This window comes from Euprymna scolopes, chromosome 46 (genome assembly GCF_053919585.1).
Source record: "Euprymna scolopes isolate OS-2025 chromosome 46, ASM5391958v1, whole genome shotgun sequence".
In the NCBI taxonomy this organism is placed as follows: domain Eukaryota; kingdom Metazoa; phylum Mollusca; class Cephalopoda; order Sepiida; family Sepiolidae; genus Euprymna; species Euprymna scolopes.
This window is the reverse complement of record NC_136527.1, coordinates 15,702,885-15,774,973: the sequence shown is the minus strand read 5'-3', so window position 1 is coordinate 15,774,973 and position 72,089 is coordinate 15,702,885. Positions and strand designations below refer to the sequence as shown.

General features: G+C 33.4%; 3 long non-coding RNA genes across 8 annotated transcripts; all 3 read left to right on the top strand.

The window, feature by feature from the left end:
* Positions 1-2,700: 2,700 nt before the first annotated feature.
* Positions 2,701-7,189, top strand: LOC145270395 (uncharacterized). Of its 2 annotated transcripts, none has more exons than XR_013865338.1 (3): positions 2,701-2,970; positions 4,664-4,776; positions 5,935-7,189. It is a non-coding gene; the product is annotated as an uncharacterized LOC145270395 (long non-coding RNA). The 2 variants fall into 2 exon arrangements; XR_013865337.1 differs by having other exon boundaries at positions 5,932-7,189.
* A 28,394-nt stretch (positions 7,190-35,583) lies between these two features.
* On the top strand, positions 35,584-42,528 carry LOC145270264 (uncharacterized). Of its 3 annotated transcripts, XR_013865320.1 has the most exons (4): positions 35,584-36,248; positions 37,832-37,887; positions 39,580-39,692; positions 40,886-42,528. It is a non-coding gene; the product is annotated as an uncharacterized LOC145270264 (long non-coding RNA). The 3 variants fall into 3 exon arrangements; XR_013865319.1 differs by lacking the exon at positions 35,584-36,248 and having other exon boundaries at positions 37,704-37,887; positions 40,889-42,528; XR_013865318.1 differs by lacking the exon at positions 35,584-36,248 and having other exon boundaries at positions 37,705-37,887.
* Positions 42,529-62,389: 19,861 nt separating this feature from the next.
* LOC145270066 (uncharacterized) lies at positions 62,390-68,692 on the top strand. Of its 3 annotated transcripts, XR_013865304.1 has the most exons (4): positions 62,390-62,760; positions 64,525-64,580; positions 66,274-66,386; positions 67,542-68,692. It is a non-coding gene; the product is annotated as an uncharacterized LOC145270066 (long non-coding RNA). The 3 variants fall into 3 exon arrangements; XR_013865303.1 differs by lacking the exon at positions 62,390-62,760 and having other exon boundaries at positions 64,310-64,580; positions 67,545-68,692; XR_013865302.1 differs by lacking the exon at positions 62,390-62,760 and having other exon boundaries at positions 64,311-64,580.
* The last annotated feature ends 3,397 nt before the right edge of the window (positions 68,693-72,089 follow it).

Below are 72,089 nucleotides of genomic sequence, written 5' to 3'. Positions count from 1 at the left end.
TTTGTTTATTTCACGCCAATTTGAACTGCGAAATAATTCGTTTTAACTAATGAGACCTGTGGAAATTCTAAGGTTAATCCTTCGGAGTTAAGACAACAAAGCGTAAAAGTTAAAAAAAAAAAATACAAAACAAATATATAATATATAAATGTTACCAAAGGCAAGATAAGTTACTCTTTTACCTACCTGAACAAGTGTTTTAAGTTCTGCTGCGATATTCGTTTTCAGCATACCTGAACAAACTGAGGGTTGGCCCCTTTCATACGCTGCCTGTTCAAACTGTTCAAACATGGTCGCCAGTGATTTACATTTAAAAATACACGCATTAATAAAACTAGCTCCAAAACTATTTGTCTCTGCTAATTTTCCTTGCGATATTCATATGTGTATATATACGTTTATGTAATCGTTAGGTTAACAATCAATAAACCTTATTAACCGATAACCATGGTCTCTCCGTTGATGTGATTTATTACCATGTTTTTTTACTGTTATGAAGGATTCCATTTACCCACGTCATAACAGTACATACTCCTTCATGTATGGTATATGGACCGTGGTGAGTTTTCGGGTGTTTGGTCCAGATTTCTTGGAGCTGATGTCATGCTCTCTGGATAGTTGTTTCAGCAGATTGTTTAAGAGAAAACCTTCTCTTGATATGCATGGCTGCTATTACATACTAGACTGCCCGTGACCCGTTGGGTCAGTATGTTATATTAGCTATGGAATTCATGTATGAGCGTGACACTTGTGACATAAAGAAAATAGTTTTTTTGTTTTTTTTACATAACAGAAACATTTCTATGAAAGTATATTAAAGTGAAAAATCACGGACGGATCACTCAAACATGAAAAAAAAATCCTACCTATTCGTGTAAAGTTACCTATTTTTCTAAACATAAATCGAAAATTCCACATGATAGATACTAGACTACCTGTGACCCGTTGGGTCAGTATGTTATATTAGCTATGGAATTAATGTATGAGCATGACACTTGTGACGTAAAGAAAATAGTTTTTTGTGACGTAACAGAAACATTTCTATGAAAGTATATTAAAAATGAAAAAAAGAATATAGATAGATTTCTATGAGTCGATCTGTTTATAATGGTTTATTTTTGAAATTATAAGTGGTTTGCCATACTTATAGGTAAATCTGCACTATTCAAATTTTGATATATCGTTTAATTTAAACGCGAAAAAAACAAAAACAATTGGGACGCTGAAAACGTACACAGTAAAACAATACGTTGTAAAATGCTCTTATGTTTGTCAAAGGTTAAAGTAGATTTATTTGTAAGAAAATTGCGTTAAAATAACTTAAACGTAATAAAGAAATGAACGATGTGAAAAAAATGCAGAAAGTATTAACAATTTTTTATTTGGATAATTTAAACGCCAAAAACAAAAACAGTTGGGATGCTGAAAACGTAAACAGTAAAACAATACATTGTCAATGGGTCAAAGTTGATTTATTTGTAAGAAAATTGCGTTAAAATAACTTAAACGTAATACGGAAATGAACGATGTGAAAAAAATGCAGAAAGTATTAACAATTTTTTATTTGGATAATTTAAACGCCAAAAACAAAAACAGTTGGGATGCTGAAAACGTAAACAGTAAAACAATACATTGTCAATGGGTCAAAGTTGATTTATTTGTAAGAAAATTGCGTTAAAATAACTTAAACGTAATACGGAAATGAACGATGTGAAAAAAATGCAGAAAGTATTAACAATTTTTTATTTGGATAATTTAAACGCCAAAAACAAAAACAGTTGGGATGCTGAAAACGTAAACAGTAAAACAATACATTGTCAATGGGTCAAAGTTGATTTATTTGTAAGAAAATTGCGAGAGTATACTTGTAATACAGAATAGTTGCAAAACATCCCCACCTTTCTCATATTAAATAATAATTTCTAAATAATAACGTTAATATTTCAGTGCGCATGTCAAATTCTGCAAAAGTAGCGATTGGTGTTTATTTGGTTATGCTGTCATTGGTTTATGTTTATGTACACGTGCGCAACCGGAAGTCGTAAACCGGAAAGTGGGTTACATCACTCGTTACAAGGTCATTTGAGTTTTATAATTATATAGATTACTTTTGTTCGGCGTTGTAGGCAACAGACTATTCCTTTCTTTACATTATATGGGTGGGGGAGATGAAGTTTAGATATTGTCCAGTGAAAGTTGGCTTTCGATATACAGATGACCTACAATTGTGAATTACTTATGAATTCTATTTTGTCATGGCTGACGGAATGAAAGCCTGTAACCTTAAGATGCACCCGAAAAAGTTTGGAGGTTACATCGGCTGAAACGTTATGAGAACATCCATCTCTGATCATTATGATTAAAAAAATATCCGTCTCCGATTCCTAGGTTTCTAAAAATATCTGCAGCAATTCCTAGGATTCTCAAAAATTCCACCTCTGATTTGTAGGATTCTAAAAATATCCATCTCCAATTCCTAGGATTCAAAAAATATCCGTCTTTGATTCCTAGGATTCTAAACATATTCATCTCTGATCCTTATGATTCGCAAAATATCAGTCTCTGATTCCTAGAATTCTAAACATATCTATATCCGATTCTTAGGATTGTAAAAATATCCGTTTCTGATTCTTAAGATTAAAAAAATATCCGTTTACGATTTCAAGAATTCTAAAAATATCTATCGCTAATTCTTAGGATTCTAAAAATATCCACCTCTTATCCTTCTGATTCTAATAATATCCGTCTCTGATTCCTAAGATTCTAAACTTAACAGCCTCTGATCCCTAAGAGTTTTAAAATATCGGCCTCTAATTTCTAGGATTCTAAAAATATCCATCCCCAAACAATGCAAATATCATTGCTTGCTTCTCCAATTTGCATTTTAAAATATATTTCTCTCCTTTTAATATAGGAATGTTCACTCTAGATCTGCTGGGAGGCCGACAATTACATTACTCAAAGAACAAGGTAAGTGAATTCTTGTTGCCTTTTCTGTCGTTGCCGTTCTTTCATGTAAAGTGATTCTTTAGATGCTCAGGATCATGACAAAAATATTCGCCTCTGATTTCTAAGATTCTAAAAAATATCCGCTTCCGATTCCTACAGTTGTAAACATATCCGTCACTGATTCCTAAGATTCTAAGAATATCTGTCTCCGATTCCTAGAATTCTAAAGCATTCCATCTTTGGTTCCTAAGATTCTAAAAATATCCGCCCCCCCCCTCCAATTCTTAGATTTAAAAAATATCCATCTCTGATTTCTTAAATTGTAGACATATCCGTCTCTGATTCCTAAGATTCTAAAAATATCTGCCTCTGATTCCTAAGATTCTTAAAATATCCATCTCCGATTCCTAGAATTGTAAACATATCCATTTCTGATTCTCCAGATTCCAAAAATATCTATCTCTGATTCCTATGATTCTAAAGATATCCGTCTCTGATTCCTAAGATTCTAAAAAATATCTGCCTCTGATTCCTAAGATTCTAAAAATATCCATCCCTGATTCCTAAAATTCTAAAAATATCCGTCTCTGATTCTTAAGATTCCAATATCTGCCTCTGATTCTTTAGATTTTTAAAATATCCATCTCCGATTCTTAAGATTCCAATAATATCTGCCTCCGAGTCCTAAGATTCTAAAAATATCTATCTCTGATTCCTAAGATTCTAAAAATATCCATCTTTGATTTCTAAGATTCTAAAAATATCTATCTCTGATTCCTGAGATTCTAAACATATTTGTCTCCGATACTTAAGTTTCCAATAATATCTGCCTCTGATTCCTAAGATTCTAAAAATATCCACCTCCGATTCCTAAGATTGTAAACACATTTGTCTCCAATTCTTAAGATTCCAATAATATCTGCCTCCATTCCGATGATTCTAAAAAATATCCATCTCCGATTCCTAAGATTCTAAAAATATCTATCTCTGATTCCTGAGATTTCCCAACTTTACTGACATGCAGAAGTTCAAGTGTAATGTGAACAGACATCTTGCTACTCATCTCCCTTCATAATATCCCTGCAAATTATGTCCCCGATAGTAGCGCCGTACTGTGCCATGTTTGGGGTGAAAATAGAATAAAATAAATAAATAAAATATAACTAGCAGAGGTACCCGGCGTTGCCTGGGTGTGTGGAGGTGGTGTAGTAAGGAATCCCCTCCAAAAAGGAGTGGAAGTAGCGAGGTATAGGGGATCAAAACAATAGTAGGCAGCCCGGGTGGAGAGAGGTGTTGTTTAAAAATATTGGGAGCAGGCAGGTTCAAGGCCGGAAGCAAAGGAGGAAAAAACAAAAATGTAACGTCTTGGCCAATGCGTCCATGGCGAAATCGGAAGCCGAGAGCGTTGAAATTAAGAGTAGTCAGTTCAACAGAGACGATGACTTGCGAAAATATCAACAAAAAAAGCGACCACCTCCTTGTAAAAAACAGGTGAGTTGAGGTTGAAGGAATTAATTTTTCGATATTTGTTGTCTGAGACATTGAGCTTCAAAACGAAACTGATGTGTCGTGTGTGTCGAAAGTTTTAGCAGACATAAAAACATACATAAACAGACATTTGAGATTCATCTAATAGATTATGTAAAGTCAAAAACTAATACAAAAACTGTAATTATTTTATACAAAATCTGTGTTTTCTTTTTATAAATAAAAGGTGCCAAGAATGTGCTTCTACATGCATTTGATGGTCGGCCCGCGGTTGCAATGGAAGGCGTGAGAGAAGGTTATTATTTTTCCATTCCGCCATCCATTGTCAGGAGCGAACAGGTAAGCAATTAGTTTGCACTCACACTTTTTTTTTGCCATAAGAAATTATCGTTTCTCTTGTCTACAATTACATTATTGTTGTAGACCCGTGCTATGGGTTACAAATGAAAGAAACCACAAGTAGTGTAAAGTGTATACAATATAATATGTATTTATCATAAAGAATCCAAGAGCCACTGAAGTGGTATGAGAGGAACATGTTCGTAGCATGCGGTTAAACATGGTATGAATGTATCCATTTAGTTACTGAAAACAGTGGTATTCATAGGACTGGTTGATTCCACTTAGTTCTCAAATAGGGGTGATTTGTACCCCACAACATTTATTAAAACATTTTTTTCACTCACGTTCAACCCTAACAAGGCATATTGCCACTTGGACATAGGGTTACAATTGGACTTTTTGTCCGCAACTTGGTTTTAAAATTTATAGTTTCTTTAAATGCTGTCGTAATGGCTCTTGTGGGCTGCGACGTTGTTTGGCTGTGGAATGTTGCATCCCTCTGCCTGTTCTACAAGTATTTTAATGGTGAATGCTCTGATGAACTGCAAGCACTTGTGCCCCCACGACATGAACACCCTCAACAGACCCGACAAGCTGCAAAATCCCACCCCCACACAGTAGAGATCCCTAGATGTAAAAGATCTTTCTGCTCCAGTAGTTTCTTCCCCAGAACCGCTAGACTTTGGAATTCCATTCCAGGTCACTGCTTTCCCAACTGTACTGACATGCAGAAGTTCAAGTGCAACGTGAACCAACATCTTGCTGCCCAAATCCCTACATAGTACCCCAGTAGTTGTTTACCCTGATAATAGCCCCTTACACCAAAGTGGCAATGTGCCTTGTTTGGGGTGAAAATGTAATAAAAAAAAAATATATATATATATATATATATTTGGTGCCTCTCCTTTGTGAAATGACAATTGGCACGCTCACACTAGGGGAACTTCCAGAAGGTGTTGGAACTGTACAACAAGTGCATTACAGCCAGAGGAGATTACTTGGAAGGGGACTAGAGTTTTATGTATGTACTATCAATAAAAGTGGCCATATGAAAAAAAATAATTTTTTCTTGTCATTTCTCTCCAACCCAAACCTTTTCTTCTATTCAATGTCGACCGACCATTTTTTCTCTTGTCTTTCATGTCTTCCAAGAAGCAAAAACTTGTGAAACAACTTCCGCTAGAACATTTGATCCTTGAGTCCGACTCACCTGCTCTCGGACCGGAAAAACAGGTGAGAAATATTTCCAAATGTATTTTAATCCAGCCCCGAGTTGTAAAAATACAGATTTCTTTTTCAAGTTTTTCTTTTGAAAACCATTTCCATCCTTCAAGTCTTCCCTTTCCTGTTGTCCTGTTACAAAAGAGATTATAAAAACATTGGTACTGTCGGTTTCAAGTCTAAAACAAATGGGACCAATCCCTGATCGCCTATGTTGGTCCCTCTTCAGCCTCTGTTTGTATCTGAATCACTGATTTGTATCAGAAATCCACTGAGGAGAGCTCGATATAGGCGACCAGAGATTTAAAAAATTTTGATAATCTTTACTTTTTGCTTGTTAACGGATTTTTCTGCAAACCTGGATTACCTATATTTGGATTATGCCAAATTTTTCTTTTCGGAACAAATTTCTTATTGATAATATGTTTTTTTTTTTACATAGACGTCAAGGCCGATAGGCCACTCAAGGATAAGGGTTAAAGAGTGTAGAGTAGTCAAAAGGACAATATAGTAATCGATAGTAATGGAAGTTCGGTAAATTTGTTAACTTAAGTGGAACGGCTCATCAGAAACTTGTTCACGTTGGACTTGAAGACAACCATATTATAGACAGCTGGAAAGCAGGAAAACGGAAGACAATTCCACAGGCGTGCAGTTCTAAGAAAGAAGCTTTGATCATGGAATCTGTTTAGGTTTAGGCACAGATAAAGAGTGGGGAAAATTATTGATAATGTTTTCAGCTAGTCTAGTGTTTCTTGTGAAAGTTTGGCGAGGGGGGACCATAGATTGAAGCTCAGTCGAACACTTTCCATGAAAATAACGATAAAGCAGAGACAAACTCGCAACATCTCTTCTGTGAGATAGAGGTTGCAGCGAAGAGAAAAGGACATCTCCCACCAGGCCACGAAGTCTATTTTGAACCCTATCAAGGCAGGACAAGCTTTGTTATAATATTCATTTGCTAATATCTTTCTTTTGATGAGAAGAACATATTTCTTTGAAACTCTGCGGATTAAGGAAAGTTCAATATACCTTTTTTGAGTATCTTGTCGAACAATGAATTATTGTAAAATATATTTTTGCGGTCTTTAATTTTTTTGTTTACATATATATATATATATATATATATATATATATATATATATGTATATATATATATATATAAATCTATAAATATAAAAGCGAAAATATATGTTTGTATGTGTGTTCGCTTTTTCTGTATGTCTACAAAAGGCTTTTTTCAGAGAAGCGGTCGCTCGGTTCACAATATATATAGTGGCGCCAAATTGACGTGATCACTAGGATACTTCAAGTAAAAGTCAAATATGAACAGGTAAAATTATAGAGGAATAAAAGGCAAATTAAAATATCATATTTAAGCATATTTTACGACCAGGCAAAGCTGCCCCCCCTAGTAGATATATTATAGAGTAATTATACAGATCAGCTCAATTTCATTTATTTTAAAAATTATTTCATTTATTTTAGAAGTTATTTTAATTGTTTAAAAAGTATATTATTAATTTAAAAATTATTTCATAAATTTTAAAAACTTATTTTATTTATTTTAAAAATAATTTTATTTATTTTAACAACTATTTCATTTCTTTTAAAAATCATTTTATTTTAAAAATCATTTTATTTATTTTAAAAATCATTTTACTTATTTTAAAAGTTGCTTTAATTATCTTAAAAATCGTTTTATTTATTAAAAAAAATTAATGATTTCTTAAATAAATAAAATTATTTTTCAAATAAATGAAATAATTTTTAAAACAAATAAATTTGTTTTAAAAATTATTTTATTTATTTGAAAAATAATTTTATTTATTTTAGAAATCATTTTATTTTAAAAGTTGTTTTATTTATTGTAAAAATTATTTCATTTATTTTAAAAATAAAAGCGAATTAAAAAATCATATTTAAGCATAAAATATACTTAAATATGATATTATAATATATACCAGGCAAAGCTCCCCGCCCCTAGTAGATATATTATAGAGTAATTATACAGATCAGCTCAATTACAGAACTAATCTATAGTTTTCTGTTTTTATTCACTTGTTTGTTTTTTTTTCCCATTTTTTTTTCTTAGGTTAGAAATGAACCCGCAAACATTCGGATATCTGCTGAATACATCGCCAAAATCAAAGGAGTTGATATCAATAAAGTTTTAACGACGACAACAGAAAATGTCATAAAACTTTTTCCAAGATTAAAAAATTTTTTTAAATGAATTTTTTTTATTTTATTTTTTTTTATATAAAGAAAATTGTAATTAAAACTTTATTTATGCAAATGATGCCTTATTTTTATTTTTTATTCTTTTTTATTATATTTGCTTGTGTTATTTGCTCATATTAATTAGAGTTCGTGTCTCTTTTTTATTTTTTATTCTTTACTAGCGGGGTACCCGGTGTAACAAAGAAAACTTTTTGCATGTGCATGAAAGATAAAGCTTTTAAAAATTTTCTTCTTTTATTAACCAAATAGCTAAATATTATGAATTGTAAAACCACAGAAATTCCCTAGTATTAAGGTCAAGTAAGAAGAAGTCGGTTAGAAAAAATATTGATCTCAATATTGTTTCTTTTAAGTAGGGGAGGTAATGTAACAAAGATCTTTGAAGCGAGCCATTGTGTTATTTTTGTAAATGATAATTTAGATTATGGACTGAGAATTGAATTTCTAAACAAAAAAGAAATAATATCTGCGTGATGTTCAGAGGGCGATATAATTGTTTATATATATATCAACAAGTCAGATGGACAAAAAGAGAATGCGCAGGCATTTTCTTGGGGAAGAGATGTGCAGAGAGGAACACAGTCAAAGCAGAGTTGGCTCTTGACTTGACACATTTCTTCAGATACCCAGAGACCGACACTCCACAAGGTTACAAGCCTTTGACCATATTCTTAGCATAATAACACATCACTTCCTTCAGGACTCTGAAAGAATTATAAGAACTGTACTGTTTTTTTTGTTAATATATATTTGTGTGCAGAATCGTTTTATCTTTTTTGTCTTTTACTACACAAAATATCCATGGCTCTCTTTCGACGACGTTCGTCGTTAAGAGGGTACACAACAAATTGGTCCAGGATATATAACTAGACGATCAACTGATAATTCGGTCACTTCCCCATACCAGTAACTTTAGACGGTCAAGAATTATCACCAGCAGTGGAAGGGTTCCGAGGTCGACGATCATCCTCAACCGACTGGTGAAAGAGTGGGGGTGACACCCGGTGTTGCTCGGGTGTAGACAAGTTTTATGGTAAGGGTACAAAAAAAAGGTGGTAAGCAGGCAATTATTTATTTTTTAAATTATTTTATTTATTTTAAAAATTATTTCATTTATTTTAAAAATTATTTTATTTATTTTAAAAATCATTTTATTTATTTTAAAAATCATTTTATTTTTTTAAAAATCATTTTATTTATTTTAAAAATTATTTTATTTATTTTTAAAATTATTTTATTTATTTTAAAAATCATTTTATTTATTTTAAAAATCATTTTATTTATTTTAAAAATCATTTTATTTATTTTAAAAATCATTTTATTTATTTTAAAAATTATTTCATTTATTTTAGAAGTTGTTTTAATTATTTAAAAAGTATTTTATTAATTTAAAAATTATTTCATTAATTTTAAAAACTTATTTTATTTATAAAATAATTTTTAGTTAGAAAATTATTTTATTAATTTGAACAATTATTTCATTTATTTTAAAAATCATTTTATTTATTTTAAAAATCATTTTATTTATTTTAAAAGTTTTAATTATTTAAAAATCGTTTTATTTATTAAAAATATTATTTTATTTATTAAAACAAATTTATTTGTTTTAAAAATTATTTCATTTATTTGAAAAGTAATTTTATTTATTTAAGAAATCATTTTATTTTAAAAGTTGTTTTATTTATTGTAAAAATTATCTCATTTATTTTAAACCTTATTTTATTTATTTTAAAAATAATTTTATTTATTTTAAAAATTATTTTATATATTTTAATAATTATTTTATATATTTTAAAAATTATTTTATTTATTTTAAAAATTATTTCCTTTATTTTAGAAATTATTTTTTATTTTAAAAATTATTTCATTTATATTGGAAATTATATTTTTTATTTTAAAAATTATTTTATTTATTTCAAAAATTATATTAATCATTTTAAAAATTATTTTATTTACTTTAGAAAATTTTTTTATTTTAAAAATAATTTTATTTATTTTAAAAATCATTTTATTTATTTTAGAAGTTGTTTCATTTATTTTAAAAATTATTTCATTTATTTTAGAAGTAATTTTAATTCTTGAAAAATTATTTTATTAATTTTAAAATTATTTCATTTATTTAAAAAAACTATTTTATTTATTTTAAAAATTATTTTATTGATTTCAAAATTTCCTAAAAGTCAAATTCAGACTTCTAATCCGAAACATTTTCAAATAATCACTTAAAAATAAGGATACACAAGGGAGATAATTCATTAAGAAGATACATTCAATTAACTGTGATTGCAAAATTTAATCGCGACTGAGAAGTTGAAGAAATACATAAAAGACATTGCCAAGGTTGCTGCAAAGAAGCTAGGCTCCTTCTACCGTGCTAGAAAACTATCGACACCTGCTAGTATCCTGCATCTTTACAAAAAATGGAATATTTTTGCCTGGTACATCAAACACTAGTCTCTCTCTTTACTGAACAGGGTCCTAAAAAAGGGCTTTATTCTAATTGGTTACGCATTGTCAACCAAGATAAAACCCTGTCCCATCACCGCAATTTTGAGATAGACAGATATATAAAAGACTCAGATCGTTTTTGCGTTTCAACAAACTCATCTACCAGAAAGACTAGCAAAATATCTTCTGTGAGAAAGTGGCTATAAGGAAGATCCATAGAGAACATGAACTGGAAGACATTGCCAAGGTTGCTGTATAATACTGATCTAGATAAGAACTCACACCTGACAATATTGTGACACAATGACGTAGCTCCTATTTTGGAGGAGCAAGGGGGCTTCTACATTAATAAACCTTGTGCCTAACTTGTTCTGTACTTATGTTTCATACAAGATGGTTTGTCGACACAGCAATTACCATTACGATGGGAACAGTCATTTAGCAACGGTGAAATGACAGATAATTATGCAATTCATTTTTGTATAGCGGAACATCAACTTAATGTTTCCTGTCCATTTTATGCGGAGCAGATGCGGTGAATGCTGGCTATAAATGGCCGTACGGAGTGTGAATAGTTGGCTAAATGCAAAAGGATCTTTGCAAATTACATCTACAATTATTATTAAAAATAAATACAAGTCAAAGTCGATTATTACTATTATTATTTGGACTGAGAAGAACTCATCTTAAACTAAACTTAATTGCTGACAGTAAAATCATGTAGATAAACTTCTAGTACGTTTCCTTTGGTTTTAAAAGTGTAGACTGTGCAATATCCTATGCTTACATCATCAACGCTCTGATCCCCATCTGGCATCAATTGAAATGGATGGCTCTCGTCTAGGAGAAGCGTCATATTTTGACAAGCTTCTGGGTTTGACCTTTACTCCTGATCTGAAATGGAACACGTACATCAAGTCTGTTGCCAAAGTCGCTGGAAAGATGGTGGGATCCTTCTACCACTCTAGAAGATATCTCACTACTGATGCAATTCTCTATTTATATAAAAGCCAAGTACGTCCAAGGATGGAGTACTGCTGCCATATCTGGGAAGGAGCTGCTAAAAACAGCCTATCCTGCCTTGACAGAGTACAAAATAGACTTTGTGGCTTAGTGGGGGATGCCCTTTTCTCTACCCTGCAACCTCTCTCCCACGGAAGAGATGTTGCGAGCCTGTCTTTGTTTTATCGTTATTTCCATGGCAGGTGCTCGTCTGAACTCCAATCTCTGGTCCCCCTCGCCAATCCTTCACGAAAAACACCCGTCTAGCTGAATCCACTGTGAAAAATTTCCCCCACTCTTTATCTGTGCCTAAATCAAAACGTAGATTCCAAGAACAAAGCTTCTTTCTTAGAACTGCATGGCTGTGGAACTCTGTTCCGTCTGCCTGCTTCCCTCCTGACTACAACTTGAATGTCTTCAAGTTGTCTTTTTATTACCTACTTTATATATAATTTAATCGTCTCATGAATACCAAATCTACTAAATGCCTTCAAAGGACGATACAGTAAACAGTACATACACACATAAATAAATACATACATACATACATACATAAATACATACACACATAAATACATAGATACATACATACACACATACATACATGCATACATAAATACATACATACACACATAAATACATACATAAATACATACACACATAAATACATACATAAATACATACATACATAGATACATACATACACACATACATACATACATACATTAAGTAGAACAACTACCATTGTGTTTTTATAAATAAAAATAAAATAGCCTATTGCTATTTACAACGAATATAGTATTAACAGCTGAGGCGGAGACACCTAAAAAATCGATCTATATAAGAGCCAGGTACGTCCAAGGATGGAGTACTATTGCCACGTCTGGGCAGGAGTTGCTAGAAAGGACATCCTTCCTTGATAGAGTTCAAAATAGACTTTGTAGCCTCGTAGGAGATATCCTTTTCTCTTCTCTGCAACCTCTATCTCACAGAAGAGATGTTGCGAGTTTGTCTCTGCTGTATCATTATTTTCATGGCAAGTGCTCGTCTGAGCTCCAATCTATGGTCCCCCCCCCTCGCCAGACTTTCACAAGAAACATTTGTCTAGCTGAAAACACTTTCAATAATTTTCCCCACTCTTTATCTGTGCCTAAACTTAAGCATAGATTCCATGAACAAAGCTTCTTTCCTAGAACTGCACGCCTATGGAACAGTCTTCCGTTCTCCTGCTTTCCAGCTGACTACAATATGATTGTCTTCAAGTCCAGCGTAAACAAGTTCTTGATGAGCCGTTCGACTTAAGTTAACAAATTTACCGAATTTCCATTACTAACGATTACTATCTTGTCCAATTGACTACTGTACACTCTTTAGCCCTTATCCTCGAGTGGCTTTTGTGCCTTGATAAGTGGTTATGCTATGTTAAAACAAAAAAAGTAGATGATATTGCATACAATACATTTGAAAATTGTATCCATTTGGTGCTTCTATACCTCAATTGAGACGCGGTGCAAGTTTTCGGGTGTGTTTGAAAGTTTGACTCTCCCTTTGCGCACAATTACCTTTTAATTAATTAAAAGTCAAGTATGAACAGCTAAAATTAGAGAGGAATAAAAATGCGAATCAGAAAAAAAAAAATTAAATAAATTAAAAAAAAAAAAACTGAAAGAAGTTCCACAGGCGTGCAGTTCTAAGAAAGAAGCTTTGTTTATGGAATCTACATTTTGAATCTACATGTGCTGACAGATAATAGAAATCTCAGCCAATGAAATTCTAGCAAGCAGACAAGGAAAGAAAGGTTTTAGATTTGGTCAGTTTTGGCTTCATGAATTTTTTGCCGATTTCACTTGGAACCAAGACCCTCAAAGGTTATGATGAAAAGCCACTCAAGGAAAAAGATTAAGACAAGATGAAATTTTTTTTTTACAAGGTAGTCACCACTTATCAAGGCCCGGAAGCCACTCATGGATAAGGGTTATTGTAAGTACAGTACGTTAGTGTGAATATTTTAGAGTGTCTACTCAAGGGGGGGGCGGTTCATCAGGAATTTGTTTACGTTGGACTTGAAGACATCCAAGTTGTAGTCAGGAGGGAAGCAGGCAGACGGAACAGAGTTTGAAAATTTCTAAGTCCAAACAAGAGGGGATGTGGATATAGGTAGATGAGAATCTTATAGACCAATGCAAGTCAACGTGTATTCAATTGAAAATTTCTTAGTCAAAACAAGAGGGGATGTGGATATAGGTAGATGAGAATCCTATAGACCAATGCAAGTCAACGTGTATTCAATTGAAAATTTCTAAGTCCAAACAAGAGGGGATGTGGATATAGGTAGATGAGAATCCTATAGACCAATGCAAGTCAACGTGTATTAAATTGAAAATTTCTAAGTCCAAACAAGAGGGGATGTGGATATAGGTAGATCAGAATCCTATAGACCAATGCAAGTCAACGTGTATTCAATTGAAAATTTCTAAGTCCAAACAACAGGGGATGTGGATATAGGTAGATGAGAATCCTATAGACCAATGCAAGTCAACGTGTATTCAATTGAAAATTTCTAAGTCCAAACAAGAGGGGATGTGGATATAGGTAGATGAGAATCTTATAGACCAATGCAAGTCAACGTGTATTCAATTGAAAATTTCTAAGTCCAAACAAGAGGGGATGTGGATATAGGTAGATGAGAATCTTATAGACCAATGCAAGTCAACGTGTATTCAATTGAAAATTTCTAAGTCAAAACAACAGGGGATGTGGATATAGGTAGATGAGAATCCTATAGACGAATGCAAGTCAACGTGTATTCAATTGAAAATTTCTAAGTCCAAACAAGAGGGGATGTGGATATAGGTAGATCAGAATCCTATAGACCAATGCAAGTCAACGTGTATTCAATTGAAAATTTCTAAGTCCAAACAAGAGGGGATGTGGATATAGGTAGATCAGAATCCTATAGACCAAGGCAAGTCAACGTGTATTCAATTGAAAATTTCTAAGTCCAAACAAGAGGGGATGTGGATATAGGTAGATGAGAATCCTATAGACCAAGGCAAGTCAACGTGTATTCAATTGAAAATTTCTAAGTCCAAACAAGAGGGGATGTGGATATAGGTAGATGAGAATCATATAGACCAATGCAAGTCAACGTGTATTCAATTGAAAATTTCTAAGTCCAAACAAGAGGGGATGTGGATATAGGTAGATGAGAATCCTATAGACCAATGCAAGTCAACGTGTATTCAATTGAAAATTTCTAAGTCCAAACAAGAGGGGATGTGGATATAGGTAGATGAGAATCCTATAGACCAATGCAAGTCAACGTGTATTCAATTGAAAATTTCTAAGTCCAAACAACAGGGGATGTGGATATAGGTAGATGAGAATCCTATAGACCAATGCAAGTCAACGTGTATTCAATTGAAAATTTCTAAGTCAAAACAAGAGGGGATGTGGATATAGGTAGATGAGAATCCTATAGACCAATGCAAGTCAACGTGTATTCAATTGAAAATTTCTAAGTCCAAACAAGAGGGGATGTGGATATAGGTAGATGAGAATCCTATAGACCAATGCAAGTCAACGTGTATTCAAATGAAAATTTCTAAGTCAAAACAAGAGGGGATGTGGATATAGGTAGATCAGAATCCTATAGACCAATGCAAGTCAACGTGTATTCAATTGAAAATTTCTAAGTCCAAACAAGAGGGGATGTGGATATAGGTAGATGAGAATCCTATAGACCAATGCAAGTCAACGTGTATTCAATTGAAAATTTCTAAGTCCAAACAAGAGGGGATGTGGATATAGGTAGATGAGAATCCTATAGACCAATGCAAGTCAACGTGTATTCAAATGAAAATTTCTAAGTCAAAACAAGAGGGGATGTGGATATAGGTAGATGAGAATCCTATAGACCAATGCAAGTCAACGTGTATTCAATTGAAAATTTCTAAGTCCAAACAAGAGGGGATGTGGATATAGGTAGATGAGAATCCTATAGACCAATGCAAGTCAACGTGTATTCAATTGAAAATTTCTAAGTCCAAACAACAGGGGATGTGGATATAGGTAGATGAGAATCCTATAGACCAATGCAAGTCAACGTGTATTCAATTGAAAATTTCTAAGTCCAAACAAGAGGGGATGTGGATATAGGTAGATGAGAATCCTATAGACCAATGCAAGTCAACGTGTATTCAATTGAAAATTTCTAAGTCCAAACAAGAGGGGATGTGGATATAGGTAGATGAGAATCCTATAGACCAATGCAAGTCAACGTGTATTCAATTGAAAATTTCTAAGTCCAAACAAGAGGGGATGTGGATATAGGTAGATGAGAATCCTATAGACCAAGGCAAGTCAACGTGTATTCAATTGAAAATTTCTAAGTCCAAACAAGAGGGGATGTGGATATAGGTAGATGAGAATCATATAGACCAATGCAAGTCAACGTGTATTCAATTGAAAATTTCTAAGTCCAAACAAGAGGGGATGTGGATATAGGTAGATGAGAATCCTATAGACCAATGCAAGTCAACGTGTATTCAATTGAAAATTTCTAAGTCCAAACAACAGGGGATGTGGATATAGGTAGATGAGAATCCTATAGACCAATGCAAGTCAACGTGTATTCAATTGAAAATTTCTAAGTCCAAACAACAGGGGATGTGGATATAGGTAGATGAGAATCCTATAGACCAATGCAAGTCAACGTGTATTCAATTGAAAATTTCTAAGTCAAAACAAGAGGGGATGTGGATATAGGTAGATGAGAATCCTATAGACCAATGCAAGTCAACGTGTATTCAATTGAAAATTTCTAAGTCCAAACAAGAGGGGATGTGGATATAGGTAGATGAGAATCCTATAGACCAATGCAAGTCAACGTGTATTCAAATGAAAATTTCTAAGTCAAAACAAGAGGGGATGTGGATATAGGTAGATCAGAATCCTATAGACCAATGCAAGTCAACGTGTATTCAATTGAAAATTTCTAAGTCCAAACAAGAGGGGATGTGGATATAGGTAGATGAGAATCCTATAGACCAATGCAAGTCAACGTGTATTCAAATGAAAATTTCTAAGTCCAAACAAGAGGGGATGTGGATATAGGTAGATGAGAATCCTATAGACCAATGCAAGTCAACGTGTATTCAAATGAAAATTTCTAAGTCAAAACAAGAGGGGATGTGGATATAGGTAGATGAGAATCCTATAGACCAATGCAAGTCAACGTGTATTCAATTGAAAATTTCTAAGTCCAAACAAGAGGGGATGTGGATATAGGTAGATGAGAATCCTATAGACCAATGCAAGTCAACGTGTATTCAATTGAAAATTTCTAAGTCCAAACAAGAGGGGATGTGGATATAGGTAGATGAGAATCCTATAGACCAATGCAAGTCAACGTGTATTCAATTGAAAATTTCTAAGTCCAAACAAGAGGGGATGTGGATATAGGTAGATGAGAATCCTATAGACCAATGCAAGTCAACGTGTATTCAATTGAAAATTTCTAAGTCCAAACAAGAGGGGATGTGGATATAGGTAGATGAGAATCCTATAGACCAATGCAAGTCAACGTGTATTCAAATGAAAATTTCTAAGTCAAAACAAGAGGGGATGTGGATATAGGTAGATGAGAATCCTATAGACCAATGCAAGTCAACGTGTATTCAATTGAAAATTTCTAAGTCCAAACAAGAGGGGATGTGGATATAGGTAGATGAGAATCCTATAGACCAATGCAAGTCAACGTGTATTCAATTGAAAATTTCTAAGTCCAAACAAGAGGGGATGTGGATATAGGTAGATTAGAATCCTATAGACCAATGCAAGTCAACGTGTATTCAATTGAAAATTTCTAAGTCCAAACAAGAGGGGATGTGGATATAGGTAGATGAGAATCCTATAGACCAATGCAAGTCAACGTGTATTCAATTGAAAATTTCTAAGTCCAAACAAGAGGGGATGTGGATATAGGTAGATGAGAATCCTATAGACCAATGCAAGTCAACGTGTATTCAATTGAAAATTTCTAAGTCAAAACAAGAGGGGATGTGGATATAGGTAGATGAGAATCCTATAGACCAATGCAAGTCAACGTGTATTCAATTGAAAATTTCTAAGTCCAAACAAGAGGGGATGTGGATATAGGTAGATGAGAATCCTATAGACCAATGCAAGTCAACGTGTATTCAAATGAAAATTTCTAAGTCAAAACAAGAGGGGATGTGGATATAGGTAGATCAGAATCCTATAGACCAATGCAAGTCAACGTGTATTCAATTGAAAATTTCTAAGTCCAAACAAGAGGGGATGTGGATATAGGTAGATGAGAATCCTATAGACCAATGCAAGTCAACGTGTATTCAATTGAAAATTTCTAAGTCCAAACAAGAGGGGATGTGGATATAGGTAGATGAGAATCCTATAGACCAATGCAAGTCAACGTGTATTCAATTGAAAATTTCTAAGTCCAAACAAGAGGGGATGTGGATATAGGTAGATGAGAATCTTATAGACCAATGCAAGTCAACGTGTATTCAATTGAAAATTTCTAAGTCCAAACAAGAGGGGATGTGGATATAGGTAGATGAGAATCCTATAGACCAATGCAAGTCAACGTGTATTAAATTGAAAATTTCTAAGTCCAAACAAGAGGGGATGTGGATATAGGTAGATCAGAATCCTATAGACCAATGCAAGTCAACGTGTATTCAATTGAAAATTTCTAAGTCCAAACAAGAGGGGATGTGGATATAGGTAGATGAGAATCCTATAGACCAATGCAAGTCAACGTGTATTCAATTGAAAATTTCTAAGTCCAAACAACAGGGGATGTGGATATAGGTAGATGAGAATCTTATAGACCAATGCAAGTCAACGTGTATTCAATTGAAAATTTCTAAGTCCAAACAACAGGGGATGTGGATATAGGTAGATGAGAATCCTATAGACCAATGCAAGTCAACGTGTATTCAAATGAAAATTTCTAAGTCCAAACAACAGGGGATGTGGATATAGGTAGATGAGAATCCTATAGACCAATGCAAGTCAACGTGTATTCAAATGAAAATTTCTAAGTCCAAACAACAGGGGATGTGGATATAGGTAGATGAGAATCTTATAGACCAATGCAAGTCAACGTGTATTCAATTGAAAATTTCTAAGTCCAAACAAGAGGGGATGTGGATATAGGTAGATGAGAATCCTATAGACCAATGCAAGTCAACGTGTATTCAATTGAAAATTTCTAAGTCCAAACAACAGGGGATGTGGATATAGGTAGATGAGAATCCTATAGACCAATGCAAGTCAACGTGTATTCAATTGAAAATTTCTAAGTCCAAACAACAGGGGATGTGGATATAGGTAGATGAGAATCCTATAGACCAATGCAAGTCAACGTGTATTCAATTGAAAATTTCTAAGTCCAAACAACAGGGGATGTGGATATAGGTAGATGAGAATCCTATAGACCAATGCAAGTCAACGTGTATTCAATTGAAAATTTCTAAGTCCAAACAACAGGGGATGTGGATATAGGTAGATGAGAATCCTATAGACCAATGCAAGTCAACGTGTATTCAATTGAAAATTTCTAAGTCCAAACAACAGGGGATGTGGATATAGGTAGATGAGAATCTTATAGACCAATGCAAGTCAACGTGTATTCAATTGAAAATTTCTAAGTCCAAACAAGAGGGGATGTGGATATAGGTAGATGAGAATCTTATAGACCAATGCAAGTCAACGTGTATTCAATTGAAAATTTCTAAGTCAAAACAAGAGGGGATGTGGATATAGGTAGATGAGAATCTTATAGACCAATGCAAGTCAACGTGTATTCAATTGAAAATTTCTAAGTCCAAACAAGAGGGGATGTGGATATAGGTAGATGAGAATCCTATAGACCAATGCAAGTCAACGTGTATTCAATTGAAAATTTCTAAGTCCAAACAAGAGGGGATGTGGATATAGGTAGATCAGAATCCTATAGACCAATGCAAGTCAACGTGTATTCAATTGAAAATTTCTAAGTCTAAACAAGACGGGATGTGGATATAGGTATATGAGAATCCTATAGACCAATGCAAGTCAACGTGTATTCAATTGAAAATTTCTAAGTCTAAACAAGACGGGATGTGGATATAGGTATATGAGAATCTTATAGACCAATGCAAGTCAACGTGTATTCAATTGAAAATTTCTAAGTCTAAACAAGACGGGATGTGGATATAGGTATATGAGAATCTTATAGACCAATGCAAGTCAACGTGTATTCAATTGAAAATTTCTAAGTCCAAAAAAGAGGGGATGTGGATATAGGTAGATGAGAATCCTATAGACCAATGCAAGTCAACGTGTATTCAAATGAAAATTTCTAAGTCCAAACAAGAAGGGATGTGGATATAGGTAGATCAGAATCCTATAGACCAATGCAAGTCAACGTGTATTCAATTGAAAATTTCTAAGTCCAAACAACAGGGGATGTGGATATAGGTAGATGAGAATCCTATAGACCAATGCAAGTCAACGTGTATTCAATTGAAAATTTCTAAGTCCAAACAACAGGGGATGTGGATATAGGTAGATGAGAATCCTATAGACCAATGCAAGTCAACGTGTATTCAATTGAAAATTTCTAAGTCCAAACAACAGGGGATGTGGATATAGGTAGATGAGAATCCTATAGACCAATGCAAGTCAACGTGTATTCAATTGAAAATTTCTAAGTCCAAACAACAGGGGATGTGGATATAGGTAGATGAGAATCTTATAGACCAATGCAAGTCAACGTGTATTCAATTGAAAATTTCTAAGTCCAAACAAGAGGGGATGTGGATATAGGTAGATGAGAATCTTATAGACCAATGCAAGTCAACGTGTATTCAATTGAAAATTTCTAAGTCAAAACAAGAGGGGATGTGGATATAGGTAGATGAGAATCTTATAGACCAATGCAAGTCAACGTGTATTCAATTGAAAATTTCTAAGTCCAAACAAGAGGGGATGTGGATATAGGTAGATGAGAATCCTATAGACCAATGCAAGTCAACGTGTATTCAATTGAAAATTTCTAAGTCCAAACAAGAGGGGATGTGGATATAGGTAGATCAGAATCCTATAGACCAATGCAAGTCAACGTGTATTCAATTGAAAATTTCTAAGTCTAAACAAGACGGGATGTGGATATAGGTATATGAGAATCCTATAGACCAATGCAAGTCAACGTGTATTCAATTGAAAATTTCTAAGTCTAAACAAGACGGGATGTGGATATAGGTATATGAGAATCTTATAGACCAATGCAAGTCAACGTGTATTCAATTGAAAATTTCTAAGTCTAAACAAGACGGGATGTGGATATAGGTATATGAGAATCTTATAGACCAATGCAAGTCAACGTGTATTCAATTGAAAATTTCTAAGTCCAAAAAAGAGGGGATGTGGATATAGGTAGATGAGAATCCTATAGACCAATGCAAGTCAACGTGTATTCAAATGAAAATTTCTAAGTCCAAACAAGAAGGGATGTGGATATAGGTAGATCAGAATCCTATAGACCAATGCAAGTCAACGTGTATTCAATTGAAAATTTCTAAGTCCAAACAAGAGGGGATGTAGGTATAGATAGGTGAGAATCCTATAGACCAAGCCTTCTCAACGTGTATTCAAATGAAAATTTCTAAGTCCTTACAGGGGTGGACGTAGGTATAGGTAGATGAGGAGCTACTAGACCAACACATGTCAAGTAGTATTCAATTGAAATCTCTAAGTTCAAAACAGTGTAAGTAAGTGTCTTGAAGTGCCCGATCGACGCCTACTGCCATGTTGGGTGCATGTAGGCGTAGCAAAATGCCTTCTAATCTGCTAGGCACATCGGGACTTAGTTTTTTTTTCTGTCCTTTCTCTGCACCGTGTAGGTTGGCGTCTGGATGTGCCTCATCGACGCCTACTGTTACCTGGGATAGCAAGACGGGGAATAGGGATAAAGAATAAGAAAAGGGAGATAGACAGATCTAGATAAATACAGAGGTATAAAGAGAGACAGGCAAGGGAGATACATTTCATGATTCAACTTATATGCTAATAGGAAATAGTTTGTATATCAGGAACACAAGCATTGTTTTTACTGGTTAATTCTACATCAGAATACACTTGTAGATTTTATGTAGCTTTTTTTCTATAGGGAACATGCAAATAGCACACATAACATCTAGACATATAAATATATACATAAAACAATTATAGTTATGAGATATATCTGAACTAATCCAAAAAGACAATAATGATGAATATCATCACTTACCTTGGAAAATTATCCAGGCTGTATGCCTACTCACATTCCATCAAACACCAGGAAATCATGAGCCATTGCTTGGTTGATTTTTTTTATTTTTATTTTTTTCATACACATTTGTAATTGTGTTTTGCTTTATCAAGTATTTTTGTAGTTAATCTGTGGTGTTGGGAGAGGTGTTAACATGAATCAATTTTGCTTAACATTTTTTATTATGTATATTTTTTTCAGTTTACAGAGTCATTGCAGTACCAAGTCTGACACTGTAATTGCTTGAAAAGTATTGCATTGGGAAGGATTCTTTTTTCTTTCTTTTTTTTTTTTTTTTTTTTTTTAGGTGTGCAGGAATTTCAGTAGGGGAAGTTTCTACTGATTTCAGATTCCAAGACAGCAAACTTGTATTTTATTGTTTGTGCATTCTTTTATCAAGTTTTTACATATGTTTTTGTGTTATGAAAGTGAAAATGAATGAGTTGCAAATACATTTACATTTTTGCATTCTTTTTTTAATTCTTCACCTTGTGTGTTTTAATGTCCCAAGAGTGAACCAAGACGGATGAGTCTTATTCAGCAGAGTGGAAAAAAACAGGTTACCTTTGGTTGTCCTCAATGGATTTGTCCATAGTATAATGTGTCCAAGTTATTGCCCTAATAAAGTGAGAACCATACCCCAAAACTAATGCAGAACTCTACTTACGTATTGCACAGCTACAAGAGTTAACTTGTCTAGGATAAGTGCCATATAAGTTTGCACAAGTCACTATATTGCTCTATTTATTAACTCATATGAACTTAAATTGCTGAACATGTCTCAAAAATTTTCTACAGAGCTCTACTTAGAAATGAGCACTCTCAAAGACAATTTATCTAACATAATTTTGAAATATGTTTTATAAAGTTACCATAAAGCTCTCAAATATATTAGGCACTCAAATAAGAAACTTGTTTTAAATACTTGTCATATATATATATATATATATATATATATATATATATATATATATATATATATATTAAACACTTACAGTATATCTATACTTACATATTGACATTTAGGTTTTCAAAACATACTGCAGAGCTCTTCATGTTTTCTGAATTTTATTCTTTCGTCTACTAATGTATTGAGCACTCTTAAGTATATTCGTGTAGCTGAATTGCCATACGTTTTTTGAAAGTCTATATTTAGCTCTACTAATGTATTGAACTCTGTCAAAATAAATTTATGCAGTTGAAATGCCATATCTGTTTCTCAAATGTTTTATTTAGCTCTACTAATATATTGAGCACTCTGGAAGTAGATTTGTCTAAAATAATTGCCAAAATGTTTCCAACTCTTACTACAAAGCTCTATAAATGCATTGAGCACTCTTAAAGTAAAATCGTCTTGTATAATTAAACAAAGCAATTTTTAAATTTACTACACAGCTATATAAAACTATGGAGCACATGCAAGAATCATTGGTAAATATATAAATCACATAATTATTAGAAGTTATTTTTTTAATTGAAATACATATATATATATATATAATCTATATATATATATATTCAAGGGAGACAATTTGTATATAGATCACATAATTATTAGAAGTTTTTTTTTATTGAAATAAATAAATATATATATATATATATATATATATGTATATACATATATATATATATTCAAGGGAGACAATTTGATATAGATCATATAATAATAAAAAGTTATTTTTATTAATTGAAGTAAATATATATATATATATATATATTTATTTATTTCAATTCAATCAATGAGACATAGAACAATAAAGTCATGTTATTTAGATTTTTACTTAATAATAACACTTTAAAATAGTGCTCAAAACTAGACAGAGCTGATATTATAAAACATTTTATTACAGGATAAGTAAACATAAAGATTTAACCAGAGTTATATAAGAGTGCTCAATAAGACAGAGCAATAAAGACATTTTATTTAGATTTTTATTTAATAATTACACTTTAAATAGTGCTAAAAAAAAGGGAGACAATTTGTATATAGATCATATAATTATCAGAAGTTATTTTTTTATTGAAATAAGTAAATATATGTATATATATATATATATATATATATATATATATATATATATATATTACAGGGGGACAATTTGTAATTTTTATTAGACCTTATTTTTTTATTGAAATAAGGGAGACAATTTTAATATAGATCACATAATTATTAGAAGTTATTTTTTTTAATAAATATATATATATATATATATATATATATATATATATGTATTTAATATATATATATAATCTATATATGTTCAAGGGAGACAATTGTTATATAGATGACATAATTATTAGAAGTTATTCTCTTTATTGAAATATATATATATGTGTGTATATATATATATATATATATATATATATATATATATATTGACATTTTAGATTTTTCATTGAGAATCATAACATTTAGAATAAAATTATTAAAATTTATATTACATTATGTCATATTCACACAAGAATACCAAAAAAATTGTGGTTATCTAAATTGACGTATACATTTTTTTTAATTTATTACCTTGCTCTACTGATGTATTGAGCACTCTGCATATAAGTCCTGTCATTTGAATTTCTGTGTATATATTTTAAATATTTACAGTTAGCTCTAAGTCTTACCATCAAATTGCCATACATATTTCCAAAAATTTAACAACTATCTCTACTAATTCATTAATCATTGTATATATTTATCTTTCTGTCTCTCATTATTTATCTATCTATCTATCTATAGAATTGAATATGTCTGTCTGTGTGTACATTTCTGTCAATTTTAGTCTACATATTCCAAATTTTGATAAAAAGGGTACTGAGATTTTGGAAAATCTATGTGATTGGTACTTGGACAGAAATTTGGCGATTGAGGGGTCAAACTTCAATGATTTGGCCTTTGAGAACCCTACAAATCTCCGACAATTATGGGTCTAAACACTTGAAATTTTACATATAGTTTCCTTGGACATGGATCTAAATTAATATCTCATTTGGAGCCCAAAACAATAAATTTTAAGGGTTCATAATAGGGGTCAAGTTTTAAAAAATTAACCGTTTCTGTTTTCTTTTTTGTTTGGGAGGGGGGCAGCATACACCGCTAAACACCGGGGCTACGCCAGTAACCTATGCTAGTATAATATATATATAAATGTATTTATTTCAATTTAAAAAATAATTCTAATAATTATCTGATCTATATACAAATTGTCTCCCTTGAATATATATATTTATTTCAATTAAAAAAAATAACTTCTAATAATTATGTGATCTTTATACAAATTGTCTCCCTTGAATATATATATATATATATTCAAGGAAGACTATGTGAATATAGATAACAATTATTAGAAGTTATTTTTTTAATTGAAATAAATAAATAAATATATATATTTATATATTTGAATTAAAAAATAACTTCAAATAATTATATGATATATATACAAATTGTCTCCCTTGAATATATATATATATTTCAATTAAAAAAATAACTTCTAATTATTATGTAATCTATATACCAATGGTCTCCCTTGAATATGTATATATATATATATTCAAGGGAGACAATTTGTATATAGATTACATAATTATTAGAATTTATTTTTTTTATGCTTAATTGAACTTTAATGCTTAGTTTTTCCATCAATTGTTTGCCTTGGGTAATTTTTTTTAATGTATATTTGAAAAAAATCTATGCGCTAGTTGAGATAAGAAATAAAGAAAATTCTTACCTGTTACTTCCCAGGTGTTATCTCCACTTTTTCTCTTTTGTGCTTCTTGCTGAAACTCATGGCAATTTCATGTTTGTTTGTGTTCTTTGTTACATATATATAATTTTTACTGTGATGATTTTTTTCCTTTTAATAATTTAAAAACTTCTTTTTTTTAATAATTTAAAAACTTTTTTTTTAATGATATATTTAACTTTCTGGTTATGATCAAACACCCATGTACTACTTTTTTTTTTGTAGTTGCATAAGTTAGCTGATGAGAAGAAATACAAGCAGAACTGCATTCATTTAAATAAAGCTAATAGTTTAGAATTTGATTGTACCCAGATGTGCATGTACACAAAGAAAGAAACACTTACTTGAGGACTTCTGTAACTACAGGAAACATGTGGAAGCTAGGATAGCTGATGCTGCTGGATTCAGTTGTTTTTTCTAATCCACATAATTCTCACAATAGCTGATAGTAGAATTCCATCATGATCAAGAGGAGTAACTGAAATTACAAAAATATACACACAGAAGGAAAGAAAAAGAATACTTACTCTATTTCTATGACAATGATTGCTGCCAACACTTCGAGATGCTAATGTTGGAAGAAACAGATAGACATACATCATACACAATTTGATTGTACCCAGATGTGCTTGAACGCAAAGAAAAAATACTTGATTCAAAGTGCACAAGACATGTTGCAGACAGGAACGGTGATGCTGCTAGGTTTCATTGCTTGTTCCAATCTATAAAAAAGAAATGATATTTATAGTGTTGATAATCTACTGCTGTGTGAAAGCTGGAACAATGAAAACAGTTAAATTAAATTTTCAAATCACAAAGACTGAAATCGAAATAGAAAGAAGAAAGGGTGATACTATACTCATCTTCCTGTCGGTGCAGACCACTTGCTGGTGACTGTTCCTTCGCCATTAAACTGGAAAGTAAAACAAAAAGAAAAAGAAAAGAAACAGGTTCCGCCGGGGAAAGCTCTTGTCTGGGCAGCGAGGTGATGAACTCCTGAAAGGAGGGGCACTATATAAAAACAAGCTTTGCTGCGAACATCTACTAAAAAGCGGTTTCTACTCAGAATAACAGGCGGAGCAGAAAACAGAGGTGATCTCTCTACCCAACAGGATTCGTAAAGATACCACTAGTTTGTGTTCATAGACGGCGATGATCGCTCACAAAACTGGCATTCCTACTATCATATCGGAGGACCGTCATATATAATTGCACTACCATTTCGTATTGGAGGACGGTCATATATAATTGCACTACCATACCGTTTCGGAGTTCGTAGACAGTAGGAATAATAAAAGCGGCCTTAAAGCGGCTTGTGAGCACACAATCTAGTCGAACTCTAGTCGTCCTTAGTCGAGTCGAGGCAAGCATGCATTACATAGTAACACGAGCACGTGTCGCCTGCTTAGAGGGTAGCCCCCTTCGGGAGATTCGAAAGCGCACCTCACAGCGGAAGAGCTTCGGAACCAATCGGACCGTACCCAGACTTGCAGCTATTTGTTAACTTGGAAGTGGAGTCAACACCCCGACACTGAGAAAAGAGCTTCCCAAAAGCTCAAAACCAGTTGCATGCAAAATCGGGGAAACTGGGAGCAGGCTGGGGAGAAAACAGGGCCTTGGAGGGAGGCCCATTTTTCTCTTTCGTTCGGTTTACATCTTTCGGGTATTGTTCTCCTTTCAGCCTGCCCCCTTCACGCCTTTTTGCTCGCCACATGCAAGCGTATAAAAAGACGACCAGATGACGGACGCAACAAACTAATGCCGACATTTTCTGGATTTTTTTTTTTTTTTTGCCAGAGCCCATTTAGCCGTGTAGCTGTTAAACTACAACGTTACACCCCCCTACCACGGTGAGGATAGGGTTGGACTTTAGGGAGGAAAAACACATCCAGAATTTTATACAAGGAAAGCAAAGCACGGTCTATAAACTGCACAATTGTCACGGTAATTCTACAGTTTATCGACCGCCCTTAAATAATATTATATATATACTTTCATCTAACAAATTAAATTAAAAGACGTTAATTTAGATTTAAATTAAAAATATTTTATCCCAGAACACCACGGTTTATAAACTGCACAATTCTCACGGTAATTATACAGTTTATCGACCGCCCTTAAATAATATTATATATATACTTTCATCTAACAAATTAAATTAAAAGACATTAATTTAGATTTAAATTAAAAATATTTTATCCAAGAACACCACGGTTTATAAACTGCACAATTGTCACGGTAATTATACAGTTTATCGACCGCCCTTAAATAATATTATATATATACTTTCATCTAACAAATTAAATTAAAAGACGTTAATTTAGATTTAAATTAAAAATATTTTATCCAAGAACACCACGGTTTATAAACTGCACAATTCTCACGGTAATTCTAAAGTTTATCGACCGCCCTTATATATTATATTATATATATACTTTCATCTAACAAATTAAATTAAAAGACGTTAATTTAGATTTAAATTAAAAATATTTTATCCAACAACACCACGGTTTATAAACTGCACAATTGTCACGGTAATTCTAAAGTTTATCGACCACCCTTAAATAATATTATATATATACTTTCATCTAACAAATTAAATTAAAAGACGTTAATTTAGATTTAAATTAAAAATATTTTATCCAAGAACACCACGGTTTATAAACTGCACAATTGTCACGGCAATTCTAAAGTTTATCGACCGCCCTTAAATAATATTATATATATACTTTCATCTAACAAATTAAATTAAAAGACATTAATTTAGATTTAAATTAAAAATAGTTTATCCAACAACACCACGGTTTATAAACTGCACAATTGTCACGGTAATTCTAAAGTTTATCGACAAAATTATGGTCTATAAACTGCCAAATTGTCACGGTAATATTTATTGGCTGGGTTTCTAACAGTATTTTGTATAATAAAATATAAAATTAAATATAAAAAGACGTTAAACGTGAAAATCGTGTAAACTACACAAGTGTCGAAATTTGAAAAGAAATTCGACTTGTTTATGAACTGTGCGCATAGTAACAACGTTCATTTGAACACTCGTGCAGTTTACACACCTTAAATAAATGCGTCGTCTACTTGTCTACTTTGAAATGAGGAAAATATAAATACCTTAAATTTGTTTGACATCAGAGAAATAGGCAAAAATAAAGCAGCGGCAGGGCGGCGGTTATCTTTTAAGACGACGGGGGTGGTAAGTGGCGGCCAGTCGTGCTACTTCGGTGATATGTATCAGGCTTTTAACTGGAGAGCGAGGTCGGGTGGAAGAATGTCCGTGCGTTCACTGACACAGCTGGGCGAATCTCTTTTCTTCTGTTCGTCTTCTTTCTGGTCCCCTCGTTTTATAGTCGTAAACCGGCTCCCAGGGGCTGTCATATTTCAGGCCTTTATTTTCGGCGGGGAGCTCTGCCATTGGTTCATAATTCTTTTTATGGTTTCTTATTTTTCTTTTTCCAAACGGAAGCGATGCGTGGAGCCATGTGCAAACGAAGATTTTTTTATTTTGTCTCTATGCTGGAGACGTTAGCATCCGGTTGGCATGTTCCCACAAGTTTGAAGAGTGAATGTAGACGTGTGTGCGTCTGTGTATGTGTGTGTTAATGCAAGTGTGTGTGTGTATGTGGGTGTGTGCGTCGTTGGTGGACGAGAGCGTAGACACATTCTCTGTCTCTTTCGGTCTCTCCCCCCCCTTTTCCCTCTCTGTCTGTCTATATATAAGGACACGGAGAAGCGCGCGCGCGCGCGAGAGAGAGAGAGAGAGAGAGAGAGAGGGGCAGGTGGGGGGGAGTGGGCGAAGGGAAGGGGAATTGGCAAACGAAGTTGAAATGAAATCCATTTCGTTAACTTTCAAATTCGCTTGACACTTAGGCCACCCACCCCTCCCCAGCTCATGACAGTTTTTAACGGAAAGTTGATTTGTGTTGGTGTGTATATGTGTGTACGTCTGTGTATGTGTATGTTTATGCGAGTGTGTGTGTTTATGAAAGTGTGTGTGTATGTGTGTGTTTATGCATTTATATTTAAAAATACAAACAATAATATCTCGAAAACTATGTCTTTCTCTGCTAATTTTCCTTGCGATATTCGTTTTCAGCATACCTGAACAAACTGAGGGTTGGCACTTTTCATATGCCGCCTGTTCAAACATGGTCGCCAGTGATTTACATTTCACAATACACGCATTAATAAAACTAGCTCCAAAACTATTTATCTCTGCTAATTTTCCTTGTGATATTCGTTTTCAGCATACCTGCACAAACTGAGGGTTGGCCCCTTTCATACACCGCCTGGTTAAACTGTTCAAACAGGGTCGCGAGTGATTTACATTTCAAAATACACGCATTAATAAAACTAGCTCCAAAACTATTTGTCTGTGCTAAATTTCCTTGCGATATTCGTTTTCAGCATACATGAACAAACTGAAGGTTGGCACCTTTCATATGCCGCCTCTTCAAACATGGTCGCCAGTGATTTACATTTCGCAATACACGCATTAATAAAACTAGCTCCAAGACTATTTTTCTCTGCTAATTTTCCTTGCGATATTCGTTTTCAGCATACCTGAACAAACTGAACGGTTCGAGTTTTCCGGGTACGATTTTTCCAGAGACGAGTTTTCCCGGGACAAGTTTTCCGGGCACTGGTATAAGTGCTATGGGTTCATGAGAGCACATCCCATTAAAGTACTTGTAAACAGGGATGCAACACCGAGGCGATGGGACAGACGTTGGAGATTGACCTATAGCACGCACTATTAGATTAGATACTCTTTTTTTGTTGTTGTTTTTGTGCTCAACGATAAAAACCGACTTCTTCATTTGTGTTTGCTTCTCATTTTCGCTTTTGCTCTGATAAGAGTTTCGCTAATGTGAAAAAGAAAACAGGTTCGAACGTTTGCTGACATTTATTAGATGTGTTCCTACCAGTATTTTGCTTAATTTTCGAGTTTGGAGCGATTATCGAGTCTCACAAGATGTCTGTAAAATGTCAGACACTTCTTTATTGTTCTAACTTAAAACCGTGCGCTACTTTTGTTTGTGTTAAATAAACGTTTTAAAATAAGTTAAAACAACAAAAATGTGATCTAGGTAGGTAGAAGAGTAACTTATCTTGCCTTTGGTAACATTCATTTTCTTATATATTTATTTGTTCACTACTTTTTCGTTTTGTTCTTATTGAATGCGAAATATTCGCCGTGGAATTTCCACGGGTCACGATTATTTCGTTTTATTAATCTTAAGTTTCATAGAATAAAAAGTTCAGACACAACTTTGTCGAGCGATTTATAATCGATTTCATTTAACTTCTGTTTGACCCCGGCACGTACGATCCTTTCTCTTCTTCCCCCACTCTCTCTCTCTTCTTTAGCTTGGTTACAAGTGATATGCTTATGTGTGCGTGCGTGTGTGTGTGTGTGTGTATGTGTGTACATGCGTGCGTATGTGTGTTGTCGTATTCACCAAATTTAAAAAAAATAAAAACTGTTTTCCCCGACCGGCCGGATTAGGGTTGTGAGGTGTGGTTAGAGTTCATGAAAATAAATGTTAGCAATAAAAACTTTTTAAAACCAAGTTAGAAAAAAGAAAACAATTTACTTCCCCACGGAGCCCCCGATTCTTCTTCTTTTTTTAGGCGATGTAATAAACCATATTTTTGAGCAGGGTTGCCTCCTCTCTTTATTTTGGTTTGTATATTTTTCATGTTGCAAAAATGCTCCCGGGAGATCTTTTTAGGATTCTAAAGGTTTGCTTTTTTTACACTTTTTATTATCTTCGAAAAATGTAAAAAAAAAAATGTAAACAGGCAGTTTACGATTTGAAATGCATCGTTAAAATGATACTTTTCGCTAGTTCTTTCAACTTTATATTTTTATTTCCTCGTCTTCAAGTCCAATGTAAACAAGTTCTTTATAAGCCGTTCCTCTTAAATAATCCAATTTACCAAATTTACACTTCTAACGATTACTATGATATTGTCCATTGACTACTGTATGTACACACTTTAACCCTTATCCTCGAGTGGCCTCTGGGGCTTGATAAGTAGTGATTCCTTTATAAAATAAAAAATATTTCAATACTTTGATGGTGAGTCTATAGTCAGTCTGTGCTGATTTTCCTTGCGATATTCGTTTTCAGCATACCTGAACAAACTGAGTGTTGGCCCCTTTCATATGCCGCCTGTTAAAACTGTTCACACATGGTCGCCAGTGATTTACATTTCAAAATACACGCATTGATAAAACAAGCTCCAAAACTAGTAGTCGGTCATTCTCTGCTAATTTTCCTTGCGATATTCGTTTTCAGCATACCTGAACAACTTGATGGTTGGCCCCTTTCATATGCCGCCTGTTCAAACATGGTCGCCAGTGATTTACATTTCACAATACACGCATTACTATCTCGAAAACTATTGGTCTGTCTGTGCTGATTTTCCTTGCGATATTCGTTTTCAGCATACCTGAACAAACTGAGGGTTGGCCCCTTTCATATGCCGCCTGTTAAAACTGTTCACACATGGTCGCCAGTGATTTACATTTCAAAATACACGCATTGATAAAACAAGCTCCAAAACTAGTAGTCGGTCATTCTCTGCTAATTTTCCTTGCGATATTCGTTTTCAGCATACCTGAACAACTTGATGGTTGGCCCCTTTCATATGCCGCCTGGTCAAACATGTTCGCCAGTGATTTACATTTTAAAATACACGCATTACTATCTCGAAAACTATTGGTCTGTCTGTGCTAATTTTCCTTGCGATATTCGTTTTCAGCATACCTGAACAAACTGAGAGTTGGCCCCTTTCATATGCTGCCTGTTCAAACATGGTCGCCGTGATTTACATTTCAAAATACACGCATTAATAAAACTAGCTCCCAAACTATTTGTCTCTGCTAATTTTCCTTGCGATATTCGTTTTCAGCATACCTAAACAAACTGATGGTTGCCCCCGTTCATATGTCGCCTGTTCAAACATGGTCGCCAGTGATTTACATTTCAAAATACACGCATTAATAAAACTAGCTCCAAAACTATTTGTCTCTGCTAATTTTCCTTGCGATATTCGTTTTCAGCATACCTGAACAAACTGAGGGTTTGCCCCTTTCATATGCCGCCTGTTCAAACATGGTCGCCAGTGATTTACATTTCAAAATACACGCATTAGTATCTGGAAAACTATTTGTCTGTGCTAATTTTCCTTGCGATATTCGTTTTCAGCATACCTGAACAACTTGATGGTTGGCCCCTTTCATATGCCGCCTGGTCAAACATGTTCGCCAGTGATTTACATTTTAAAATACACGCATTACTATCTCGAAAACTATTGGTCTGTCTGTGCTAATTTTCCTTGCGATATTCGTTTTCAGCATACCTGAACAAACTGAGAGTTGGCCCCTTTCATATGCTGCCTGTTCAAACATGGTCGCCGTGATTTACATTTCAAAATACACGCATTAATAAAACTAGCTCCCAAACTATTTGTCTCTGCTAATTTTCCTTGCGATATTCGTTTTCAGCATACCTAAACAAACTGATGGTTGCCCCCGTTCATATGTCGCCTGTTCAAACATGGTCGCCAGTGATTTACATTTCAAAATACACGCATTAATAAAACTAGCTCCAAAACTATTTGTCTCTGCTAATTTTCCTTGCGATATTCGTTTTCAGCATACCTGAACAAACTGAGGGTTTGCCCCTTTCATATGCCGCCTGTTCAAACATGGTCGCCAGTGATTTACATTTCAAAATACACGCATTAGTATCTGGAAAACTATTTGTCTGTGCTAATTTTCCTTGCGATATTCGTTTTCAGCATACCTGAACAACTTGATGGTTGGCCCCTTTCATATGCCGCCTGGTCAAACATGTTCGCCAGTGATTTACATTTTAAAATACACGCATTACTATCTCGAAAACTATTGGTCTGTCTGTGCTAATTTTCCTTGCGATATTCGTTTTCAGCATACCTGAACAAACTGAGAGTTGGCCCCTTTCATATGCTGCCTGTTCAAACATGGTCGCCGTGATTTACATTTCAAAATACACGCATTAATAAAACTAGCTCCCAAACTATTTGTCTCTGCTAATTTTCCTTGCGATATTCGTTTTCAGCATACCTAAACAAACTGATGGTTGCCCCCGTTCATATGTCGCCTGTTCAAACATGGTCGCCAGTGATTTACATTTCAAAATACACGCATTAATAAAACTAGCTCCAAAACTATTTGTCTCTGCTAATTTTCCTTGCGATATTCGTTTTCAGCATACCTGAACAAACTGAGGGTTTGCCCCTTTCATATGCCGCCTGTTCAAACATGGTCGCCAGTGATTTACATTTCAAAATACACGCATTAGTATCTGGAAAACTATTTGTCTGTGCTAATTTTCCTTGCGATATTCGTTTTCAGCATACCCGAACGATTTTAAAATGGACAGTCTGAATGTCAACGAAGCACACACACACACACACACACACACACACACACACACAAAAGACACACAAAAAGACACACACACACACGTAAACTCAGTGAAAGTGTCTACTGTCGATAAGCTAGTTGTAAATTAGATTACTGACTCTTATGAGTTTTAGTCTAACCACCCTTTACAACTGTGATACAGTAGAACAGTCCGTCTCTGGACAATTAGCAGTGTATCGCATAACTCAATGACAGTGTCGAATGTTGACTAGCTAGTTGTAAGTTAGGTTACTGGCTCTGATGAGTTACACTCTAACCACCCTTAATAACTGTGATACAGCGGAAGAGTCCGTTTTTGGACAAGTGGCGGTGATCGCATAACTCATTGAAAGTGCCGAATGTCTATTAGCTTGTTGAAACTTAGATTACTGGCTTTGATGAGTTTAAGTCTAACCACACTTAATAACTTTGATACAGCGGAACAGTCCGTCTGTTTCGCATAACTCATTGACAGTGTGAGTGTCGATTAGCTAGTTGTAACTTCGTAGCCGAAAAGTCCCTTTAAGAAGAGACTTGAAGATAATAATTATTGTTGTTATTATTGTTATTTTTATCGTCCAGCCATGTACGTGCAGAAATCTATTTCCAACTCAACTGTTTTATAAAACTTACTTCTCCTTCAACGAGACAAGAACGCCGACACTCGACTTCGCACCGATACGCGAATGACGATTCATAGAAATTAAAGCTGTTGATTTTATTGAATGTTACAACTTTGCCCCCACTCCTACACATACAGACACAGCGACGAACGATCTTGGCGACGCTTTCGATTGTAAATATAAGAGCGTTGTCGGCGGCGACAACCGGAAATGGCAAACCCTGTGTCAGTCAGATTTGTTTATTTCACGCCAATTTGAACTGCGAAATAATTCGTTTTAACTAATGAGACCTGTGGAAATTCTAAGGTTAATCCTTCGGAGTTAAGACAACAAAGCGTAAAAGTTAAAAAAAAAAAATACAAAACAAATATATAATATATAAATGTTACCAAAGGCAAGATAAGTTACTCTTTTACCTACCTGAACAAGTGTTTTAAGTTCTGCTGCGATATTCGTTTTCAGCATACCTGAACAAACTGAGGGTTGGCCCCTTTCATACGCTGCCTGTTCAAACTGTTCAAACATGGTCGCCAGTGATTTACATTTAAAAATACACGCATTAATAAAACTAGCTCCAAAACTTTTTGTCTCTGCTAATTTTCCTTGCGATATTCATATGTGTATATATACGTTTATGTAATCGTTAGGTTAACAATCAATAAACCTTATTAACCGATAACCATGGTCTCTCCGTTGATGTGATTTATTACCATGTTTTTTTTACTGTTATGAAGGATTCCATTTACCCACGTCATAACAGTACATACTCCTTCATGTATGGTATATGGACCGTGGTGAGTTTTCGGGTGTTTGGTCCAGATTTCTTGGAGCTGATGTCATGCTCTCTGGATAGTTGTTTCAGCAGATTGTTTAAGAGAAAACCTTCTCTTGATATGCATGGCTGCTATTACATACTAGACTGCCCGTGACCCGTTGGGTCAGTATGTTATATTAGCTATGGAATTCATGTATGAGCGTGACACTTGTGACGTAAAGAAAATAGTTTTTTTGTTTTTTTTACATAACAGAAACATTTCTATGAAAGTATATTAAAGTGAAAAATCACGGACGGATCACTCAAACATGAAAAAAAAATCCTACCTATTCGTGTAAAGTTACCTATTTTTCTAAACATAAATCGAAAATTCCACATGATAGATACTAGACTACCTGTGACCCGTTGGGTCAGTATGTTATATTAGCTATGGAATTAATGTATGAGCATGACACTTGTGACGTAAAGAAAATAGTTTTTTGTGACGTAACAGAAACATTTCTATGAAAGTATATTAAAAATGAAAAAAAGAATATAGATAGATTTCTATGAGTCGATCTGTTTATAATGGTTTATTTTTGAAATTATAAGTGGTTTGCCATACTTATAGGTAAATCTGCACTATTCAAATTTTGATATATCGTTTAATTTAAACGCGAAAAAAACAAAAACAATTGGGACGCTGAAAACGTACACAGTAAAACAATACGTTGTAAAATGCTCTTATGTTTGTCAAAGGTTAAAGTAGATTTATTTGTAAGAAAATTGCGTTAAAATAACTTAAACGTAATACGGAAATGAACGATGTGAAAAAAATGCAGAAAGTATTAACAATTTTTTATTTGGATAATTTAAACGCCAAAAACAAAAACAGTTGGGATGCTGAAAACGTAAACAGTAAAACAATACATTGTCAATGGGTCAAAGTTGATTTATTTGTAAGAAAATTGCGTTAAAATAACTTAAACGTAATACGGAAATGAACGATGTGAAAAAAATGCAGAAAGTATTAACAATTTTTTATTTGGATAATTTAAACGCCAAAAACAAAAACAGTTGGGATGCTGAAAACGTAAACAGTAAAACAATACATTGTCAATGGGTCAAAGTTGATTTATTTGTAAGAAAATTGCGAGAGTATACTTGTAATACAGAATAGTTGCAAAACATCCCCACCTTTCTCATATTAAATAATAATTTCTAAATAATAACGTTAATATTTCAGTGCGCAGGTCAAATTCTGCAAAAGTAGCGATTGGTGTTTATTTGGTTATGCTGTTATTGGTTTATGTTTATGTACACGTGCGCAACCGGAAGTCGTAAACCGGAAAGTGGGTTACATCACTCGTTACAAGGTCATTTGAGTTTTATAATTATATAGATTACTTTTGTTCGGCGTTGTAGGCAACAGACTATTCCTTTCTTTACATTATATGGATGGGGGAGTTGAAGTTTAGATATTGTCCAGTGAAAGTTGGCTTTCGATATACAGATGACCTACAATTGTGAATTATTTATGAATTCTATTTTGTCATGGCTGACGGAATGAAAGCCTGTAACCTTAAGATGCACCCGAAAAAGTTTGGAGGTTACATCGGCTGAAACGTTATGAGAACATCCATCTCTGATCATTATGATTAAAAAAAATATCCGTCTCCGATTCCTAGGTTTCTAAAAATATCTGCAGCAATTCCTAGGATTCTCAAATATTCCACCTCTGATTTGTAGGATTCTAAAAGTATCCATCTCCAATTCCTAGGATTCAAAAAATATCCGTCTTTGATTCCTAGGATTCTAAACATATTCATCTCTGATCCTTATGATTCGCAAAATATCAGTCTCTGATTCCTAGAATTCTAAACATATCTATATCCGATTCTTAGAATTGTAAAAATATCCGTTTCTGATTCTTAAGATTAAAAAAATATCCGTTTACGATTTCAAGGATTCTAAAAATATCTATCGCTAATTCTTAGGATTCTAAAAATATCCACCTCTTATCCTTCTGATTCTAATAATATCCATCTCTGATTCCTAAGATTCTAAACTTAACAGCCTCTGATCCCTAAGAGTTTTAAAATATCGGCCTCTAATTTCTAGGATTCTAAAAATATCCATCCCCAAACAATGCAAATATCATTGCTTGCTTCTCCAATTTGCATTTTAAAATATATTTCTCTCCTTTTAATATAGGAATGTTCACTCTAGATCTGCTGGGAGGCCGACAATTACATTACTCAAAGAACAAGGTAAGTGAATTCTTGTTGCCTTTTCTGTCGTTGCCGTTCTTTCATGTAAAGTGATTCTTTAGATGCTCAGGATCATGACAAAAATATTCGCCTCTGATTTCTAAGATTCTAAAAAATATCCGCTTCCGATTCCTACAGTTGTAAACATATCCGTCACTGATTCCTAAGATTCTAAGAATATCTGTCTCCGATTCCTAGAATTCTAAAGCATTCCATCTTTGGTTCCTAAGATTCTAAAAATATCCGCCCCCCCCTCCAATTCTTAGATTTAAAAAATATCCATCTCTGATTTCTTAAATTGTAGACATATCCGTCTCTGATTCCTAAGATTCTAAAAATATCTGCCTCTGATTCCTAAGATTCTTAAAATATCCATCTCCGATTCCTAGAATTGTAAACATATCCATTTCTGATTCTCCAGATTCCAAAAATATCTATCTCTGATTCCTATGATTCTAAAGATATCCGTCTCTGATTCCTATGATTCTAAAAAATATCTGCCTCTGATTCCTAAGATTCTAAAAATATCCATCCCTGATTCCTAAAATTCTAAAAATATCCGTCTCTGATTCTTAAGATTCCAATATCTGCCTCTGATTCTTTAGATTTTTAAAATATCCATCTCCGATTCTTAAGATTCCAATAATATCTGCCTCCGAGTCCTAAGATTCTAAAAATATCTATCTCTGATTCCTAAGATTCTAAAAATATCCATCTTTGATTTCTAAGATTCTAAAAATATCTATCTCTGATTCCTGAGATTCTGAACATATTTGTCTCCGATACTTAAGTTTCCAATAATATCTGCCTCTGATTCCTAAGATTCTAAAAATATCCACCTCCGATTCCTAAGATTGTAAACACATTTGTCTCCAATTCTTAAGATTCCAATAATATCTGCCTCCATTCCGATGATTCTAAAAAATATCCATCTCCGATTCCTAAGATTCTAAAAATATCTATCTCTGATTCCTGAGATTTCCCAACTTTACTGACATGCAGAAGTTCAAGTGTAATGTGAACAGACATCTTGCTACTCATCTCCCTTCATAATATCCCTGCAAATTATGTCCCCGATAGTAGCGCCGTACTGTGCCATGTTTGGGGTGAAAATAGAATAAAATAAATAAATAAAATATAACTAGCAGAGGTACCCGGCGTTGCCTGGGTGTGTGGAGGTGGTGTAGTAAGGAATCCCCTCCAAAAAGGAGTGGAAGTAGCGAGGTAGAGGGGATCAAAACAATAGTAGGCAGCCCGGGTGGAGAGAGGTGTTGTTTAAAAATATTGGGAGCAGGCAGGTTCAAGGCCGGAAGCAAAGGAGGAAAAAACAAAAATGTAACGTCTTGGCCAATGCGTCCATGGCGAAATCGGAAGCCGAGAGCGTTGAAATTAAGAGTAGTCAGTTCAACAGAGACGATGACTTGCGAAAATATCAACAAAAAAAGCGACCACCTCCTTGTAAAAAACAGGTGAGTTGAGGTTGAAGGAATTAATTTTTCGATATTTGTTGTCTGAGACATTGAGCTTCAAAACGAAACTGATGTGTCGTGTGTGTCGAAAGTTTTAGCAGACATAAAAACATACATAAACAGACATTTGAGATTCATCTAATAGATTATGTAAAGTCAAAAACTAATACAAAAACTGTAATTATTTTATACAAAATCTGTGTTTTCTTTTTATAAATAAAAGGTGCCAAGAATGTGCTTCTACATGCATTTGATGGTCGGCCCGCGGTTGCAATGGAAGGCGTGAGAGAAGGTTATTATTTTTCCATTCCGCCATCCATTGTCAGGAGCGAACAGGTAAGCAATTAGTTTGCACTCACACTTTTTTTTGCCATAAGAAATTATCGTTTCTCTTGTCTACAATTACATTATTGTTGTAGACCCGTGCTATGGGTTACAAATGAAAGAAACCACAAGTAGTGTAAAGTGTATACAATATAATATGTATTTATCATAAAGAATCCAAGAGCCACTGAAGTGGTATGAGAGGAACATGTTCGTAGCATGCGGTTAAACATGGTATGAATGTATCCATTTAGTTACTGAAAACAGTGGTATTCATAGGACTGGTTGATTCCACTTAGTTCTCAAATAGGGGTGATTTGTACCCCACAACATTTATTAAAACATTTTTTTCACTCACGTTCAACCCTAACAAGGCATATTGCCACTTGGACATAGGGTTACAATTGGACTTTTTGTCCGCAACTTGGTTTTAAAATTTATAGTTTCTTTAAATGCTGTCGTAATGGCTCTTGTGGGCTGCGACGTTGTTTGGCTGTGGAATTTATTATATATATATATATATATATATATATATATATATATGTTGCATCCCTCTGCCTGTTCTACAAGTATTTTAATGGTGAATGCTCTGATGAACTGCAAGCACTTGTGCCCCCACGACATGAACACCCTCAACAGACCCGACAAGCTGCAAAATCCCACCCCCACACAGTAGAGATCCCTAGATGTAAAAGATCTTTCTACTCCAGTAGTTTCTTCCCCAGAACCGCTAGACTTTGGAATTCCATTCCAGGTCACTGCTTTCCCAACTGTACTGACATGCAGAAGTTCAAGTGCAACGTGAACCAACATCTTGCTGCCCAAATCCCTACATAGTACCCCAGTAGTTGTTTACCCTGATAATAGCCCCTTACACCAAAGTGGCAATGTGCCTTGTTTGGGGTGAAAATGTAATAAAAAAAAATATATATATATATATATATTTGGTGCCTCTCCTTTGTGAAATGACAATTGGCACGCTCACACTAGGGGAACTTCCAGAAGGTGTTGGAACTGTACAACAAGTGCATTACAGCCAGAGGAGATTACTTGGAAGGGGACTAGAGTTTTATGTATGTACTATCAATAAAAGTGGCCATATGAAAAAAAAAATTTTTTTTCTTGTCATTTCTCTCCAACCCAAACCTTTTCTTCTATTCAATGTCGACCGACCATTTTTTCTCTTGTCTTTCATGTCTTCCAAGAAGCAAAAACTTGTGAAACAACTTCCGCTAGAACATTTGATCCTTGAGTCCGACTCACCTGCTCTCGGACCGGAAAAACAGGTGAGAAATATTTCCAAATGTATTTTAATCCAGCCCCGAGTTGTAAAAATACAGATTTCTTTTTCAAGTTTTTCTTTTGAAAACCATTTCCATCCTTCAAGTCTTCCCTTTCCTGTTGTCCTGTTACAAAAGAGATTATAAAAACATTGGTACTGTCGGTTTCAAGTCTAAAACAAATGGGACCAATCCCTGATCGCCTATGTTGGTCCCTCTTCAGCCTCTGTTTGTATCTGAATCACTGATTTGTATCAGAAATCCACTGAGGAGAGCTCGATATAGGCGACCAGAGATTTAAAAAATTTTGATAATCTTTACTTTTTGCTTGTTAACGGATTTTTCTGCAAACCTGGATTACCTATATTTGGATTATGCCAAATTTTTCTTTTCGGAACAAATTTCTTATTGATAATATGTTTTTTTTTTTTACATAGACGTCAAGGCCGATAGGCCACTCAAGGATAAGGGTTAAAGAGTGTAGAGTAGTCAAAAGGACAATATAGTAATCGATAGTAATGGAAGTTCGGTAAATTTGTTAACTTAAGTGGAACGGCTCATCAGAAACTTGTTCACGTTGGACTTGAAGACAACCATATTATAGACAGCTGGAAAGCAGGAAAACGGAAGACAATTCCACAGGCGTGCAGTTCTAAGAAAGAAGCTTTGATCATGGAATCTGTTTAGGTTTAGGCACAGATAAAGAGTGGGGAAAATTATTGATAATGTTTTCAGCTAGTCTAGTGTTTCTTGTGAAAGTTTGGCGAGGGGGGACCATAGATTGAAGCTCAGTCGAACACTTTCCATGAAAATAACGATAAAGCAGAGACAAACTCGCAACATCTCTTCTGTGAGATAGAGGTTGCAGCGAAGAGAAAAGGACATCTCCCACCAGGCCACGAAGTCTATTTTGAACCCTATCAAGCAGGACAAGCTTTGTTATAATATTCATTTGCTAATATCTTTCTTTTGATGAGAAGAACATATTTCTTTGAAACTCTGCGGATTAAGGAAAGTTCAATATACCTTTTTTGAGTATCTTGTCGAACAATGAATTATTGTAAAATATATTTTTGCGGCCTTTAATTTTTTTGTTTACATATATATATATATATATATATATATATATATATATATATATATAAATCTATAAATATAAAAGCGAAAATGTATGTTTGTATGTGTGTTCGCTTTTTCTGTATGTCTACAAAAGGCTTTTTTCAGAGAAGCGGTCGCTCGGTTCACAATATATATAGTGGCGCCAAATTGACGTGATCACTAGGATACTTCAAGTAAAAGTCAAATATGAACAGGTAAAATTATAGAGGAATAAAAGGCAAATAAATATATCATATTTAAGCATATTTTACGACCAGGCAAAGCTGCCCCCCCTAGTAGATATATTATAGAGTAATTATACAGATCAGCTCAATTTCATTTATTTTAAAAATTATTTCATTTATTTTAGAAGTTATTTTAATTGTTTAAAAAGTATTTTATTAATTTAAAAATTATTTCATAAATTTTAAAAACTTATTTTATTTATTTTAAAAATAATTTTATTTATTTTAACAACTATTTCATTTCTTTTAAAAATCATTTTATTTTAAAAATCATTTTATTTATTTTAAAAATCATTTTACTTATTTTAAAAGTTGTTTTAATTATTTTAAAAATCGTTTTATTTATTAAAAAAATTAATGATTTCTTAAATAAATAAAATTATTTTTTAAATAAATGAAATAATTTTTAAAACAAATAAATTTGTTTTAAAAATTATTTCATTTATTTGAAAAATAATTTTATTTATTTTAGAAATCATTTTATTTTAAAAGTTGTTTTATTTATTGTAAAAATTATTTCATTTATTTTAAAAATAAAAGCGAATTAAAATATAAGTAGATGAGAATCCTATAGACCAATGCAAGTCAACGTGTATTCAATGTAAAATTTCTAAGTCCAAACAAGAGGGGATGTAGGTATAGATAGGTGACAATCCTATAGACCAAGCCTTCTCAGATTGTATTCAATTGAAAAATTTCTAAGTCCAAACAAGAGGGGATGTAGGTATAGATAGGTGACAATCCTATAGACCAAGCCTTCTCAGATTGTATTCAATTGTCAAATTTCTAAGTCCAAACAAAAGGGGATGTAGGTATAGATAGGTGACAATCCTATAGACCAAGCCTTCTCAGATTGTATTACATTGAAAAATTTCTAAGTCCAAACAAGAGGGGATGTAGGTATAGATAGGTGAGAATCCTATAGACCAAGCCTTCTCAGATTGTATTCAATTGAAAAATTTCTAAGTCCAAACAAGAGGGGACGTAGGTATAGGTAAATGAGAATCCTATAGACCAAGTCAAGTCAACGTGTATTTAATTGAAAATTTCTAAGTTCAAACAAGAGGGGACGTTGGTATAGGTAGATGACAATCCTATAGACCAAGGCAAGTCAATGTGTATTCAATTGAAAATTTCTAAGTTCAAACAAGAGGGGACGTTGGTATAGGTAGATGAGAATCCTATAGACCAAGTCAAGTCAATGTGTATTCAATTGAAAATTTCTAAGTCCAAACAAGAGGGGACGTAGGTATAGGTAGGTGAGAATCCTATAGACCAAGTCATCTCAACGTGTATTCAAGTGAAAATTTCTAAGTCCAAACAAGAGGGGACGTTGGTATAGGTAAATGAGAATCCTATAGACCAAGTCATCTCAGATTGTATTCAATTGAAAATTTCTAAGTCCAAACAAGAGGGGATGTGGATATAGGTAGATGAGAATCCTATAGACCAAGGCAAGTCAACGTGTATTCAATTGAAAATTTCTAAGTCCAAACAACAGGGGATGTGGATATAGGTATATGAGAATCCTATAGACCAATGCAAGTCAACGTGTATTCAATTGAAAATTTCTAAGTCCAAAAAAGAGGGGATGTGGATATAGGTAGATGAGAATCCTATAGACCAATGCAAGTCAACGTGTATTCAATTGAGAATTTCTAAGTCCAAACAACAGGGGGTGTGGATATAGGTAGATGAGAATCCTATAGACCAATGCAAGTCAACGTGTATTCAATTGAAAATTTCTAAGTCCAAACAAGAGGGGATGTGGATATAGGTAGATGAGAATCCTATAGACCAATGCAAGTCAACGTGTATTCAATTGAAAATTTCTAAGTCCAAACAAGAGGGGATGTGGATATAGGTAGATGAGAATCCTATAGACCAATGCAAGTCAACGTGTATTCAATTGAAAATTTCTAAGTCCAAACAAGAGGGGATGTGGATATAGGTAGATGAGAATCCTATAGACCAATGCAAGTCAACGTGTATTCAAATGAAAATTTCTAAGTCAAAACAAGAGGGGATGTGGATATAGGTAGATGAGAATCCTATAGACCAATGCAAGTCAACGTGTATTCAATTGAAAATTTCTAAGTCCAAACAAGAGGGGATGTGGATATAGGTAGATGAGAATCCTATAGACCAATGCAAGTCAACGTGTATTCAATTGAAAATTTCTAAGTCCAAACAAGAGGGGATGTGGATATAGGTAGATGAGAATCCTATAGACCAATGCAAGTCAACGTGTATTCAATTGAAAATTTCTAAGTCCAAACAAGAGGGGATGTGGATATAGGTAGATGAGAATCCTATAGACCAATGCAAGTCAACGTGTATTCAATTGAAAATTTCTAAGTCCAAACAAGAGGGGATGTGGATATAGGTAGATGAGAATCCTATAGACCAATGCAAGTCAACGTGTATTCAATTGAAAATTTCTAAGTCCAAACAAGAGGGGATGTGGATATAGGTAGATGAGAATCCTATAGACCAATGCAAGTCAACGTGTATTCAAATGAAAATTTCTAAGTCAAAACAAGAGGGGATGTGGATATAGGTAGATGAGAATCCTATAGACCAATGCAAGTCAACGTGTATTCAATTGAAAATTTCTAAGTCCAAACAAGAGGGGATGTGGATATAGGTAGATGAGAATCCTATAGACCAATGCAAGTCAACGTGTATTCAATTGAAAATTTCTAAGTCCAAACAAGAGGGGATGTGGATATAGGTAGATGAGAATCCTATAGACCAATGCAAGTCAACGTGTATTCAATTGAAAATTTCTAAGTCCAAACAAGAGGGGATGTGGATATAGGTAGATGAGAATCCTATAGACCAATGCAAGTCAACGTGTATTCAATTGAAAATTTCTAAGTCCAAACAAGAGGGGATGTGGATATAGGTAGATGAGAATCCTATAGACCAATGCAAGTCAACGTGTATTCAATTGAAAATTTCTAAGTCCAAACAAGAGGGGATGTGGATATAGGTAGATGAGAATCCTATAGACCAATGCAAGTCAACGTGTATTCAATTGAAAATTTCTAAGTCAAAACAAGAGGGGATGTGGATATAGGTAGATGAGAATCCTATAGACCAATGCAAGTCAACGTGTATTCAATTGAAAATTTCTAAGTCCAAACAAGAGGGGATGTGGATATAGGTAGATGAGAATCCTATAGACCAATGCAAGTCAACGTGTATTCAAATGAAAATTTCTAAGTCAAAACAAGAGGGGATGTGGATATAGGTAGATCAGAATCCTATAGACCAATGCAAGTCAACGTGTATTCAATTGAAAATTTCTAAGTCCAAACAAGAGGGGATGTGGATATAGGTAGATGAGAATCCTATAGACCAATGCAAGTCAACGTGTATTCAATTGAAAATTTCTAAGTCCAAACAAGAGGGGATGTGGATATAGGTAGATGAGAATCCTATAGACCAATGCAAGTCAACGTGTATTCAATTGAAAATTTCTAAGTCCAAACAAGAGGGGATGTGGATATAGGTAGATGAGAATCTTATAGACCAATGCAAGTCAACGTGTATTCAATTGAAAATTTCTAAGTCCAAACAAGAGGGGATGTTGATATAGGTAGATGAGAATCCTATAGACCAATGCAAGTCAACGTGTATTAAATTGAAAATTTCTAAGTCCAAACAAGAGGGGATGTGGATATAGGTAGATCAGAATCCTATAGACCAATGCAAGTCAACGTGTATTCAATTGAAAATTTCTAAGTCCAAACAAGAGGGGATGTGGATATAGGTAGATGAGAATCCTATAGACCAATGCAAGTCAACGTGTATTCAATTGAAAATTTCTAAGTCCAAACAACAGGGGATGTGGATATAGGTAGATGAGAATCTTATAGACCAATGCAAGTCAACGTGTATTCAATTGAAAATTTCTAAGTCCAAACAACAGGGGATGTGGATATAGGTAGATGAGAATCCTATAGACCAATGCAAGTCAACGTGTATTCAAATGAAAATTTCTAAGTCCAAACAACAGGGGATGTGGATATAGGTAGATGAGAATCCTATAGACCAATGCAAGTCAACGTGTATTCAAATGAAAATTTCTAAGTCCAAACAACAGGGGATGTGGATATAGGTAGATGAGAATCTTATAGACCAATGCAAGTCAACGTGTATTCAATTGAAAATTTCTAAGTCCAAACAAGAGGGGATGTGGATATAGGTAGATGAGAATCCTATAGACCAATGCAAGTCAACGTGTATTCAATTGAAAATTTCTAAGTCCAAACAACAGGGGATGTGGATATAGGTAGATGAGAATCCTATAGACCAATGCAAGTCAACGTGTATTCAATTGAAAATTTCTAAGTCCAAACAACAGGGGATGTGGATATAGGTAGATGAGAATCCTATAGACCAATGCAAGTCAACGTGTATTCAATTGAAAATTTCTAAGTCCAAACAACAGGGGATGTGGATATAGGTAGATGAGAATCCTATAGACCAATGCAAGTCAACGTGTATTCAATTGAAAATTTCTAAGTCCAAACAACAGGGGATGTGGATATAGGTAGATGAGAATCCTATAGACCAATGCAAGTCAACGTGTATTCAATTGAAAATTTCTAAGTCCAAACAACAGGGGATGTGGATATAGGTAGATGAGAATCTTATAGACCAATGCAAGTCAACGTGTATTCAATTGAAAATTTCTAAGTCCAAACAAGAGGGGATGTGGATATAGGTAGATGAGAATCTTATAGACCAATGCAAGTCAACGTGTATTCAATTGAAAATTTCTAAGTCAAAACAAGAGGGGATGTGGATATAGGTAGATGAGAATCTTATAGACCAATGCAAGTCAACGTGTATTCAATTGAAAATTTCTAAGTCCAAACAAGAGGGGATGTGGATATAGGTAGATGAGAATCCTATAGACCAATGCAAGTCAACGTGTATTCAATTGAAAATTTCTAAGTCCAAACAAGAGGGGATGTGGATATAGGTAGATCAGAATCCTATAGACCAATGCAAGTCAACGTGTATTCAATTGAAAATTTCTAAGTCTAAACAAGACGGGATGTGGATATAGGTATATGAGAATCCTATAGACCAATGCAAGTCAACGTGTATTCAATTGAAAATTTCTAAGTCTAAACAAGACGGGATGTGGATATAGGTATATGAGAATCTTATAGACCAATGCAAGTCAACGTGTATTCAATTGAAAATTTCTAAGTCTAAACAAGACGGGATGTGGATATAGGTATATGAGAATCTTATAGACCAATGCAAGTCAACGTGTATTCAATTGAAAATTTCTAAGTCCAAAAAAGAGGGGATGTGGATATAGGTAGATGAGAATCCTATAGACCAATGCAAGTCAACGTGTATTCAAATGAAAATTTCTAAGTCCAAACAAGAAGGGATGTGGATATAGGTAGATCAGAATCCTATAGACCAATGCAAGTCAACGTGTATTCAATTGAAAATTTCTAAGTCCAAACAAGAGGGGATGTAGGTATAGATAGGTGAGAATCCTATAGACCAAGCCTTCTCAACGTGTATTCAAATGAAAATTTCTAAGTCCTTACAGGGGTGGACGTAGGTATAGGTAGATGAGGAGCTACTAGACCAACACATGTCAAGTAGTATTCAATTGAAATCTCTAAGTTCAAAACAGTGTAAGTAAGTGTCTTGAAGTGCCCGATCGACGCCTACTGCCATGTTGGGTGCATGTAGGCGTAGCAAAATGCCTTCTAATCTGCTAGGCACATCGGGACTTAGTTTTTTTTTCTGTCCTTTCTCTGCACCGTGTAGGTTGGCGTCTGGATGTGCCTCATCGACGCCTACTGTTACCTGGGATAGCAAGACGGGGAATAGGGATAAAGAATAAGAAAAGGGAGATAGACAGATCTAGATAAATACAGAGGTATAAAGAGAGACAGGCAAGGGAGATACATTTCATGATTCAACTTATATGCTAATAGGAAATAGTTTGTATATCAGGAACACAAGCATTGTTTTTACTGGTTAATTCTACATCAGAATACACTTGTAGATTTTATGTAGCTTTTTTTCTATAGGGAACATGCAAATAGCACACATAACATCTAGACATATAAATATATACATAAAACAATTATAGTTATGAGATATATCTGAACTAATCCAAAAAGACAATAATGATGAATATCATCACTTACCTTGGAAAATTATCCAGGCTGTATGCCTACTCACATTCCATCAAACACCAGGAAATCATGAGCCATTGCTTGGTTGATTTTTTTTATTTTTATTTTTTTCATACACATTTGTAATTGTGTTTTGCTTTATCAAGTATTTTTGTAGTTAATCTGTGGTGTTGGGAGAGGTGTTAACATGAATCAATTTTGCTTAACATTTTTTATTATGTATATTTTTTTCAGTTTACAGAGTCATTGCAGTACCAAGTCTGACACTGTAATTGCTTGAAAAGTATTGCATTGGGAAGGATTCTTTTTTCTTTCTTTTTTTTTTTTTTTTTTTTTTAGGTGTGCAGGAATTTCAGTAGGGGAAGTTTCTACTGATTTCAGATTCCAAGACAGCAAACTTGTATTTTATTGTTTGTGCATTCTTTTATCAAGTTTTTACATATGTTTTTGTGTTATGAAAGTGAAAATGAATGAGTTGCAAAGACATTTACATTTTTGCATTCTTTTTTTAATTCTTCACCTTGTGTGTTTTAATGTCCCAAGAGTGAACCAAGACGGATGAGTCTTATTCAGCAGAGTGGAAAAAAACAGGTTACCTTTGGTTGTCCTCAATGGATTTGTCCATAGTATAATGTGTCCAAGTTATTGCCCTAATAAAGTGAGAACCATACCCCAAAACTAATGCAGAACTCTACTTACGTATTGCACAGCTACAAGAGTTAACTTGTCTAGGATAAGTGCCATATAAGTTTGCACAAGTCACTATATTGCTCTATTTATTAACTCATATGAACTTAAATTGCTGAACATGTCTCAAAAATTTTCTACAGAGCTCTACTTAGAAATGAGCACTCTCAAAGACAATTTATCTAACATAATTTTGAAATATGTTTTATAAAGTTACCATAAAGCTCTCAAATATATTAGGCACTCAAATAAGAAACTTGTTTTAAATACTTGTCATATATATATATATATATATATATATATATATATATATATATATATATATATATATATATATATTAAACACTTACAGTATATCTATACTTACATATTGACATTTAGGTTTTCAAAACATACTGCAGAGCTCTTCATGTTTTCTGAATTTTATTCTTTCGTCTACTAATGTATTGAGCACTCTTAAGTATATTCGTGTAGCTGAATTGCCATACGTTTTTTGAAAGTCTATATTTAGCTCTACTAATGTATTGAACTCTGTCAAAATAAATTTATGCAGTTGAAATGCCATATCTGTTTCTCAAATGTTTTATTTAGCTCTACTAATATATTGAGCACTCTGGAAGTAGATTTGTCTAAAATAATTGCCAAAATGTTTCCAACTCTTACTACAAAGCTCTATAAATGCATTGAGCACTCTTAAAGTAAAATCGTCTTGTATAATTAAACAAAGCAATTTTTAAATTTACTACACAGCTATATAAAACTATGGAGCACATGCAAGAATCATTGGTAAATATATAAATCACATAATTATTAGAAGTTATTTTTTTAATTGAAATACATATATATATATATATAATCTATATATATATATATTCAAGGGAGACAATTTGTATATAGATCACATAATTATTAGAAGTTTTTTTTTATTGAAATAAATAAATATATATATATATATATATATATATGTATATACATATATATATATATTCAAGGGAGACAATTTGATATAGATCATATAATAATAAAAAGTTATTTTTATTAATTGAAGTAAATATATATATATATATATATATTTATTTATTTCAATTCAATCAATGAGACATAGAACAATAAAGTCATGTTATTTAGATTTTTACTTAATAATAACACTTTAAAATAGTGCTCAAAACTAGACAGAGCTGATATTATAAAACATTTTATTACAGGATAAGTAAACATAAAGATTTAACCAGAGTTATATAAGAGTGCTCAATAAGACAGAGCAATAAAGACATTTTATTTAGATTTTTATTTAATAATTACACTTTAAATAGTGCTAAAAAAAAGGGAGACAATTTGTATATAGATCATATAATTATCAGAAGTTATTTTTTTATTGAAATAAGTAAATATATGTATATATATATATATATATATATATATATATATATATATATATATTACAGGGGGACAATTTGTAATTTTTATTAGACCTTATTTTTTTATTGAAATAAGGGAGACAATTTTAATATAGATCACATAATTATTAGAAGTTATTTTTTTTAATAAATATATATATATATATATATATATATATATATATATGTATTTAATATATATATATAATCTATATATGTTCAAGGGAGACAATTGTTATATAGATGACATAATTATTAGAAGTTATTCTCTTTATTGAAATATATATATATGTGTGTATATATATATATATATATATATATATATATATATATATATATATTGACATTTTAGATTTTTCATTGAGAATCATAACATTTAGAATAAAATTATTAAAATTTATATTACATTATGTCATATTCACACAAGAATACCAAAAAAATTGTGGTTATCTAAATTGACGTATACATTTTTTTTAATTTATTACCTTGCTCTACTGATGTATTGAGCACTCTGCATATAAGTCCTGTCATTTGAATTTCTGTGTATATATTTTAAATATTTACAGTTAGCTCTAAGTCTTACCATCAAATTGCCATACATATTTCCAAAAATTTAACAACTATCTCTACTAATTCATTAATCATTGTATATATTTATCTTTCTGTCTCTCATTATTTATCTATCTATCTATCTATAGAATTGAATATGTCTGTCTGTGTGTACATTTCTGTCAATTTTAGTCTACATATTCCAAATTTTGATAAAAAGGGTACTGAGATTTTGGAAAATCTATGTGATTGGTACTTGGACAGAAATTTGGCGATTGAGGGGTCAAACTTCAATGATTTGGCCTTTGAGAACCCTACAAATCTCCGACAATTATGGGTCTAAACACTTGAAATTTTACATATAGTTTCCTTGGACATGGATCTAAATTAATATCTCATTTGGAGCCCAAAACAATAAATTTTAAGGGTTCATAATAGGGGTCAAGTTTTAAAAAATTAACCGTTTCTGTTTTCTTTTTTGTTTGGGAGGGGGGCAGCATACACCGCTAAACACCGGGGCTACGCCAGTAACCTATGCTAGTATAATATATATATAAATGTATTTATTTCAATTTAAAAAATAATTCTAATAATTATCTGATCTATATACAAATTGTCTCCCTTGAATATATATATTTATTTCAATTAAAAAAAATAACTTCTAATAATTATGTGATCTTTATACAAATTGTCTCCCTTGAATATATATATATATATATATTCAAGGAAGACTATGTGAATATAGATAACAATTATTAGAAGTTATTTTTTTAATTGAAATAAATAAATAAATATATATATTTATATATTTGAATTAAAAAATAACTTCAAATAATTATATGATATATATACAAATTGTCTCCCTTGAATATATATATATATTTCAATTAAAAAAATAACTTCTAATTATTATGTAATCTATATACCAATGGTCTCCCTTGAATATGTATATATATATATATTCAAGGGAGACAATTTGTATATAGATTACATAATTATTAGAATTTATTTTTTTTATGCTTAATTGAACTTTAATGCTTAGTTTTTCCATCAATTGTTTGCCTTGGGTAATTTTTTTTAATGTATATTTGAAAAAAATCTATGCGCTAGTTGAGATAAGAAATAAAGAAAATTCTTACCTGTTACTTCCCAGGTGTTATCTCCACTTTTTCTCTTTTGTGCTTCTTGCTGAAACTCATGGCAATTTCATGTTTGTTTGTGTTCTTTGTTACATATATATAATTTTTACTGTGATGATTTTTTTCCTTTTAATAATTTAAAAACTTCTTTTTTTTAATAATTTAAAAACTTTTTTTTTAATGATATATTTAACTTTCTGGTTATGATCAAACACCCATGTACTACTTTTTTTTTTGTAGTTGCATAAGTTAGCTGATGAGAAGAAATACAAGCAGAACTGCATTCATTTAAATAAAGCTAATAGTTTAGAATTTGATTGTACCCAGATGTGCATGTACACAAAGAAAGAAACACTTACTTGAGGACTTCTGTAACTACAGGAAACATGTGGAAGCTAGGATAGCTGATGCTGCTGGATTCAGTTGTTTTTTCTAATCCACATAATTCTCACAATAGCTGATAGTAGAATTCCATCATGATCAAGAGGAGTAACTGAAATTACAAAAATATACACACAGAAGGAAAGAAAAAGAATACTTACTCTATTTCTATGACAATGATTGCTGCCAACACTTCGAGATGCTAATGTTGGAAGAAACAGATAGACATACATCATACACAATTTGATTGTACCCAGATGTGCTTGAACGCAAAGAAAAAATACTTGATTCAAAGTGCACAAGACATGTTGCAGACAGGAACGGTGATGCTGCTAGGTTTCATTGCTTGTTCCAATCTATAAAAAAGAAATGATATTTATAGTGTTGATAATCTACTGCTGTGTGAAAGCTGGAACAATGAAAACAGTTAAATTAAATTTTCAAATCACAAAGACTGAAATCGAAATAGAAAGAAGAAAGGGTGATACTATACTCATCTTCCTGTCGGTGCAGACCACTTGCTGGTGACTGTTCCTTCGCCATTAAACTGGAAAGTAAAACAAAAAGAAAAAGAAAAGAAACAGGTTCCGCCGGGGAAAGCTCTTGTCTGGGCAGCGAGGTGATGAACTCCTGAAAGGAGGGGCACTATATAAAAACAAGCTTTGCTGCGAACATCTACTAAAAAGCGGTTTCTACTCAGAATAACAGGCGGAGCAGAAAACAGAGGTGATCTCTCTACCCAACAGGATTCGTAAAGATACCACTAGTTTGTGTTCATAGACGGCGATGATCGCTCACAAAACTGGCATTCCTACTATCATATCGGAGGACCGTCATATATAATTGCACTACCATTTCGTATTGGAGGACGGTCATATATAATTGCACTACCATACCGTTTCGGAGTTCGTAGACAGTAGGAATAATAAAAGCGGCCTTAAAGCGGCTTGTGAGCACACAATCTAGTCGAACTCTAGTCGTCCTTAGTCGAGTCGAGGCAAGCATGCATTACATAGTAACACGAGCACGTGTCGCCTGCTTAGAGGGTAGCCCCCTTCGGGAGATTCGAAAGCGCACCTCACAGCGGAAGAGCTTCGGAACCAATCGGACCGTACCCAGACTTGCAGCTATTTGTTAACTTGGAAGTGGAGTCAACACCCCGACACTGAGAAAAGAGCTTCCCAAAAGCTCAAAACCAGTTGCATGCAAAATCGGGGAAACTGGGAGCAGGCTGGGGAGAAAACAGGGCCTTGGAGGGAGGCCCATTTTTCTCTTTCGTTCGGTTTACATCTTTCGGGTATTGTTCTCCTTTCAGCCTGCCCCCTTCACGCCTTTTTGCTCGCCACATGCAAGCGTATAAAAAGACGACCAGATGACGGACGCAACAAACTAATGCCGACATTTTCTGGATTTTTTTTTTTTTTTTGCCAGAGCCCATTTAGCCGTGTAGCTGTTAAACTACAACGTTACACCCCCCTACCACGGTGAGGATAGGGTTGGACTTTAGGGAGGAAAAACACATCCAGAATTTTATACAAGGAAAGCAAAGCACGGTCTATAAACTGCACAATTGTCACGGTAATTCTACAGTTTATCGACCGCCCTTAAATAATATTATATATATACTTTCATCTAACAAATTAAATTAAAAGACGTTAATTTAGATTTAAATTAAAAATATTTTATCCCAGAACACCACGGTTTATAAACTGCACAATTCTCACGGTAATTATACAGTTTATCGACCGCCCTTAAATAATATTATATATATACTTTCATCTAACAAATTAAATTAAAAGACATTAATTTAGATTTAAATTAAAAATATTTTATCCAAGAACACCACGGTTTATAAACTGCACAATTGTCACGGTAATTATACAGTTTATCGACCGCCCTTAAATAATATTATATATATACTTTCATCTAACAAATTAAATTAAAAGACGTTAATTTAGATTTAAATTAAAAATATTTTATCCAAGAACACCACGGTTTATAAACTGCACAATTCTCACGGTAATTCTAAAGTTTATCGACCGCCCTTATATATTATATTATATATATACTTTCATCTAACAAATTAAATTAAAAGACGTTAATTTAGATTTAAATTAAAAATATTTTATCCAACAACACCACGGTTTATAAACTGCACAATTGTCACGGTAATTCTAAAGTTTATCGACCACCCTTAAATAATATTATATATATACTTTCATCTAACAAATTAAATTAAAAGACGTTAATTTAGATTTAAATTAAAAATATTTTATCCAAGAACACCACGGTTTATAAACTGCACAATTGTCACGGCAATTCTAAAGTTTATCGACCGCCCTTAAATAATATTATATATATACTTTCATCTAACAAATTAAATTAAAAGACATTAATTTAGATTTAAATTAAAAATAGTTTATCCAACAACACCACGGTTTATAAACTGCACAATTGTCACGGTAATTCTAAAGTTTATCGACAAAATTATGGTCTATAAACTGCCAAATTGTCACGGTAATATTTATTGGCTGGGTTTCTAACAGTATTTTGTATAATAAAATATAAAATTAAATATAAAAAGACGTTAAACGTGAAAATCGTGTAAACTACACAAGTGTCGAAATTTGAAAAGAAATTCGACTTGTTTATGAACTGTGCGCATAGTAACAACGTTCATTTGAACACTCGTGCAGTTTACACACCTTAAATAAATGCGTCGTCTACTTGTCTACTTTGAAATGAGGAAAATATAAATACCTTAAATTTGTTTGACATCAGAGAAATAGGCAAAAATAAAGCAGCGGCAGGGCGGCGGTTATCTTTTAAGACGACGGGGGTGGTAAGTGGCGGCCAGTCGTGCTACTTCGGTGATATGTATCAGGCTTTTAACTGGAGAGCGAGGTCGGGTGGAAGAATGTCCGTGCGTTCACTGACACAGCTGGGCGAATCTCTTTTCTTCTGTTCGTCTTCTTTCTGGTCCCCTCGTTTTATAGTCGTAAACCGGCTCCCAGGGGCTGTCATATTTCAGGCCTTTATTTTCGGCGGGGAGCTCTGCCATTGGTTCATAATTCTTTTTATGGTTTCTTATTTTTCTTTTTCCAAACGGAAGCGATGCGTGGAGCCATGTGCAAACGAAGATTTTTTTATTTTGTCTCTATGCTGGAGACGTTAGCATCCGGTTGGCATGTTCCCACAAGTTTGAAGAGTGAATGTAGACGTGTGTGCGTCTGTGTATGTGTGTGTTAATGCAAGTGTGTGTGTGTATGTGGGTGTGTGCGTCGTTGGTGGACGAGAGCGTAGACACATTCTCTGTCTCTTTCGGTCTCTCCCCCCCCTTTTCCCTCTCTGTCTGTCTATATATAAGGACACGGAGAAGCGCGCGCGCGCGAGAGAGAGAGAGAGAGAGAGAGAGAGAGGGGCAGGTGGGGGGGAGTGGGCGAAGGGAAGGGGAATTGGCAAACGAAGTTGAAATGAAATCCATTTCGTTAACTTTCAAATTCGCTTGACACTTAGGCCACCCACCCCTCCCCAGCTCATGACAGTTTTTAACGGAAAGTTGATTTGTGTTGGTGTGTATATGTGTGTACGTCTGTGTATGTGTATGTTTATGCGAGTGTGTGTGTTTATGAAAGTGTGTGTGTATGTGTGTGTTTATGCATTTATATTTAAAAATACAAACAATAATATCTCGAAAACTATGTCTTTCTCTGCTAATTTTCCTTGCGATATTCGTTTTCAGCATACCTGAACAAACTGAGGGTTGGCACTTTTCATATGCCGCCTGTTCAAACATGGTCGCCAGTGATTTACATTTCACAATACACGCATTAATAAAACTAGCTCCAAAACTATTTATCTCTGCTAATTTTCCTTGTGATATTCGTTTTCAGCATACCTGCACAAACTGAGGGTTGGCCCCTTTCATACACCGCCTGGTTAAACTGTTCAAACAGGGTCGCGAGTGATTTACATTTCAAAATACACGCATTAATAAAACTAGCTCCAAAACTATTTGTCTGTGCTAAATTTCCTTGCGATATTCGTTTTCAGCATACATGAACAAACTGAAGGTTGGCACCTTTCATATGCCGCCTCTTCAAACATGGTCGCCAGTGATTTACATTTCGCAATACACGCATTAATAAAACTAGCTCCAAGACTATTTTTCTCTGCTAATTTTCCTTGCGATATTCGTTTTCAGCATACCTGAACAAACTGAACGGTTCGAGTTTTCCGGGTACGATTTTTCCAGAGACGAGTTTTCCCGGGACAAGTTTTCCGGGCACTGGTATAAGTGCTATGGGTTCATGAGAGCACATCCCATTAAAGTACTTGTAAACAGGGATGCAACACCGAGGCGATGGGACAGACGTTGGAGATTGACCTATAGCACGCACTATTAGATTAGATACTCTTTTTTTGTTGTTGTTTTTGTGCTCAACGATAAAAACCGACTTCTTCATTTGTGTTTGCTTCTCATTTTCGCTTTTGCTCTGATAAGAGTTTCGCTAATGTGAAAAAGAAAACAGGTTCGAACGTTTGCTGACATTTATTAGATGTGTTCCTACCAGTATTTTGCTTAATTTTCGAGTTTGGAGCGATTATCGAGTCTCACAAGATGTCTGTAAAATGTCAGACACTTCTTTATTGTTCTAACTTAAAACCGTGCGCTACTTTTGTTTGTGTTAAATAAACGTTTTAAAATAAGTTAAAACAACAAAAATGTGATCTAGGTAGGTAGAAGAGTAACTTATCTTGCCTTTGGTAACATTCATTTTCTTATATATTTATTTGTTCACTACTTTTTCGTTTTGTTCTTATTGAATGCGAAATATTCGCCGTGGAATTTCCACGGGTCACGATTATTTCGTTTTATTAATCTTAAGTTTCATAGAATAAAAAGTTCAGACACAACTTTGTCGAGCGATTTATAATCGATTTCATTTAACTTCTGTTTGACCCCGGCACGTACGATCCTTTCTCTTCTTCCCCCACTCTCTCTCTCTTCTTTAGCTTGGTTACAAGTGATATGCTTATGTGTGCGTGCGTGTGTGTGTGTGTGTGTATGTGTGTACATGCGTGCGTATGTGTGTTGTCGTATTCACCAAATTTAAAAAAAATAAAAACTGTTTTCCCCGACCGGCCGGATTAGGGTTGTGAGGTGTGGTTAGAGTTCATGAAAATAAATGTTAGCAATAAAAACTTTTTAAAACCAAGTTAGAAAAAAGAAAACAATTTACTTCCCCACGGAGCCCCCGATTCTTCTTCTTTTTTTAGGCGATGTAATAAACCATATTTTTGAGCAGGGTTGCCTCCTCTCTTTATTTTGGTTTGTATATTTTTCATGTTGCAAAAATGCTCCCGGGAGATCTTTTTAGGATTCTAAAGGTTTGCTTTTTTTACACTTTTTATTATCTTCGAAAAATGTAAAAAAAAAAATGTAAACAGGCAGTTTACGATTTGAAATGCATCGTTAAAATGATACTTTTCGCTAGTTCTTTCAACTTTATATTTTTATTTCCTCGTCTTCAAGTCCAATGTAAACAAGTTCTTTATAAGCCGTTCCTCTTAAATAATCCAATTTACCAAATTTACACTTCTAACGATTACTATGATATTGTCCATTGACTACTGTATGTACACACTTTAACCCTTATCCTCGAGTGGCCTCTGGGGCTTGATAAGTAGTGATTCCTTTATAAAATAAAAAATATTTCAATACTTTGATGGTGAGTCTATAGTCAGTCTGTGCTGATTTTCCTTGCGATATTCGTTTTCAGCATACCTGAACAAACTGAGTGTTGGCCCCTTTCATATGCCGCCTGTTAAAACTGTTCACACATGGTCGCCAGTGATTTACATTTCAAAATACACGCATTGATAAAACAAGCTCCAAAACTAGTAGTCGGTCATTCTCTGCTAATTTTCCTTGCGATATTCGTTTTCAGCATACCTGAACAACTTGATGGTTGGCCCCTTTCATATGCCGCCTGTTCAAACATGGTCGCCAGTGATTTACATTTCACAATACACGCATTACTATCTCGAAAACTATTGGTCTGTCTGTGCTGATTTTCCTTGCGATATTCGTTTTCAGCATACCTGAACAAACTGAGGGTTGGCCCCTTTCATATGCCGCCTGTTAAAACTGTTCACACATGGTCGCCAGTGATTTACATTTCAAAATACACGCATTGATAAAACAAGCTCCAAAACTAGTAGTCGGTCATTCTCTGCTAATTTTCCTTGCGATATTCGTTTTCAGCATACCTGAACAACTTGATGGTTGGCCCCTTTCATATGCCGCCTGGTCAAACATGTTCGCCAGTGATTTACATTTTAAAATACACGCATTACTATCTCGAAAACTATTGGTCTGTCTGTGCTAATTTTCCTTGCGATATTCGTTTTCAGCATACCTGAACAAACTGAGAGTTGGCCCCTTTCATATGCTGCCTGTTCAAACATGGTCGCCGTGATTTACATTTCAAAATACACGCATTAATAAAACTAGCTCCCAAACTATTTGTCTCTGCTAATTTTCCTTGCGATATTCGTTTTCAGCATACCTAAACAAACTGATGGTTGCCCCCGTTCATATGTCGCCTGTTCAAACATGGTCGCCAGTGATTTACATTTCAAAATACACGCATTAATAAAACTAGCTCCAAAACTATTTGTCTCTGCTAATTTTCCTTGCGATATTCGTTTTCAGCATACCTGAACAAACTGAGGGTTTGCCCCTTTCATATGCCGCCTGTTCAAACATGGTCGCCAGTGATTTACATTTCAAAATACACGCATTAGTATCTGGAAAACTATTTGTCTGTGCTAATTTTCCTTGCGATATTCGTTTTCAGCATACCTGAACAACTTGATGGTTGGCCCCTTTCATATGCCGCCTGGTCAAACATGTTCGCCAGTGATTTACATTTTAAAATACACGCATTACTATCTCGAAAACTATTGGTCTGTCTGTGCTAATTTTCCTTGCGATATTCGTTTTCAGCATACCTGAACAAACTGAGAGTTGGCCCCTTTCATATGCTGCCTGTTCAAACATGGTCGCCGTGATTTACATTTCAAAATACACGCATTAATAAAACTAGCTCCCAAACTATTTGTCTCTGCTAATTTTCCTTGCGATATTCGTTTTCAGCATACCTAAACAAACTGATGGTTGCCCCCGTTCATATGTCGCCTGTTCAAACATGGTCGCCAGTGATTTACATTTCAAAATACACGCATTAATAAAACTAGCTCCAAAACTATTTGTCTCTGCTAATTTTCCTTGCGATATTCGTTTTCAGCATACCTGAACAAACTGAGGGTTTGCCCCTTTCATATGCCGCCTGTTCAAACATGGTCGCCAGTGATTTACATTTCAAAATACACGCATTAGTATCTGGAAAACTATTTGTCTGTGCTAATTTTCCTTGCGATATTCGTTTTCAGCATACCTGAACAACTTGATGGTTGGCCCCTTTCATATGCCGCCTGGTCAAACATGTTCGCCAGTGATTTACATTTTAAAATACACGCATTACTATCTCGAAAACTATTGGTCTGTCTGTGCTAATTTTCCTTGCGATATTCGTTTTCAGCATACCTGAACAAACTGAGAGTTGGCCCCTTTCATATGCTGCCTGTTCAAACATGGTCGCCGTGATTTACATTTCAAAATACACGCATTAATAAAACTAGCTCCCAAACTATTTGTCTCTGCTAATTTTCCTTGCGATATTCGTTTTCAGCATACCTAAACAAACTGATGGTTGCCCCCGTTCATATGTCGCCTGTTCAAACATGGTCGCCAGTGATTTACATTTCAAAATACACGCATTAATAAAACTAGCTCCAAAACTATTTGTCTCTGCTAATTTTCCTTGCGATATTCGTTTTCAGCATACCTGAACAAACTGAGGGTTTGCCCCTTTCATATGCCGCCTGTTCAAACATGGTCGCCAGTGATTTACATTTCAAAATACACGCATTAGTATCTGGAAAACTATTTGTCTGTGCTAATTTTCCTTGCGATATTCGTTTTCAGCATACCCGAACGATTTTAAAATGGACAGTCTGAATGTCAACGAAGCACACACACACACACACACACACACACACACACACACACACACACAAAAGACACACAAAAAGACACACACACACACGTAAACTCAGTGAAAGTGTCTACTGTCGATAAGCTAGTTGTAAATTAGATTACTGACTCTTATGAGTTTTAGTCTAACCACCCTTTACAACTGTGATACAGTAGAACAGTCCGTCTCTGGACAATTAGCAGTGTATCGCATAACTCAATGACAGTGTCGAATGTTGACTAGCTAGTTGTAAGTTAGGTTACTGGCTCTGATGAGTTACACTCTAACCACCCTTAATAACTGTGATACAGCGGAAGAGTCCGTTTTTGGACAAGTGGCGGTGATCGCATAACTCATTGAAAGTGCCGAATGTCTATTAGCTTGTTGAAACTTAGATTACTGGCTTTGATGAGTTTAAGTCTAACCACACTTAATAACTTTGATACAGCGGAACAGTCCGTCTGTTTCGCATAACTCATTGACAGTGTGAGTGTCGATTAGCTAGTTGTAACTTCGTAGCCGAAAAGTCCCTTTAAGAAGAGACTTGAAGATAATAATTATTGTTGTTATTATTGTTATTTTTATCGTCCAGCCATGTACGTGCAGAAATCTATTTCCAACTCAACTGTTTTATAAAACTTACTTCTCCTTCAACGAGACAAGAACGCCGACACTCGACTTCGCACCGATACGCGAATGACGATTCATAGAAATTAAAGCTGTTGATTTTATTGAATGTTACAACTTTGCCCCCACTCCTACACATACAGACACAGCGACGAACGATCTTGGCGACGCTTTCGATTGTAAATATAAGAGCGTTGTCGGCGGCGACAACCGGAAATGGCAAACCCTGTGTCAGTCAGATTTGTTTATTTCACGCCAATTTGAACTGCGAAATAATTCGTTTTAACTAATGAGACCTGTGGAAATTCTAAGGTTAATCCTTCGGAGTTAAGACAACAAAGCGTAAAAGTTAAAAAAAAAAAATACAAAACAAATATATAATATATAAATGTTACCAAAGGCAAGATAAGTTACTCTTTTACCTACCTGAACAAGTGTTTTAAGTTCTGCTGCGATATTCGTTTTCAGCATACCTGAACAAACTGAGGGTTGGCCCCTTTCATACGCTGCCTGTTCAAACTGTTCAAACATGGTCGCCAGTGATTTACATTTAAAAATACACGCATTAATAAAACTAGCTCCAAAACTATTTGTCTCTGCTAATTTTCCTTGCGATATTCATATGTGTATATATACGTTTATGTAATCGTTAGGTTAACAATCAATAAACCTTATTAACCGATAACCATGGTCTCTCCGTTGATGTGATTTATTACCATGTTTTTTTACTGTTATGAAGGATTCCATTTACCCACGTCATAACAGTACATACTCCTTCATGTATGGTATATGGACCGTGGTGAGTTTTCGGGTGTTTGGTCCAGATTTCTTGGAGCTGATGTCATGCTCTCTGGATAGTTGTTTCAGCAGATTGTTTAAGAGAAAACCTTCTCTTGATATGCATGGCTGCTATTACATACTAGACTGCCCGTGACCCGTTGGGTCAGTATGTTATATTAGCTATGGAATTCATGTATGAGCGTGACACTTGTGACATAAAGAAAATAGTTTTTTTGTTTTTTTTACATAACAGAAACATTTCTATGAAAGTATATTAAAGTGAAAAATCACGGACGGATCACTCAAACATGAAAAAAAAATCCTACCTATTCGTGTAAAGTTACCTATTTTTCTAAACATAAATCGAAAATTCCACATGATAGATACTAGACTACCTGTGACCCGTTGGGTCAGTATGTTATATTAGCTATGGAATTAATGTATGAGCATGACACTTGTGACGTAAAGAAAATAGTTTTTTGTGACGTAACAGAAACATTTCTATGAAAGTATATTAAAAATGAAAAAAAGAATATAGATAGATTTCTATGAGTCGATCTGTTTATAATGGTTTATTTTTGAAATTATAAGTGGTTTGCCATACTTATAGGTAAATCTGCACTATTCAAATTTTGATATATCGTTTAATTTAAACGCGAAAAAAACAAAAACAATTGGGACGCTGAAAACGTACACAGTAAAACAATACGTTGTAAAATGCTCTTATGTTTGTCAAAGGTTAAAGTAGATTTATTTGTAAGAAAATTGCGTTAAAATAACTTAAACGTAATAAAGAAATGAACGATGTGAAAAAAATGCAGAAAGTATTAACAATTTTTTATTTGGATAATTTAAACGCCAAAAACAAAAACAGTTGGGATGCTGAAAACGTAAACAGTAAAACAATACATTGTCAATGGGTCAAAGTTGATTTATTTGTAAGAAAATTGCGTTAAAATAACTTAAACGTAATACGGAAATGAACGATGTGAAAAAAATGCAGAAAGTATTAACAATTTTTTATTTGGATAATTTAAACGCCAAAAACAAAAACAGTTGGGATGCTGAAAACGTAAACAGTAAAACAATACATTGTCAATGGGTCAAAGTTGATTTATTTGTAAGAAAATTGCGTTAAAATAACTTAAACGTAATACGGAAATGAACGATGTGAAAAAAATGCAGAAAGTATTAACAATTTTTTATTTGGATAATTTAAACGCCAAAAACAAAAACAGTTGGGATGCTGAAAACGTAAACAGTAAAACAATACATTGTCAATGGGTCAAAGTTGATTTATTTGTAAGAAAATTGCGAGAGTATACTTGTAATACAGAATAGTTGCAAAACATCCCCACCTTTCTCATATTAAATAATAATTTCTAAATAATAACGTTAATATTTCAGTGCGCATGTCAAATTCTGCAAAAGTAGCGATTGGTGTTTATTTGGTTATGCTGTCATTGGTTTATGTTTATGTACACGTGCGCAACCGGAAGTCGTAAACCGGAAAGTGGGTTACATCACTCGTTACAAGGTCATTTGAGTTTTATAATTATATAGATTACTTTTGTTCGGCGTTGTAGGCAACAGACTATTCCTTTCTTTACATTATATGGGTGGGGGAGATGAAGTTTAGATATTGTCCAGTGAAAGTTGGCTTTCGATATACAGATGACCTACAATTGTGAATTACTTATGAATTCTATTTTGTCATGGCTGACGGAATGAAAGCCTGTAACCTTAAGATGCACCCGAAAAAGTTTGGAGGTTACATCGGCTGAAACGTTATGAGAACATCCATCTCTGATCATTATGATTAAAAAAATATCCGTCTCCGATTCCTAGGTTTCTAAAAATATCTGCAGCAATTCCTAGGATTCTCAAAAATTCCACCTCTGATTTGTAGGATTCTAAAAATATCCATCTCCAATTCCTAGGATTCAAAAAATATCCGTCTTTGATTCCTAGGATTCTAAACATATTCATCTCTGATCCTTATGATTCGCAAAATATCAGTCTCTGATTCCTAGAATTCTAAACATATCTATATCCGATTCTTAGGATTGTAAAAATATCCGTTTCTGATTCTTAAGATTAAAAAAATATCCGTTTACGATTTCAAGAATTCTAAAAATATCTATCGCTAATTCTTAGGATTCTAAAAATATCCACCTCTTATCCTTCTGATTCTAATAATATCCGTCTCTGATTCCTAAGATTCTAAACTTAACAGCCTCTGATCCCTAAGAGTTTTAAAATATCGGCCTCTAATTTCTAGGATTCTAAAAATATCCATCCCCAAACAATGCAAATATCATTGCTTGCTTCTCCAATTTGCATTTTAAAATATATTTCTCTCCTTTTAATATAGGAATGTTCACTCTAGATCTGCTGGGAGGCCGACAATTACATTACTCAAAGAACAAGGTAAGTGAATTCTTGTTGCCTTTTCTGTCGTTGCCGTTCTTTCATGTAAAGTGATTCTTTAGATGCTCAGGATCATGACAAAAATATTCGCCTCTGATTTCTAAGATTCTAAAAAATATCCGCTTCCGATTCCTACAGTTGTAAACATATCCGTCACTGATTCCTAAGATTCTAAGAATATCTGTCTCCGATTCCTAGAATTCTAAAGCATTCCATCTTTGGTTCCTAAGATTCTAAAAATATCCGCCCCCCCCCTCCAATTCTTAGATTTAAAAAATATCCATCTCTGATTTCTTAAATTGTAGACATATCCGTCTCTGATTCCTAAGATTCTAAAAATATCTGCCTCTGATTCCTAAGATTCTTAAAATATCCATCTCCGATTCCTAGAATTGTAAACATATCCATTTCTGATTCTCCAGATTCCAAAAATATCTATCTCTGATTCCTATGATTCTAAAGATATCCGTCTCTGATTCCTAAGATTCTAAAAAATATCTGCCTCTGATTCCTAAGATTCTAAAAATATCCATCCCTGATTCCTAAAATTCTAAAAATATCCGTCTCTGATTCTTAAGATTCCAATATCTGCCTCTGATTCTTTAGATTTTTAAAATATCCATCTCCGATTCTTAAGATTCCAATAATATCTGCCTCCGAGTCCTAAGATTCTAAAAATATCTATCTCTGATTCCTAAGATTCTAAAAATATCCATCTTTGATTTCTAAGATTCTAAAAATATCTATCTCTGATTCCTGAGATTCTAAACATATTTGTCTCCGATACTTAAGTTTCCAATAATATCTGCCTCTGATTCCTAAGATTCTAAAAATATCCACCTCCGATTCCTAAGATTGTAAACACATTTGTCTCCAATTCTTAAGATTCCAATAATATCTGCCTCCATTCCGATGATTCTAAAAAATATCCATCTCCGATTCCTAAGATTCTAAAAATATCTATCTCTGATTCCTGAGATTTCCCAACTTTACTGACATGCAGAAGTTCAAGTGTAATGTGAACAGACATCTTGCTACTCATCTCCCTTCATAATATCCCTGCAAATTATGTCCCCGATAGTAGCGCCGTACTGTGCCATGTTTGGGGTGAAAATAGAATAAAATAAATAAATAAAATATAACTAGCAGAGGTACCCGGCGTTGCCTGGGTGTGTGGAGGTGGTGTAGTAAGGAATCCCCTCCAAAAAGGAGTGGAAGTAGCGAGGTATAGGGGATCAAAACAATAGTAGGCAGCCCGGGTGGAGAGAGGTGTTGTTTAAAAATATTGGGAGCAGGCAGGTTCAAGGCCGGAAGCAAAGGAGGAAAAAACAAAAATGTAACGTCTTGGCCAATGCGTCCATGGCGAAATCGGAAGCCGAGAGCGTTGAAATTAAGAGTAGTCAGTTCAACAGAGACGATGACTTGCGAAAATATCAACAAAAAAAGCGACCACCTCCTTGTAAAAAACAGGTGAGTTGAGGTTGAAGGAATTAATTTTTCGATATTTGTTGTCTGAGACATTGAGCTTCAAAACGAAACTGATGTGTCGTGTGTGTCGAAAGTTTTAGCAGACATAAAAACATACATAAACAGACATTTGAGATTCATCTAATAGATTATGTAAAGTCAAAAACTAATACAAAAACTGTAATTATTTTATACAAAATCTGTGTTTTCTTTTTATAAATAAAAGGTGCCAAGAATGTGCTTCTACATGCATTTGATGGTCGGCCCGCGGTTGCAATGGAAGGCGTGAGAGAAGGTTATTATTTTTCCATTCCGCCATCCATTGTCAGGAGCGAACAGGTAAGCAATTAGTTTGCACTCACACTTTTTTTTTGCCATAAGAAATTATCGTTTCTCTTGTCTACAATTACATTATTGTTGTAGACCCGTGCTATGGGTTACAAATGAAAGAAACCACAAGTAGTGTAAAGTGTATACAATATAATATGTATTTATCATAAAGAATCCAAGAGCCACTGAAGTGGTATGAGAGGAACATGTTCGTAGCATGCGGTTAAACATGGTATGAATGTATCCATTTAGTTACTGAAAACAGTGGTATTCATAGGACTGGTTGATTCCACTTAGTTCTCAAATAGGGGTGATTTGTACCCCACAACATTTATTAAAACATTTTTTTCACTCACGTTCAACCCTAACAAGGCATATTGCCACTTGGACATAGGGTTACAATTGGACTTTTTGTCCGCAACTTGGTTTTAAAATTTATAGTTTCTTTAAATGCTGTCGTAATGGCTCTTGTGGGCTGCGACGTTGTTTGGCTGTGGAATGTTGCATCCCTCTGCCTGTTCTACAAGTATTTTAATGGTGAATGCTCTGATGAACTGCAAGCACTTGTGCCCCCACGACATGAACACCCTCAACAGACCCGACAAGCTGCAAAATCCCACCCCCACACAGTAGAGATCCCTAGATGTAAAAGATCTTTCTGCTCCAGTAGTTTCTTCCCCAGAACCGCTAGACTTTGGAATTCCATTCCAGGTCACTGCTTTCCCAACTGTACTGACATGCAGAAGTTCAAGTGCAACGTGAACCAACATCTTGCTGCCCAAATCCCTACATAGTACCCCAGTAGTTGTTTACCCTGATAATAGCCCCTTACACCAAAGTGGCAATGTGCCTTGTTTGGGGTGAAAATGTAATAAAAAAAAAATATATATATATATATATATATTTGGTGCCTCTCCTTTGTGAAATGACAATTGGCACGCTCACACTAGGGGAACTTCCAGAAGGTGTTGGAACTGTACAACAAGTGCATTACAGCCAGAGGAGATTACTTGGAAGGGGACTAGAGTTTTATGTATGTACTATCAATAAAAGTGGCCATATGAAAAAAAATAATTTTTTCTTGTCATTTCTCTCCAACCCAAACCTTTTCTTCTATTCAATGTCGACCGACCATTTTTTCTCTTGTCTTTCATGTCTTCCAAGAAGCAAAAACTTGTGAAACAACTTCCGCTAGAACATTTGATCCTTGAGTCCGACTCACCTGCTCTCGGACCGGAAAAACAGGTGAGAAATATTTCCAAATGTATTTTAATCCAGCCCCGAGTTGTAAAAATACAGATTTCTTTTTCAAGTTTTTCTTTTGAAAACCATTTCCATCCTTCAAGTCTTCCCTTTCCTGTTGTCCTGTTACAAAAGAGATTATAAAAACATTGGTACTGTCGGTTTCAAGTCTAAAACAAATGGGACCAATCCCTGATCGCCTATGTTGGTCCCTCTTCAGCCTCTGTTTGTATCTGAATCACTGATTTGTATCAGAAATCCACTGAGGAGAGCTCGATATAGGCGACCAGAGATTTAAAAAATTTTGATAATCTTTACTTTTTGCTTGTTAACGGATTTTTCTGCAAACCTGGATTACCTATATTTGGATTATGCCAAATTTTTCTTTTCGGAACAAATTTCTTATTGATAATATGTTTTTTTTTTTTACATAGACGTCAAGGCCGATAGGCCACTCAAGGATAAGGGTTAAAGAGTGTAGAGTAGTCAAAAGGACAATATAGTAATCGATAGTAATGGAAGTTCGGTAAATTTGTTAACTTAAGTGGAACGGCTCATCAGAAACTTGTTCACGTTGGACTTGAAGACAACCATATTATAGACAGCTGGAAAGCAGGAAAACGGAAGACAATTCCACAGGCGTGCAGTTCTAAGAAAGAAGCTTTGATCATGGAATCTGTTTAGGTTTAGGCACAGATAAAGAGTGGGGAAAATTATTGATAATGTTTTCAGCTAGTCTAGTGTTTCTTGTGAAAGTTTGGCGAGGGGGGACCATAGATTGAAGCTCAGTCGAACACTTTCCATGAAAATAACGATAAAGCAGAGACAAACTCGCAACATCTCTTCTGTGAGATAGAGGTTGCAGCGAAGAGAAAAGGACATCTCCCACCAGGCCACGAAGTCTATTTTGAACCCTATCAAGGCAGGACAAGCTTTGTTATAATATTCATTTGCTAATATCTTTCTTTTGATGAGAAGAACATATTTCTTTGAAACTCTGCGGATTAAGGAAAGTTCAATATACCTTTTTTGAGTATCTTGTCGAACAATGAATTATTGTAAAATATATTTTTGCGGTCTTTAATTTTTTTGTTTACATATATATATATATATATATATATATATATATATATGTATATATATATATATATATAAATCTATAAATATAAAAGCGAAAATATATGTTTGTATGTGTGTTCGCTTTTTCTGTATGTCTACAAAAGGCTTTTTTCAGAGAAGCGGTCGCTCGGTTCACAATATATATAGTGGCGCCAAATTGACGTGATCACTAGGATACTTCAAGTAAAAGTCAAATATGAACAGGTAAAATTATAGAGGAATAAAAGGCAAATTAAAATATCATATTTAAGCATATTTTACGACCAGGCAAAGCTGCCCCCCCTAGTAGATATATTATAGAGTAATTATACAGATCAGCTCAATTTCATTTATTTTAAAAATTATTTCATTTATTTTAGAAGTTATTTTAATTGTTTAAAAAGTATATTATTAATTTAAAAATTATTTCATAAATTTTAAAAACTTATTTTATTTATTTTAAAAATAATTTTATTTATTTTAACAACTATTTCATTTCTTTTAAAAATCATTTTATTTTAAAAATCATTTTATTTATTTTAAAAATCATTTTACTTATTTTAAAAGTTGCTTTAATTATCTTAAAAATCGTTTTATTTATTAAAAAAAATTAATGATTTCTTAAATAAATAAAATTATTTTTCAAATAAATGAAATAATTTTTAAAACAAATAAATTTGTTTTAAAAATTATTTTATTTATTTGAAAAATAATTTTATTTATTTTAGAAATCATTTTATTTTAAAAGTTGTTTTATTTATTGTAAAAATTATTTCATTTATTTTAAAAATAAAAGCGAATTAAAAAATCATATTTAAGCATAAAATATACTTAAATATGATATTATAATATATACCAGGCAAAGCTCCCCGCCCCTAGTAGATATATTATAGAGTAATTATACAGATCAGCTCAATTACAGAACTAATCTATAGTTTTCTGTTTTTATTCACTTGTTTGTTTTTTTTTCCCATTTTTTTTTCTTAGGTTAGAAATGAACCCGCAAACATTCGGATATCTGCTGAATACATCGCCAAAATCAAAGGAGTTGATATCAATAAAGTTTTAACGACGACAACAGAAAATGTCATAAAACTTTTTCCAAGATTAAAAAATTTTTTTAAATGAATTTTTTTTATTTTATTTTTTTTTATATAAAGAAAATTGTAATTAAAACTTTATTTATGCAAATGATGCCTTATTTTTATTTTTTATTCTTTTTTATTATATTTGCTTGTGTTATTTGCTCATATTAATTAGAGTTCGTGTCTCTTTTTTATTTTTTATTCTTTACTAGCGGGGTACCCGGTGTAACAAAGAAAACTTTTTGCATGTGCATGAAAGATAAAGCTTTTAAAAATTTTCTTCTTTTATTAACCAAATAGCTAAATATTATGAATTGTAAAACCACAGAAATTCCCTAGTATTAAGGTCAAGTAAGAAGAAGTCGGTTAGAAAAAATATTGATCTCAATATTGTTTCTTTTAAGTAGGGGAGGTAATGTAACAAAGATCTTTGAAGCGAGCCATTGTGTTATTTTTGTAAATGATAATTTAGATTATGGACTGAGAATTGAATTTCTAAACAAAAAAGAAATAATATCTGCGTGATGTTCAGAGGGCGATATAATTGTTTATATATATATCAACAAGTCAGATGGACAAAAAGAGAATGCGCAGGCATTTTCTTGGGGAAGAGATGTGCAGAGAGGAACACAGTCAAAGCAGAGTTGGCTCTTGACTTGACACATTTCTTCAGATACCCAGAGACCGACACTCCACAAGGTTACAAGCCTTTGACCATATTCTTAGCATAATAACACATCACTTCCTTCAGGACTCTGAAAGAATTATAAGAACTGTACTGTTTTTTTTGTTAATATATATTTGTGTGCAGAATCGTTTTATCTTTTTTGTCTTTTACTACACAAAATATCCATGGCTCTCTTTCGACGACGTTCGTCGTTAAGAGGGTACACAACAAATTGGTCCAGGATATATAACTAGACGATCAACTGATAATTCGGTCACTTCCCCATACCAGTAACTTTAGACGGTCAAGAATTATCACCAGCAGTGGAAGGGTTCCGAGGTCGACGATCATCCTCAACCGACTGGTGAAAGAGTGGGGGTGACACCCGGTGTTGCTCGGGTGTAGACAAGTTTTATGGTAAGGGTACAAAAAAAAGGTGGTAAGCAGGCAATTATTTATTTTTTAAATTATTTTATTTATTTTAAAAATTATTTCATTTATTTTAAAAATTATTTTATTTATTTTAAAAATCATTTTATTTATTTTAAAAATCATTTTATTTTTTTAAAAATCATTTTATTTATTTTAAAAATTATTTTATTTATTTTTAAAATTATTTTATTTATTTTAAAAATCATTTTATTTATTTTAAAAATCATTTTATTTATTTTAAAAATCATTTTATTTATTTTAAAAATCATTTTATTTATTTTAAAAATTATTTCATTTATTTTAGAAGTTGTTTTAATTATTTAAAAAGTATTTTATTAATTTAAAAATTATTTCATTAATTTTAAAAACTTATTTTATTTATAAAATAATTTTTAGTTAGAAAATTATTTTATTAATTTGAACAATTATTTCATTTATTTTAAAAATCATTTTATTTATTTTAAAAATCATTTTATTTATTTTAAAAGTTTTAATTATTTAAAAATCGTTTTATTTATTAAAAATATTATTTTATTTATTAAAACAAATTTATTTGTTTTAAAAATTATTTCATTTATTTGAAAAGTAATTTTATTTATTTAAGAAATCATTTTATTTTAAAAGTTGTTTTATTTATTGTAAAAATTATCTCATTTATTTTAAACCTTATTTTATTTATTTTAAAAATAATTTTATTTATTTTAAAAATTATTTTATATATTTTAATAATTATTTTATATATTTTAAAAATTATTTTATTTATTTTAAAAATTATTTCCTTTATTTTAGAAATTATTTTTTATTTTAAAAATTATTTCATTTATATTGGAAATTATATTTTTTATTTTAAAAATTATTTTATTTATTTCAAAAATTATATTAATCATTTTAAAAATTATTTTATTTACTTTAGAAAATTTTTTTATTTTAAAAATAATTTTATTTATTTTAAAAATCATTTTATTTATTTTAGAAGTTGTTTCATTTATTTTAAAAATTATTTCATTTATTTTAGAAGTAATTTTAATTCTTGAAAAATTATTTTATTAATTTTAAAATTATTTCATTTATTTAAAAAAACTATTTTATTTATTTTAAAAATTATTTTATTGATTTCAAAATTTCCTAAAAGTCAAATTCAGACTTCTAATCCGAAACATTTTCAAATAATCACTTAAAAATAAGGAT